The sequence below is a fragment of the Perognathus longimembris genome, chromosome 11 (assembly GCF_023159225.1).
Source record: "Perognathus longimembris pacificus isolate PPM17 chromosome 11, ASM2315922v1, whole genome shotgun sequence".
Classification (NCBI taxonomy): Eukaryota; Metazoa; Chordata; class Mammalia; order Rodentia; family Heteromyidae; genus Perognathus; species Perognathus longimembris.
This window is the reverse complement of record NC_063171.1, coordinates 6,635,165-6,706,041: the sequence shown is the minus strand read 5'-3', so window position 1 is coordinate 6,706,041 and position 70,877 is coordinate 6,635,165. Positions and strand designations below refer to the sequence as shown.

Sequence of the window (70,877 nt, the reverse complement as noted above, 5' to 3'; positions counted from 1 at the left end):
GGAGTTACACTGAGTTCAGGGATTAAAGACTTGAGATTCTCTGAGTCCAGGGCTTGAGCCACCCACACGATTAAAAGCTGGGCTGCGGGCTGGGAATATGGCCTAGTGGCAAGAGTGCTCTCGGTTCGATTCCCCAGCACCACATATATGGAAAACGACCAGAAGGGGCGCTGTGGCTCAGGTGGCAGAGTGCTAGCCTTGAGCAAGAAGAAGCCAGGGATGGTGCTCAGGCCCTGAGTCCAAGGCCCAGGACTGGCCAAAAAAAAAAAAGCTGGGCTGCAGTCTAATCAAGGACTGACTTATCTCTGATCCACCCTTACTCCCAGGGTTCATCCTGTCTTGTTTTCAGCTAAAAGCAGGTGTGGTTGACCATGGTCCACACCCTTGATGAGTCCTGGCCTCCTATTTTATTTCCTTAACCCCAAAAAGATGCCAAAGATGACAGTCCCTTTCCTGAAAGAACAGAATCCGCCTTGAATGCTTGGATTCCCTTGTTCCCCTAGGTCTCATTCTGGTGAGCTGTCACCACATTTTAAGTATTTCCTGCAACTACAGAGATGGATTTTACATTTTCTCAGGAAGTTTTATTTGTCTTCATTGGAAAGATTGGTCCTCATTACATTGTTCACTATTATTGGAAAATTATCCATATTTTAATCTAAGGTTTTAAAGTGTTCCCTTGATCATTTAAGTTTATTTTTATATAAAGTTTAAGAAGGGTTCATATTTTTCTTTTTCCTCATTCAGTTCACCTGTTTCCAAGAACTATCCATTGAATAGTCTCCTTTCCCCCATTGACCTCCCATGGCACTTCAGTTATTAACTTCCCATCTTATAAAGACTTAGCTCTAGGCTTTATTACAGTAATAGAATGACTGTGTATGCCCTCCCTAATTCATAGGTTAAAATCTTAATCCCAGTATAATAGTAGTGGGAAGTGAGCCCTTTAGGAGGTGATTGGGTCATAAAGGTGGAGCCTCTTGAAAGGGAGGGGAGCCCTTATAAAAAAGGGCCCAAAATGATGCTCTTGTCCTCTTTCCACTATGCAGTGACACAGCCAACAGACAACAAATAGTGTGCAACCCAGGAGTGAGCCCTCTCGGGACCTGACCATGCTGGCTCTCTGAACTCAAGCTTCAGACATGTGAGAACTAATTGTTTATGATGTGAGAAATTTAATATCTATGGTACTTTGTTATAGCAGACTTGAACTAGTAGGACAGTTTTATTACCTGTCAATTTTTGACCCAGTCTATGCACCCTGATATTTTGATTACTGTATTAAATTTTCGGTAATAAATAAAATAAATTTACTGTAATAAAATTTCGTAACTTGGGAAACATTACTTTTGTAAAAATTTAGAGTGCACCTAAAAACTATATTGAAGTTTTGATTGGAATTGAACTGATCAGAAACGAATGTATTTGTGACATCAAGCTTTTATATCTACGAACCTTGAGAATCTCTCCATTCAACTGACTTTAACATCTCCCAATGAAGTTTTACAAGTTTCTCCTCCTTTATTTCATATTCCTATGAAATCCTCTAACTTGATGATAAAAGGATTAGTTGCCCCTGTCAAAACTTGCAAGAGGGGCTGGGATTATGGCCTAGAGGCAAGAGTGCTTGCCTCATATACATGAAGCCTTGGGTTTGATTCCCCAGCACCACATATATAGAAAACGGCCAGAAGTGGCACTGTGCTCAAGTGGCAGAGTGCTAGCCTTGAGCAAAAAGAAGCCAGGGACAGTGCTCAGGCCCTGAGTCCAAGGCCCAGGACTGGCAAAAAGAAAAAAAAAAAAAAAAAACCTTGCAATTTCCTGGTTCTCTACCTCTTGAGCCACCAATCCACTTTTGGCTTTGAGGGGGGGGGGGGCTGTTAATTGGAGATAAGAGTCTCATAGACTTTCCTGCCCAGCTGGCTTGAAACTGTGGTACTCAAATCTCAGCCTCTTGAGTAGCTTGGATTGCGGCGTGCGCCACTTACACCTGGCTACAAAACGTTTTTTGATAGCTTAGTGGCACCTGCATAGATGGTGATGCTTTATCAAATTGAATCCGCCGTGGGAAACGCGGATACCAGAGTTGGCAACCGCTTTCTCAAACAGATCAGTGGGTCTAGATCTGACCGTGGGATAGAATGCCAACCTGCCTCTGTGTGCCGGGTTGGGGTGGAGCCAGTCGCCCTTGCCTGCTGGGGCTGTGCCACCGCCGAGGCCTGGTCACTCAGGTAGGCTGGGTTCCCGCGCGACTCGGCCGGCGCACTTGGGAGCGTTGCGCAGTGACTTATTAGAGGCGCCATCCCGGACTCGGGGCTCGGACGCTGTCACGTGCTCATCTTACGCATCCTCGCCTGCTGGGGGACGCTGTCTCGCACGTAGGTCGGGCACCCTCAGCAGCTGGGGCGTGCGCAGGCTTCATGGCCACCCCTGCCTCTGGCAAGGCCGCATCTCCATCTTCAGCCCTGGCTGCTCTGCTGCTCCTGCTCTTTCTAGATACTTCTAGCCGGGCCGTGGCCAAGGTTCCTGGACACCTCAAGCGCCAAGAGTATTCCTTGAGCAGAGACGTGGGTAGGCCCCAGCCCAGGGTGTGGGCAGTGGTCCCTTCTCCCTGGGAGGGGCTAGCGCCCTGGAGACTCTGGGTCCCTCTCCTCCCATCCTGTCCCCTGTTGCTCTTCTCTCCTGGTCTATGAAGGGCTGGGCCTAGATAAGACTTTGCACTGCTACTCCGTGCTCGGTCCCTCCCCTTCAGCTTGTGGCCAGTTGGGTGTGCAGGGCAAGATCTTGGGCGGAGCGCCTGCCTCCAAGAAGTGGCCATGGCAGGTCAGCGTGCATTATGCCGGCTTACACGTCTGTGGCGGCTCCATCCTCAATGAGTACTGGGTGCTGTCAGCTGCGCACTGTTTTGAGAGGTGAGAGGTCTGTGGTGGGGGACAAGAGAGGCAAGGAGGAATGAGAGGTCCTCACAGCCTGTACATAGTGGCTTGTACTGCTGTGTCCTCTGTAGTAATCCTGTTCCTAGCACCCAGCCCCATCCATTGCAGCTTGTCTGTGTACTTCCTTGTCTGCCTACTTCAGGCTGGCACTTAGAGAATACCACAGCTTCATTCACCTGGCATAGGGGTGCATAGCCCAGTATCCACATTCAGGGTCTGTTACCATAAGCATGACCTTGTCTACAAAAGAGGCTTTATCCTCACCTGAGAGACTGATCTCCACTAAGGCCTGAGGCTCCATCCACCTTGGCTGACCCTCCAACAGCATGGTCTCATGCTAGAGCTGCCTTCCACCTACACAAGCCCCTTTACTCCATCGGGTGAGTCTTGGTCATCTGCCCCAAGTAGGAGGTGCAGCTAGGCCTTATACATGGACATCTGGCTCTACAGGTAGGGGCCAGAGGCTCCTGATGATTCCTGGAGTCTCTGTGGGCTCATGCTAGGACCTCTTTGAGAACAGTTCAGTCATAAAACCAGACAGGTCCCCAATGAACTGCAGGTAGGGACTGGACTTTTCAATCCTGATCCCTACCCCTCTTCAGACTTGTCTGTAGGCACAGGGTGAAAGTGGATGCAGGGAGCGGGCTTTTGTTCTGACCAACAGGGACAAGAACATTCAAAGTTTTGACATGTACGTGGGCATGATCAACCTCAAGGTGGCCGACAAGTATACACTATGGTATGAGGTGAACCAGGTGATCTTGCACCCCACCTATGCAAAGTACCACCCTGTTGGAAGCGATGTGGCACTGGTGCAGTTGAAGAGCCCCATTGTGTTTTCTGACTCGGTGCTCCCCATCTGCCTGGCACCTGCCAACGTGAACCTTACCAGTGTTTCCTGCTGGGCCACTGGATGGGGAATGGTATCATCACAAGGTAAGAATAAAAAACAGATCTCAGAAAAGTAGAATAGAATGGTGCTCATTAGAGTCTGAGGAGTAGGTAGGAGAATAATCTAAGCAGAAAGATGCAAACTGTAAGCAAAGATGCAAGTTGTAAAGAACCCACTGGAAATACTAGAAATAAAAACCTACTATAAGAGACAAAAAAAATGCTTTTGTGGGTTAGAAAACTGAGCACAGCTGAAAAGAATCTGAACTTGAAGATTGGTCAATAGAAATTATCCATAGTGTAATAGAGAAAATAAATGTGTGAGTGGGTAAGAACTTCCCAGAGAAGTGTGTAGGTGGGGCTTCCCCATGGGAAGCTCCAACATAGTGTTTTGGCTGTGGGAAGGGCTCCTGCTGGGTGGGTGGGGGCTTGTTGTGTTTGGGTGGAGCTTTTCCTATGAGCGGGCAGGCTTTCTCTTGTGTTGGCCAAGAGCTCAAATATATCTCTACTTCCTGGCCTCAAGAATTAGGACCTTACCTGCTGCCCTCAGAAAGAATTCTTCATCTGACCACCTCATTCCTCTCCTGACAGGCCATACTTTAGATGAGCTGCAGGAGATCCAGTTGCCTCTGATCTCCCAGGCCCTGTGCCAGCTGCTCTATGGAACATCTTACATCATGCCAGACATGATCTGTGCTGGGGACATCATTAGAGCGAGGACTGTGTGTGAGGTATATCCCTACTGTATCAGCTGGAGGCAGGGCTAAGCAAGGGATCCCAGACCCTGGCGATATGCAGATTAACAGTGAATGATCACAACATACCTGTAGTGATTCTTGGCTCTGCAGCTTTGGGTCCTGCTGCAGCTGAAGGCAGGGACTGGGGGAGAGGGAGAGCTGTGGGTAGCCATCTCGGTTTTATAAGGAGATAAACTGACTCCCAGATTACAGATCATTCTCTTCCTTTGCAGGGTGATTCTGGAGGCCCTCTGGTATGTGAATTCAACCGTATCTGGTTTCAGATTGGAATTGTGAGCTGGGGCCGTGGCTGTGCCCTACCCATGTTCCCCGGAGTATATGCTCGGGTCTCCTATTTCTCAGATTGGATACGTCATAACATAGAAATCACACCCATTCCAAGTCAGCCAGTCCCTGATCTCTGTCCATCTCTGGGGGTTACCTTTAGTGTCTTTGTGAGCATGCTGATTGCATGGCTGTCAGTGTTGTGAGGGCAGAGAACCTCATCCCAAGCTTCCTTGTGGCTTCTTTGTGCCCTGTTTCTGTCAAGGGAATGGCCATCCTACAAGGTCCATATACATCCTGCCAACCTCTCTAGAGCCAAGAGAGACCCCGACATTAGGTTGGTGAGGATGTGAGCAAAAGAAGAAATGAGAGGAGAGGAGGGGAGGGGCAGGAACTGCCTTGGAAAGCAGAAGGGATCCAGAGGGAGAGACATATGTTTGGACTGAATACATTTAAAATTTTATAAGGTTATTAAATATTTATGAAGCAAGCATATCACAGTTCCTAACTAGTCTTTGTACCCCAGAGTCATTACAGGTTCCTTCCCTCATGCAAAGGTGAGTGCTCACAGACAGAAGGAGGATCATATGTCCACCAAAAAGCAGGGGCCTACAGACCAAATTGAGCCTTCCCAGAAACTAAAAATTATGGGCTGTGAATGTGTCTTAGTGGTGGAGTGCTTGCCTAGCATCCATGAATCCCTGGGTTCAATTCCTCAGTACCACATAAACAGAAAAGCCAGAAGTGGTGCTGTGGCTCAAGTGGCAGAGTGCTAGCCTTGAGCAAAAGAAGCCAGGGACAGTGCTCAGGCCCAGTGTCCAAGCCCCAGGACTGGCCAAAAAAAAAATATTTTTTTTGGCCAGTCCTGGGGTTTGAACTCAAGGCATGGGCACTGTCCCTGAGCTTCTTTTGCTCAAGGCTAGCACTCTGCCACTTGAGCCACCGCGCCACTCCTGGCCATTTTCTGTATATGTGGTGCTGGAGAATCGAACCCAGGGCCTCATGTATATGAGGCAGGCACTCTTGCCCCTAGGCCAAATCCCCAGCCCCAAAAAAATTTTTTAAAGAAACTGACAATTGCACATTACCTGTGGGTATCTGTGGATGAGCCCAAGTAAGGCAAGAGGAAAGGGCATCCATCACTTAAATATTTAGCCTAGCATTATAACAGTTTCAAAGATACTTGAACAGCCAGTTTGAAAAGACAAAGCATACTGGTACTGGTAGCTCACATCTGTAATCCTCACTATACAGAAGTCTTAGTTTAGGTCAAACTACAAGCAAACAGGGAAGCCCAGGAAGAAACAAATATGAAGGCCAGTGAGGTAGAGGTAGAGAACGAATCCATCAGATAGAAAAAATATGCCATATAGGCCAGGCACCAATAACTCACGCCTATAATCCTAGCTACTCAGGAGGCTGAGATCTGATGATCAGAGTTCAAAGCTAGCCTGCACAGGAAAGTCTGTGAGACTGTTATCTCCAATTAACCAGAGAAAAGCCAGACATGGAGCTGTGGCTCAAGTGGTAGAGCACTGGCCTTGAGCAGAAAACATTTGGGACAGAGCCTAGGCCCTGTGTTCAAGCTCCAAGACTAGTACAAAAAGAAAGAAAAATGTTCCATATAGATCCTGCAATCATAGCATGCCACAAAGACTGCATAATTCATAATTGAATCAATAATATATAAGGCCCACATCAGAATCAGCCACAGTACTTGTGGAAAATTATTGTATGAAGTCATTTATATCCTTGAAAGTTCCCAAGTTTCAAAAGTTTACTACAGCATGGCCAAATTGAGTTGATCCTGGAAATCATACATTATTGAGCAAATAGATTTTAGCCATTTAAGAATGGTTGAAGCCAGGTGCCAGTGGCTCATACCTATAATCCTAGCTACTCAGGAGGCTGAGATCTAAGGATCTCGGTTCAAAGCCAGCCAGGGAAGAAAAGTCTGTGAGACTCTTATCTCCGATTAACTACCAGAAAACCAGAAGTGGCTCTGTGGTAGAGTGCTAGCCTTGAACTGAAGAGCTCAGGGATAGCACTCAGGCCCAGAATTCAAGCACCATGACCAAACAAACAAACAAAAAGAATGGCTGAGCAATAGAATTCTTTCAGTACTTCAAAAACTTTAACAAATTGCACAGAACATCCACAAGACATTTGCTACCTACCATGTGGCCACAATCCTGAGTGGAGGAGAGGGCAGAGGATGACTAGGTTGTGCTGTCCTTGGTCTCATATTCTGGTATAAAATTACAATGAAGTTCTACTTTGTCATCTTAGGGTTGTGTTTGCATCATTATAGCTTGAAAAATATTTAACACATGGAGCATTTTTATTTTTTCATTGGCCTATTTTCATCCATATTGAGAATTCTAAAAACTTTGTGAGTCTTCATATGGGAATCTGTCTTCCTAAATGACATCTAAGGCCATTGTGGGTAGGCCAGCACCTCAGGATCCCTGTGCAGTGCCACAGGGAGGAAGAGTTAAAGGTAATGCAAGCCATGGCTTAGTTTTCATGGTCAAAATAAAAGTTGTCTGCCACCAGGAACATGGCTGATAATGCATCTTGTGCAGTGGTAAGCACCCCACCTGTCTGTCCCTGTTTAGATGCCATTATGCAAACTAGAACCTCCCTCAATCCTTGCATGGACCCAGCAGGAAACTCTTCAAGAGCTGCAAAGGCCTTAGAAGCTGTAAGTAAGCATTCTTTGGAATTCCTTGACAGCATCTTTGTGTTGTCTTGACTAAGTCATTGATTCCTGAAACCACTTACTTGCACCCAACTGCCTGGAATAGTAAGTGTTCTGGAGACAAAGCTCCCCCCACCACATACATAGGTCAATAAGTCTGTGATCTCATGCAGGACAATGGAGTGGCCATTTAACATGCATTCGGTAGGACTATATTTTCAGGGATCCTTTAAATGCCTCTTATTTGTTGTTTTAAAGATTTAATGTTATGGGGCTGGGAATATGGCCTAGTGGTAAAGTGCTCACCTTGTATACATGAAGCCCTGGGTTCGATTCCTCAGCACCACATATATAGAAAAAGCCAGAAGTGGCGCTGTGGCTCAAGTGGTAGAGTGCTAGCCTTGAGCAAAAAGAAACCAGGAACAGTGCTCAAGCCCTGAGTCTAAGGCCCAGGACTGGAAAAAACAAAACAAAACAAAACAAAACAAAAATACACACGGTTTAATGTTATTTAAAATTTATTTATTCATTTATTTGTTTATTGTGCTGGTACTGGGGCCTGAACTCAGGACCTCATGTTCTTGCCTGGCTTTTTCATCCAAAGCTGGCACTCTTACCACTGAGCCGCACCTCCACTGCTGGTTTTCCACTGGTTAATTGAAGATAATAGCCTTACACTTTTCTGCCTGGACTGGCTTTGAACTGTGATCTTCAGATCTTAGTCTCCTGGGCAACTAGGATTACAGACATAAACCAGCAGTGTATGACCCTTATTTTTAATTTTTAATGAACAAAAAACTTTACAGACATACACAGGTATACCTCGTGTAATGTTTCAAGCAGGTTGAGCATTTATCTCGTCCCTGTCATCACTGTGGGCACCCACACCTCTCCCTCATCCTTCTTCAGCTTGTTGTGTTTGTGTACGAAGACTTCAGGATACTCGAAGACTGCTATTCATGCATTTGTGGCTTTCTCATTTTACAGCTCCCAAATCATGACTTTCCTCCAGACACCAAAGAAGCTGCTTAATGGTGGCTTGACTTCTCCTGCCACTAGGGGGCATTCCTCTGGCATTCAGGAAACTGGTTTCCCTAGAGACCCCAGTGCATTTGCGTGAGCTTCTCTATGGATTCCTATGCAGTCCAGAGAAAGGCTACTTGGAACAGGGACCTGCCTATGTGAGGCACAGTTGTGATGCCTAACATGGGGAGCTAAGGCTTGTGGTGGCAAAGACAAGTTAAGAGGAAGGAGTTGTCCTCTTGGCATAGTGGGCAGCATGTTAATCTTACCATCTGAGACTAAGGATTCTCTAGCATTTCATTTGCTTTGAGCCCTACAGAGTCCCCACTTGTAGAAGCTTCCAGCAAAAAGAGATATCAGAAGATCTGGCCCATAGTGGTCCCTCAGGTCCTCTGCTTTGCTGCCCAGGCTGGGACTGCTGTATGCTGCCTGCAGAGGGACCTGAGCCTGTCCTTTGGAGCCTATGTCTGCTCCTGAGCTAGTGGTCAGAGGTGTTGCATCCCACACCGGGCTAGTCAGCACTTATTTGGCCTCTAGTCAGCTTCCATTGGACATATGTGTTCAGGATATTGGGTAGATTGTAATGCCTGATAAGGGTTCAGAAGCCATGAGGAAGCATCTCTTCCCAACATACAGCAGACACCTCTATTTCCAGGGAACCCTGTAAGAACTGAATCTGAAGTTGACTACATTACCTACCCCGGAGGAGGGTGTGCTCTTCTGAGTCTCCAGCAGGCAGGCATTCATGCTGGTGTCCCTTACTGTACAGAAACAATGGATTCTGTATTTCTTCCCAAGAAAGGCCTCTGGCCTCCACTTCCTAAGTGCTAGAATTACAAGTGTATGCTACCATCCAGCAACATGTGTGTGTGTGTGTATGTATATTCATGCAATATACATATATAGAAATACACATACATTTACATACAGATGCCAATATACTGGCTATATATATATATATATATACTCCCAGCACAACTTCCTCTCCAGGATTCAACTCAAGTCTACCTGAGTTCCCAGCACCAACTCTCCAGTACCTGTCCTCTACCCTCCTCTATTCTCCCCTCCTTCCTCCATCCATCTGGCATCCCAGGGCCCACCTTCCCAAGGTTCTCCCTCCTTGCTCACATTATATTTTATTTTAGGTGGACACATCACAAGTGTACATATTTGTGGGGTAGCTGTGACATTTCAATCCATGTATGAATGCATAATGTGCAGGTCAAGGTAATTGGCATATTGATCACTTAAAACATTGTTTATCATTTCTTTGTATTGGGACACTCAACATTCTCTTTTACATCTGAACATTTTGAAATGTTCAGCTTAACTGTTGTCGACGACATTTGTCTTACAGAATATTAGAAGTTATTCTAATGTCTAGATGCGCCCATGTCCCCATGAATCTTCCACTTTCCACCCGTCTACACATTCTTCCCAGGCTTTGGCAACCATTATTCTACTCTCTACTTCTGTGAGACCAGCTCTTAACTCCCACATATGAGATTATGCAGTGTGTGTCTTTCTGTACCTGGCTTATTTCACCAGTCATTATGCCCTCCAATCCCATCCATGTTGCTGCAGGTGACAGGATTTCATCCTTTTGTAATTGAATGGGATTTTGTAATATGTATGTACCATGTCTTCATCCATACATCCATCAGAGGATACCTGCGCTGTTCCCATTTCTCAGCTATTATGAGGATCACACAGTAGATCTATTTCCAGTTTTTTGAGAAACATCCTTCCATATTGTTCTCCACAATAGTTATACTAATTTAGCTATTAGCTAAAACAAGAATATGTAACACCTGGTAATCATACCTCTGCTGTTTGATCAGACTACTAAAGATTCAGGTGCATATTTTATACTATTTCATGAATTTTTGAAAATATTTTTATGTCACACCTTAGGACAACTTTGGCAAACTAAGACTAAATAGAAAAAAATAAATGCTCAAAATAAACATTATATAGAGATTCTAATTGAAATCAGACAACATAATAAGGTATTTAGTGTATCCCAGAAGCTAGAGAATCTTCAAAGATTAAGGGAGAACAACTCTGAACCCCCTTATTTCTTAATCATTAATTAGTAATAAATGAGAAAGGAGCCAAAATAGAAAGCCAGCAATTAAGTAGATGAAGGTAAAAAATGATACATAATCTTTTTAAGATAGAAAAATGGAAGAAGTACTTTCTTACCCATAATTATTTTATTTATTTTATTTTTGACAGTACTGAGATTTTAACTCAGGGCCTCACACTTGCTATGCAGGTACTCTACAACTTGAGCTACTACACCAAACCTATTTCATGTTGGTTATTTCGAAGATAGGTCTTGTTTCATGCTTGAGCTGGCCTGCACCATGATTATCCTACATGTCCTTCATGGCAATACTTAATTACAAGTGTGTACTATTGCATTCAGCCACTGAACCTCCCTGTGGCTAGGACCACAGGTGCATCACTGCATATCTGGTTGAGATGGAGTCTCATGACCTTTTTGCCTAGGCTGATCTCAAATCAAGATCCTCCACATCTCTGCCTCTAGGATTATACTGTACCTATCTCTGTACCTAGGATTATACTGCACCCAGCTGATCAATAATTATCTTAAATGTACATTGATTAAATTCTGAAATTAAAAGTCAGATACTGGCAGAAAGAAAATATTATCCAAGCAAACAAGCAAACAAAAATCAACCATTAATCTACATGTAATGTGGAAGAGATTTATTTTAGATCCAAAGACATAAATAAAATGAAAAAATTATGCAAATTATGTTGATATGCCTATATATCGATGTGTCTATACCAACAAATTATATTCTAAATATATATATTATGGGGCTGGGAATGTGGCCTAGTGGTAGAGTGCTTGCCTCATATACATGAAGCCATGGGTTTGATTCCTCAGCACCACATTTATGGAAAAAGCCAGAAGTGGTTCTGTGGTGTGGTAGAGTGCTAGCCTTGAGCAAAAAGAAGCCAGCGACAGTGCTCAGGCCCTGAGTCCAAGCCCCAGAACTGGCAAAAAAAAATGAAATAAAATTATATATATGTATATATATACATATATACACACACACATATATATTACAAGAAACAAAAGACATTATATATTGAAAGGCTCTCTAATAAAAAGATAGAGCAATTACAAACATAAATGTACTTTAAAAGAAACCTAGAATATATTAAGCAAAAAATCACAAAATTGAGTTCTTTAAGAATGAAGTTGCCACTAGTACAACTTTAATAACAGATTAAAAAAACCCAGACATCACACGAAAACTGTGATCAAAATACAAAAATTAACCACTGTATTCCCTAGCAAATAATGGGCCAGAAATGTGGCCCTGGATTCTGAGCACTTGCAGTTGCCCTGCTACAGCATTTATCTCGAGTTTCTCACTTTCTTTTTAAGTTATTTGTGTTGAACCCATTAATGCATACAAATGCAACTGACTTTCATGTGTGGATTTTGTACCTTGTAACTTTTTTTTCTTTTGCAGCACCAGAGATTGAACTCAGGGCCTTGTGCCTGCAAGGTAAGCATTTTACCCACTCAAGCCATGCCCCCTTGGCCTTTTGCTTTTTGGGTTTTTTTGCATAGGGTTATCTGCCTAGACTGGCCTTGGACTGTCATCTTCCTACTTCTGCCTTCCAAATAGCTAGGATTACAGACATGTACTACCATGCCTGTAACTTTTTGAAGTTGCTCAAGAGGTGTGTGTGTCTGTGTGTGTGTGTGTGTGTGTGTGTGTGTGTATCTTTAGAAATGTTTACAATATAAAACCATGTGTGAAAAACAAACCATGTGTCTGAGACAGAGCTACTTCTTTCTCTTCAATTGGGCTGCCATTCCTTTTTGCCTAATTGTTATTTCCAGTATAATACCGGATGGCTGTGGGGAAAAGCATTCTTTTCTTCTTGCTCTCAGGAAGACAGTTATCTTTCTTCCCCTAGGGCATGTGGATAGTTGTGAATTTTTTTTTTTTTTTTTTTTTTTTTGCCAGTCCTGGGGCTTGGACTCAGGGCCTAAGCACTGTCCCTGGCTTCTTTTTGCTCAAGGCTAGCACTCTGCCACTTGAGCCACAGTGCCACTTCTGGCCATTTTCTGTATATGTGGTGCTGGGGAATTGAACCTAGGGTGTCATGTGTACAAGGCAATCACTCTTGTCATTAGGCCATATCCCCAGCCCCAAATAGTTGTGAATTTTTAAAGAGATTCCCTTTGTTGTGTTACATGTATTTCTCTCTATTCCTAGATGATCAAGTGTTTTCATTGGAAAAGAATTATGGTTCTTGTAAATATGCATTTTGGTTCTTGTCATATCACTTGAGATGTTGATGTTTTTCCTCACCTTTAATTATTTAATGTATCACTATTAATGTGATACATCACAGTGATTGATTTTTGTGTTTTGAACCATCCTTGCTTGGATATCTGAAATAAATTCCACTTGGTCATGGTATATACAACACTATTAATATTCTGTTAGATTCATTTTACTAGTATTTTACTGGTGTTTCACACATATAAATTCATAGGAGATACTCATTTACAGATATTCATTTACAGAGGGTATTTATTTATTTACACACACACTATATATATATGCATGGGCAGGAAGGCAAACACAAAATTCACCCTTTCACTCAGATGGACAAGAGTATGCCTGTGTCCTTTCTTGAACAATGAGGTGGCCCAGTGAATTAGTGGAGAGGGCTGTGTCTGGGGCTATGTCTACAGGATTTCTTTTAGGATCATATAGATATCTGCAGGTACCAGTATCTAATGTCCCAGCTGTTATCTGAGTACCCAGGCTCAGATAACAAGTCTAAGCCTGGCTAAGGCATAAACTGCTAAAGATTCTGTCATGACTCTACCCAGTACTGTATACTGTTGGTGCTTAGTGAGCTCTAGGGTTGAAAGGTGGTCTCTTGTCACCTTTGGTGGGGGGCCTAGAACAAAGTATTGCTATAGGCAAAAGAATAGAGAAGAATTCTCCTTATTATCCATTGTGGCTTTGACATCCCTTCTAACTGGTCCAGCCCACAAGAAAAGCGTCCCTTGCCAGGCAGAGTCAGTTCCTAGCCCATAGTAGAGAGGTCTCACTGGTCAGTTAGCTCTCAAGAGCCCTGGTGGGAAGGGGTGAACTAAACTAGGGTGACAGCCAAGGAGCTGGAAACCAGAAAGGAAGGAATCTAGAATCCCTGGGAGAGGTGAAGAGCTCAAGAAGAGCTCTTTTCCCCTGGATCCAAATAGTCTAGTCCTGATCCTATTTCTTTGGCAAGACAGATCTCTTGCTAATTTCTTTGGCCAGAATGGAATGAAGCCCAAGTGTAGCAAGAGCTACCTCAGCTTCCCACCTTCACTCACTGGTCTAGATCTCAGTGTTGGGCACCCTCTGGAACCTTCTCAAGGACACTCGGCTTCAGGGGCTCAGGCTAGGACAAACCAGCACCTTATCCATGAGACATCAGGCCAGTATCTCGACTCCCAGCTCCATTCGGTAGCTTAATGGCAAAAAACAGAGCTGCCTGGTTAAAATCGATGCTTTAATACTGTAACCAGGGCCTGATCCAAGAGCGACCACATAGTTTTCCTTCCCATAGTCATTCATGTCCAAAGTAATGGATCCTTAAGAGGCCAGGGTGGCCACACCACAGCCAAAAGACAAGAGGCATGGCCACCCTCCTACACAAGAAGAGGCAGAGGACACAGGGAGGAGCAGGTCACTCGTGAACATACGCTGACCCCCTGTGGTAGCCAGTCTAGGCAGTCACTGACAAGGTCACATGGGGCCCAGGAGCTATGGGGTAGGAAGGTAAGAGTTACCACCATCCATTTGTGTTTGGGGGGGGGGACTTGAACTCAGACTTGGAAGTAGTGTCCCTGAGGTGTTCTCTCTCTCTGTCTCTCCCTCTCTTTCTCTCTCATACTCGCTCTCGACCTACTCTCTATCCCTTGAGCCACAGCTCTATGTCCAGCTTTTTGGTAGAATTTCTTGCCCAGGCTGGCTTCAGATCTCAGCTTCCTGAGTAGCTAAATTTACAGGCATGAGCCACCAGAATCCAGTGCACACCCATCCATTTTCACAGGAGGGACATCAGGAAGCCCAAACACTGCAATAGATCATGATGCTCCATGGTACTGAGACTCTCACCCTGTCCCTGATGCAGATGTGAGGGTATCAGGGGCCTAAGGAAGCGCTCTTGTGACAGGAAAAGGAGGTCAGGCAGCATTGAGGTATCCTACAAACAGAAGTCTCAAGCAAAGGCTTCAGTCCAGGACTCCCATCCACAAACAAGCTCAGTCACTGTCTGATAGTTTCTGAGACCCTCCCCCCACCCCCAGGACTCTGGCCTCCCCTTCTGCCTTTCACAGGGCTCCAGTTTCCCTGGGACTCCTTCTACCTCAGGCCTTTCCTCCTTAGCTCTCTTCCCCGACCAAGACTTCCACTTTTTAGATTGTCCCTCCCCAAGTCTTTTATCGCAGTTATAACCTCCCCAAGCCTTTCCCCTTCCCAGTCATCTCCCCTCACCCCAGCCTCTCCCTCTTCAGATCTCCCCTCCCCAGGCCTCTGCACTCAGGCCTTTACCCCCCAGTGCTGAGCCTACCTCTCCTCCCTGACTGTGGAGCTAGCCAAGCTTCTCAGCTTCTAAGTGGGGCTCTTGGTCCTTTATGAGTCTCCCACCCCATAAAAGAGATCACCATTGAGTTGTCCAGAGCCTCTGGAAGCAGCTGGCCCAGCAAAGCTATGCAGGCCCTGCCGGGGAAGGGGGTGGAAGAGGGCTGCCTGAGATGGTGGAAATTATTTTGGTCACTCGAGGGCAGCAGCAGCCCTGGACTCTGAGGAACGTGCTTGGCTCTGTGGCTTGTCCCGGCTGGCCTCAGAGCCTCGAGTTTTCTTCGGCTGGAGTCAGGTGGGGAGGCAGGAGACTAGGCAGCTGGACAGGTCCCAAAGGGGACCAGGTCTCTCCCAGGACATCCAGAGGGACTGGGAAGGAGTTGGTTTACAACAAATACCTCCTGATTAATAAAAAGTTTGATGGAAATTTCATATGTTGACTGGGGTCCTAAACATTTTCCAAGAACATCTGGCAGAGGCCCGAACTGCCTGTTTATGTTCACAATGAGAACATTTTTTCCAACGAGGTCCACAGCGATTGTCTCCTTCAGAAGCAAATGTGAGGGGCAGACACAATTGGGGTGGGGACTCTGGGTTGCTGCCCACCCACTTGGGCCCACCCCCTCAGTCGGTAGTGATGAAATCCTTCCCCAGAAGGTATGGCAAGTCAGAAGCCTAAACCTCATCATAGCAGGTGGGGTGGGGAGAGAGGAGCCTCCCTTGCAAGAGTCCCAGTTCCCTATATTCACTGAGGGGCTCCCTAGATTCTGTTAGACCCATAAATGCACAGCCTTAGAGGGGCTTCATGGAGGGGAGGGAGGCAGCCAAAGTCCCAGATCTTGTCCCCATGGGGGACATGGCTGTTGAGGGGTTCTGGTAGGGGAAGAATGAACCATGGTGCCAAACCCAGAAAAGACAGAGCGGTGCACAGCCAAGGTCTGTCCTGGGTGGGGGATGGGGTGGGGAGCGGTGATGGGTTGGAAGGATGTGTGTACAGCCAGAGGATGGTCATTTTCTGGGTCAGCACCACAGTTAACACCAGGGATGTTGGGTAGAGGTTGTAGCAAATTAAACCCCACCCAGAACCACAATAAGGGACAGGCTTTTCGTGGCCCCTCAAACCACTCATGACCTCAGGTCCTAAGTCCTAGGGTACCCAGTAGGCAGTGATAGTGTAAAAAACCTCGAGCTGGGACCCATCTGGCTCCAGTTCCACCCCTAGGCTGCTGCTGCCATGGGGGTCTGGGTTTGGAGGTGGCAGTGACGCTGTAGCCATGCCAGCTGGGGCTCAGCCTGCCCTGCGGCCGCTGCACCAGTCCACCGTGTGTGGTCCTTGTGGGAGACTCTCAGATATTTTTCTTTCTTTTTCCTTCTTCCTTTTTAATAAAATGTGTCAGAGTGAAAGGCAGACACCACCTCCATCCTGTGTCCTCAAAAAATGTGTGCACTAACGCATGTATACATATGTATATGTACACACATATAAACATGTGTGCAAGTGCGTGTGCATGTGCGTGTGTGTGTGTTGCAGGCAGTGGCAGGGAGGATCTGCCTTCATCGCTCATCCCCTGTCCTGAGCAAGGTGGAGAGGAGAGCTCAGGCTGACAGCTCTCTTCCAAGTGGGACCTTGGATACTCAGGTGGCGCTTCAGGTTCAGGGCCCCTGACCCAGCTGCCTGGGCTTCTGCCTCTGTCACCTGTGCCTGGGAATGTGCAGGCACAGAGGGGGCACCTGAACCCAGAAATGCTCAAAGATGAATTCTGTCTCCACACCTCCATACTGTAGCACTGTAGAAGAAGGCCTTGTCAGCAGGAGTCCCAGGATTGGGGAGCAAACACTCAGGATATTTGCTCTGTACTACAGATTATGTGCTCCAGATTGTTTTCTAGTTTTCTCTCTGAGCTCATCTCTGCTGGCCACCTCACATGTAGACAACCTCTGAAAATTCTTTGTGAGCAGCCCTTTCCTAGCCCTTCCCAGAAGAGCCCAGGAGACCTGTCTCACACATACCCCAAGTCCAGGTGGCAGCTGGACTACACATATGCCTTCACCGCCATCTCAGGCTTCAGATATAACCCACAGCCCAGAGACCCTGAGGAGGGGGGTTTTCAGAGGGAGAGTCTAAGGCTTGCTGTCTCTCCCACCATGGCCAGGAGCAGCCTGCATTATCATGTGTCCTCTTTGCAGCTTGCTGTTAACTCCTTTAAGGCCTTTATGCCAGTGCCACTGTGGTCCTCATCTCACTTGTACATAGATAGTGCTGCCAAGTAGCCTGGTGTGGCACTTACCTGTGAAGCCAGCACCCAAGAGCCTGAGAAGACAGCACTGCCCCTGAGCAGAGAAGCACACATCCATGCAAAAGCCCCATGGCCTGAGATCCCTATTGCCTCCACTGCTCCACTTCCACCTCACCTGCAGGCCCTTCTGAGACAGCCCTGACATGGTTGTTGAACTCTGGGGAGGCAGAGCCACTGCCCCTCAGCCTGTCTGTGACCCAGCCCATCCAACAGCAGAGACTGCCTCTGCACAGATGGGAAAACTGAGGCCTGGAGAGCCCTAAGCCTCAGGGGTGGACTGAAAGTGCTCCTGGAGCTTTGGAATGGTGCCATCCATCTGACCATCCTGAGAGGAAGACCGAGCTGCTCAGGAGGGCCATAGTCCAGGGCCAGGAGGGGCAGGAGAGGAAAAGTCCTGGCCCACTGAGTATACTGCAAAGCAAGTAGGGCCCCAGAGTTCACAGTGTGCCTGATGCACACCCCCCCCCCACAAGCACAATTGTATGTAAATGCACGTACACACAAACTTACTCATGCACATACTTGCACACTCATATTTGAGCATACAAACCTACTTATACACACATGAGCATACACATGCCCATACACAAACACATATATGTACAAACAAATACTCCTATTCTTACACAAATGAACAAGTACATCTGGACACATACACCTGCTTATGCACATACATTAGTGTATGCATGCCCACACATGCACACACAAACATATCTGCACTCACAAGGCTGCTTATGCACACACACACACAAGCACATAGTGCATACACAAGCCCACTTATGTACATATGCACATACACAGGCACACATCTCTACACAGGAATCTAGTCATGCACACACATGTATACCCCTGCTCACACAAGGCATATGTGAGTACATTCAGGCAGACATACCTACAGGAACTCGTGGCTTCTAAGTCCAAAGTGAGCTTTGCCTAGCATTTCTGGCCTGAGCCTTCCCAGGCCTCACTCCCTTTCCCCAGCTCCCAGGGAAGCTTTGTGGGAGGCATGGGCAGCTGGACCCCAGACTGGCCTGAAGCTTAGCCTCAGGAGAGCGGCCACTGGAGCCTGTGCACACATGTGAGAGGCTTGGTGACCCCCTGCGTGGCTCACGGGTGGACCCCATGCTTGATTTATGACGGGGCTTCCCTACATGTGTCAAAGACACCGTGTTAAGCACCGGCATAAAAATAATATATAGGTTACCGCAACGTTTTTATGACCTTCCCCCAGCCCTGCCCTGGAATGCCGAATCCAGCAGGTGAAATAACACGTTTCAGCAGTTGCCTTCGCAGACGAAAGCAGGCAGGGAGCCCAGCAGCCGGGAAGGTTTCATCTGGGCTGGAGCCCTTGTGGGAGCTGAATGGATTGGATGCTGGAGCACTTGGGGTCAGGTGGGGAAGCAGAGTGCCCATAGCTTGGGGTGATCACAAAGGGGGTTCTTTGACAAGGTTGCCCGATGGGGACTCTGTGCATCCCTTTTACCTACAGTACAACAAAAACCCCGGATTGGCTAACGTGAGATGGTGCTCTGGGGGTTCAGAATCTGAGCCTTTCCACAATCCTGTTACAGGGGAACACAGGCTCTAAATTAGCAGCAGTGGGGAGAACAGGAGGAGGGTGGGCCTAGAGAAGCTTCAGATGTTCCCCTTGTAAATGATGATTGTGGGGATGCATCGTCCAGTATTTGCTGTGTGACAAACAACCCCCTCATGCCCAGCTCCTCCAGTAGTGGTATCTTTTCTTTTCTTTTGTTGCCAGTCCTGGGGCTTGAACTCAGGGCCTGAGCACTGTCCCTGGCTTCTTTTCTTGCTCAAGACTAGCACTCTACCACTTGAGCCACAGCGCCACTTCCAGCTTTTTCTGTATATGTGGTGCTGAGGAATCAAACCCAGGGATTCATGTATATGAGGCGAGCACTTTATCACTAGGCCATATTCCCAGCCCCTGGTAGTGGTATCTTCAGGTTGGAAAAATATTAGGATTTCTCCTTTTCACAATTGGAGAAACAGGCTGAGGAAGATAGATGAAGTCTTCTGAGAGATGGAGACTCCTGGTGGGCAGGTGTCTTGTGGACCCCTATGTCTCAATAAGAAGCCCCAGCCTGAGGGGTTCTGGAAGATGGGTGGGCTTTATCAGGTAGCATCTGAGGACCCCACCTAGAGCTGTGTGGACAAAATCCAAGGTCTGCTGCAGCTGGGGACTTCATGTGCAGGTACAGGAAGAGGTAGCTGCAGTCTCTACCACTCCAACTTAGTGGGACTTGGGGGCTCCCAGCCATCCATGGGCCATATGCTACCCTGGAATTCCCTTCCCAGCAAGCTTGTTATGGGAGTACAGCCAGATGGATTACTGGTTAACAGCTTATGTCAGAGCTGTACCCTGAGTCCTTCCACAGGCCCCTCTGTTCTTGCTGGGCCCCTCCATAAGGGCCTCACTTTGAGTTTATCCACCCCACGAAAGGGAGTATAAAGCTGGACATATAGTCAGGCTTGTCCCCACAAGAGTGGGTGGTCACTTTGTGCTCCATGCTGAGGGCCTCAGTGGGAGCAGCTTGGCTGGTCCAGTCATGGAGAAGAGTAGGAAGGTGCCCTTGGGCTGTGAGCAGAAAGGAGTGTGGAGTCACCCCAGAATGACAAGGTAGGTACATATGGAAGGGACAGGCAGGAGGCCAAAATGGGTCCCTCTCCTGGCTGGCCCCATAGCTTCTACAGGTGAAGCCACTGCCCTGGCAGGATCTCAGACAGCCCTCATAAGGACACCTAGCTATTTCAAGGTCCACGCTTTTGTACTCCACCTGGCAAATGCTGTATATACATGGTTGGTTTATCCTTTCTCTTATTCTGTCTCTCTGTCATTCTGTGTCTGTGGTTCTCCTATCTCTCTGTGTTTGTGGCTCTCTATCTCCCTCTGTATCTCTGTCTCTCTTCATGTCTCTCTGTCCACCAGCAATGGGACTCCATAGCAAAAAAAAAAAAAAAAAAAAAAAAATCAGTCTCAGGAACTCCTGGTCCCAGGACTAGATGCATAGATATATGGCCAGCCCAGCAGGTTCTCCTGGTACAAGTGGGTTCCCAGCTGGCTTCCTCAAGCATTGCTATCTATGAACTACTTTCCATGGAGACCTCTGAGGGCAGGCATAAGCTGGGGGTCCTGTAGCCACCAAGAAGTTTCAAAGGCCTTGGGCAGCAATCAGCTATGGGAGGTGCTGAGACTCCTGTCCTGCCATGATCTAGTCTGGAGGCTCTGACTTGAAAGGAGAGCAAGAAAAGTGCAGCCATTCAGATCTCACCCAGATCTCACCCGCCTGGGCCCAGCAAGGAGATTGGGAAGGAATTCTAAGAATTTGTGGGAGGGAGACTGAAGGTGGGGCATGGGGGGGGGTGGTGAGGAGCATTTGCTGCCTGGAGGGGTCCAAGTGCTTGATTTCTCTATTTTTCAGCTTGCTGAAGTCTACAAAAGAATCATTACACTTAGGATCAGCAAAACCTTGCTTCTAATCTGTAATGGTGAGTGGCTCGTGAGACTACATCCTACAGCCCCTCCTGAAGCCTCCTCAGCTCAGCCTCACACTGTATCCATGCCTTCTGTTCATCATATCCTGGGCCCACACTCAGGGAAGCACCCTCAAACAGTCCACAGAGAAATAGGAGGAGGCATTTCAAAAAAGACTGAGGCTCAAACATCAGGACTGATCACATGGTCCTCAGGACCCAGGGAGGCTCAGGAGATGACTGAGGATACATCTTTGGGACCAGGGAGGGCAGTGGTGATTTGGGCTAGGGCTAGGTAAGACCTGAGGCACCAAATGGAACAACTTTCAGGGAGCTTGCTGGATAACACGCTGTAGCTGCATCTGGGGCCTAGGAAGGAACGAGGTGGGAGGCAGGCTCAGCTACAATGACTGAAGTGGCAGCATTTGGCAGCCCTCACAGGTCATCCAGGATGTCTGGCCCAAGACTTGTTCTTAAACCAGCCTTCTGAGGGCCCAGGAGCAAGAGGGTGGGGCTCAGGAAGGCAGAACAGGGATGGCCTCGAGGTGAAGTATCCTTGAGGGTTGCACTCCACTTGGTAATGCATTCATCTTCTCTGAAGAGCCCCAGCTCAGCTTTAAGCTGGATTTGACATCGCAGGATAGAGGAGCCATATCTGATGTGAGGGCTTCCCTGGGAAGACAAAGAAAGCTGCACCTAGAGGTATCTCTTACTGCGCTCCCACAAACTTTAGATGCAGCCCTGCTAGGTCCTGAACCAAAATGCTAGAACAGCTTGCACCCTACCACTCCACAGATCCTTGTGGGGAGCTTAGGGTTAAGGTAAAGCCTGCCTTCATGAACCAACACTATCCACACTAGAGCATGTAATCCTTAGCTACACAGGAGAAGTTTCTAGAACAAGCAAGGTGCTGGACCTGTGCAGTCAGAGAGAGAACCTAGAAAAGACAAGCCAAGTTTCCTTGGAGTCAGTGCAAAAAAGTGAGGGACCAGGGGCTGGAAATGTGGCTTAGTGGTAGAGTGCTTGTCTAGCATGAATGAAGCCTTGGGTTCAATTCCTCAGTACCACATACACAGAAAAAGCCATAAGTGGTACTACGACTCAAGTGGTAGAGTGCTATGCTAGCCTTGAGCAAAAAAGCTCAAGGCCAGAGGGCCTCCCTAAGGCCTCCCCTCCCCTCTCTCACAGCCATAAACCCAACCAGATCTCCAATTTGCCTGCCTTGCCTCTCTTCATGGCTCTCTTGTGCAGCCCACCTCCACTGACCTTCACTTCAAGGCAATGAAGGGTCCCCAAAGAAGCAACATTGAAGGGTTGGCAGGATGCAGGAAGTTCCCAAATGTTTTCCCCTCCTGTTAAAGTACAGAAGTTCGGGGGGGGGGGGCTTTTCTGTCCCTATTACCCCTCCCCACCCTGTTCTCAACACCCAGAGCTCCACATGGAAACAGGACAAAGCTGGAGGAACAGGAGAAGGGATGGCCTTATCTTCCACAGTGTCTGACTTTCTTCTCCAAAATCTTCAAAAACTAAACATGCACCATGGAGATGTGGCCTAGGGAATTTCTCAGACTGTATCAGACTTTTCCATAGGAAAGGGGGAATAAGAAGCAGGAGGCAGCAGGCTGGAAGGCAGAAGATCCTGAGAGCAGACAGGGGTGGTTGCACAAACACAACACAGGTAATTGTCTCACACTAAAATGCATGTTGCCTACAGGTCTGTCTCCATCCATAATGGACTCACACCTTATGCTTCAGCACGGGATACAAAGTGATCACAATACGACATGTCCACACAAGCCCTCATTGCCACTTGTGGCAGTTACAGACATGTGCCTAGACTGCCCACACTTATATACTCCCATTACTGGCAGAAGTCTGAAGCTGTGTGCACACTGTGCTCCCTCTGGCTGCCTGCTTTTACCTGTAGGCCTAGAAGGATATGAAGTCTTTCCCCCTCATGTCCCTAGGGGAGACATCACAGGTCCTGCTAAGGGAAGCATAGCTGTGGGGCCCTGAACTTGAGCCATCTACAAGGCCTTGCCTACCAAAGTCTTCATTAACAGGTGGGTTCTGCCTCCCCTGGTATATAGGGGGGCTGAGCTCCCTACAAGGCTGGTTGGTGTGCAGTACCCTGGTTGCCACTGGAGGAAACTAAGGGAAGTGGCTCAGGGCTAGGCTTAGGGCCTTCATGTACTAGTCAGACTTTACCTCATGATCAGCTCCTCATGGTCCAAAGCTGGCCGATAGATTGCATATCTGTATCCTACTCCAAAATCAGAGAACAAGAACAGAGGCCAAAACAGGCCATCTGGCCTTCCTTCTCTTGCCATGTTTCCACGCAAGGTGAAAGTTCTGCCAACATCTCCATGCTCACAAGGACTCCACCATGGATCTAGATGGACTTCTTTCTGTCTCTCTAATTCTCTGCTTCTATTTCCTGCCCCACCCCCTGCCCCCTGTCCCCACCTCCTCCATAGACCTCTCCACAGATACCTATCTCCAGATGTTCTCCTCTGCTCTGTGTGAAGGTGGTTTGGTGTAGAGGCCATTCTGTTGTTGCAAAGCTGCTTTTATCCAGGGCCAGGAATGTGATCTGGGCAGCAGGAAGATAGTAGCAAGGCCATCTGCTCTGCCCAGAGCACTCACTGCAAGGGAGAGTGAGTTCAGGTACCCTGGATGGGAAATTGCCCCCTTGAGAGCCCAGAAGTACAGAGCAACAAACATGAGAACCAGCCTACGAGGTGTATACCATACCTCTACTCCTGAAGATCATGGCAGGCCTAGCCAGCAAGAGGCAGTGTCACCCTAAGCCAGAGGGCCAGGTTGCAGTGTAAGAAAATCAGGCAAAACTTAGTGATCCCTCCACAGGGCCCTGCTGCTCTGAGGTGTCCTCACAAGTCTTCTCATTACCCCATCCCTATATGGTGTCCTTATTTATTAAGGTGACCCTGCACAGGTCTAGAAATCTGGCTATGACAGCTTGGAAGGCCCTGAGTTTCACTGAGCCCTCCCTGTCTCGCTCTCCTTCCTTGTCTCCAGAAGTGATAATCCAGAAGCCAGGTCAGCTACAGAGCTCCCACTGGTCCTGGCTTAGTTATGGAGCTCTCTCTCCCTGCATGCCTCTTCTTCCACACGGCTGTCCACTGGACTACATTTGGATCCCACAGGATCACGGCTGGCCTGCCCAGGGCAGCGGGGCCCTATTTTCTGCAGGATCTAGAGTGGGAGGTCAGAATCCAGGCCAGAGTCCCAGCCCTCCTGGCAGAGACTCACCCAGCTATCCTGCCTACTTCCCCTGCATCCCTGGCCACCTTCCCTTGCCAAGCCCCCACTCATTGAGGGCCTGGTGCTGCCCCAGGCCCGCCCAGCCCTCCTGGCCAGCTCCGTGGACCCCATGCCAGAGAAGCATGATTTCATCTTGCTAGAATCCAGCAGCTCACCATATTTACATAAATATTCTCCCCGCCCCTGCTCCTGGAACTGTAGAATGGTGTGAGGCCTGTGAGGCCACTGGGCCTCTCTCTGCTGGCTCCAAGCTCCCCCCCACCCCCACCACACACACATCTTGGCAGCTGGCCCTGACCACTGTCTCTCCTCAGCCACAAAAGGGCAAATGAGAGGCTTCTCCTCCATCCAGATCCCAGCTGGAGGCACCCCAGGAGCTTCTCTGTCAGTCTGCTCTGACCCCTAAAGGCCTTCTCTCTCCACAAGCACCCTCCCTGAGGGCACACTGCAGAGAATTAAAATGTTTTCTTCCCCTCAGTCCTCACAGGAGATCCCACAAGGCTGCTGGGAGGAGAGATGCTACAGTCTTGGGACTTGACAGGCACATGAGAAGGCCAAGAGGTCCAGGCAGGGACTCCAGGACCTTGGTGGGCTGGGAGCCTAAGGATAGTCCTGTTGTAACCATAGCAAAGGAAGCATGAAGGGGCTTTCTGTCTCTGTCCCTCAATTTTCTCTGTCTCTGTCTCTGTCTCTCTCTGTCTCTCTCTCTCTCTCTCTCTCAGATTTTTCTGTCTCTGTTCTGTCTTTCGCATAGTCTCTGTCTCCTTATCTCTCTCAATCTCTATCTCAATGTGTCTTTCTCTCTGTCTTTCTGTATGCCCTTCTGTCTTTCTCACCTTTGTCTCTAGGTCACCATGCTGAGCTGAGAGGTTCTGAAGCGGGCTAGGCAAAGGAAAATGAGGTCTGGTAAGTGTACATCAAATACAGGAGATATTCATTCATCTATGTCTCTTAAGATTAAGGGAACAAAGTCATTTTAGGGGAAATGAAGCAGGATAGACAAAAGGAAAATTAGGTCTGGTAAGCTTACAGTAAATACAGGAGATATTCATTCATCTGCTTCCTTTAAGATTAAGGTAACAAAGTCATTTGGGGGAAAGTGAGACAGGATAAATTGAGGAAAATCAGGCCTGGTGAAGGCAACTCAGAAATACTGTATTTAGAAGCAGAAGTGTCATCCTCGCTTCAAGGAGAGACAACAGCATGCATTCCTTCCAGAGGGATGCATTTCTCACCCAAAGAATTAATGTATGCCTCCCTGAGAAAAATGCTCCCCCTAAATTTAAGCAACCTCTTACCTAAAATGTAGACAACAGGACCTTACCTCAAGGCTAAGGATCTGTTTTATGGCAGGATGCATTTTCACTTGGAAGAAATGCCCCAAACATCCAGAAACTCAGAAAGTAACACCAGAAGTGATTAGAGCAAAGCTGAAACACCTACTTTGCATAACTTTGAAGCCAGTCCCCCTGCCTTTACTATATAAGTACCTCTAACAGCCAAGGAGCTCTGTGTCTATCGCAAGAGCACCCCTACTCTGTTAGAGTGTGTCCCTGACCTTCTGTTCGTCTATTTGTCTGCTTGTTTGCTTGCCTGCTTTCTTACTTACTCAATAAAGCTCTGCCAAATTTTCTTACCATCGTGATTTGTCCAGAAATTCTTATTCTGCAGTTGAAGTCAAGGACCCCAAGTGAAGAGTCCCTACTTTTAGAGTGAGACTTCAGTAACCCTCATCTGCCTCGGTGACAGTTCCAGTGGGCTGGAACTTGTCTGGCAAGGCCATAGGAGGGAGGCTGGCTAGGTTGGGTCAGGAAGAGACCAAAAAAAGCTGTGTATGTGGCTCGGGAATAGAGCACTTGCTTAGCATGCACAAGGCCCTAGATTCTGCTTCAGCATGGTGAAACAAAGCAAGACAAAACAAAATGAGGTGTATTTTTAAGGGTAAGAACAGTGGCATATACCTATGATCCTAGCACCAAGGAGGCTGAGGCAGGAGTTCAAGGCCAACTTTGGCTACCCAGTGAGATCCTGTCTCAAAAATGGAAAAGAAAAAAACAAAGAACAAGAAGAAATAAAAAGAGAAAGGAAGGGGCTGGGGATATAGCCTAGTGGCAAGAGTGCCTGCCTCGGATACACGAGGCCCTAGGTTCGATTCCCCAGCACCACATATACAGAAAACGGCCAGAAGCAGCGCTGTGGCTCAAGTGGCAGAGTGCTAGCCTTGAGCGGGAAGAAGCCAGGGACAGTGCTCAGGCCCTGAGTCCAAGGCCCAGGACTGGCCAAAAAAAAAAAAAAAAAGAGAGAAAGGAAGAGGAAAAAGGAAAGGTGGCCAGAAGCCTCACGAGTCTTAAACTGGACCCCTGTGCAAAAAGCCCATAGTGCAGAGATGAGCAAGAGTTTTCATGCTGGCTCTGCCCTGAGACCTCCGCTTTTTTCTGCCCATATATCAAGGTCCATTCTTAAGAAGGACCCTCCTTCATGTCTTAGCTAGGGGTCTGGAGACAGATGCTGCCAGGTAGCCCCTACCCATGCAATTTGAGAGAAGCCCCAGCCCCCAGTCCAGGAGCCCAAGGCAGGTGAAGCACAGGTAGTATGGGGTGGGGGGAGGGGCAGAGTCCTGAAAAGAAGCCAATTATGCAGGCATTTGTGAGTCATCCTTTGAGAGCAGGTTTCAGACAATCTGGACCCAGATGAGGGCAAGAAGGCCCCTGTCCGGTGCCCCAAACATCTGGCTAGCATAAAGGGTATGACGGCCAGAGGGGCCCAAAAAAAGGTACAAGTTGAGGTAGGGACTCCATTATCTACCCCCACAACCTTGAAAGACCACAGGCTAGAGACCCAGACCTCATCCCCAGAAACACACATAGTCTTGCCAGATACCCTAAACATGCTGATCCCAAAGCCTAGAGATCTGGCTTCTCTTTTCTTTCTTTTACAGGCATTGAGACCCTTGCCTACCCTTCTAGGATCTGTTTCCTTGGCCTGTCCCTCAGGCCTGTCCTTTCTATTTGGAGGTGTCCAGGTTGCAGTCAGAGCCAAGTTTATGTTCCACTTCATGCAATTCCTCGAGGAGCTCAACAAGGAATTCAGACACCTCTGAGGTTGGGGGACAGCGGCAGGGCTGGTTCCAGTGGCCAGCATTAGCTGGGGTCCATTATGAATATAGGGATCACCAGGTTACCCAGTCAATAAGTCATTCACAGGAATAGCAAGGAGGCAGAGAGGAGACAGCAGAACAGTCAGAAAGACATGAAGAAGGATGGATAGGGTTAGCCAAAGGCCCAGCTGGGGAACAACAAAGGACAACCAAATCTCTGTGACCCTGAGTTGGAGTTGGTGCTCTGCCAGTGTTACTGAAACTTGTATTTACACAGAAGCTTGAGTCCCGTGGCATGCAGATGGAAGAGCAGCACTCCCAGGCCCTCTTGCTTTGGACAGAACATTCTCTAAGCCCAAAGGTGCTGCTCGTGGTGGCCCTGTCCAGCTGCTCATGATGTGACTACCCTTCTCTTGGGCATGGAGAGAAAGCCCAGAATGAATCATTTACAGGGTCATAGCAGCAGGCCAGGGCTGGTGAAGGAAAGTCCTTCCCAGTCCCCATACAATCCAGCTCCAGAAAAGGAGCCTGCCAAAGGTCAGTCACTGCCACCTATGAGGGCTGCCAGACCAGCCTAGGCATTCCTGAGGTACCCAGAAGGACTTCCTGGACTCTTGGGCCACACCTCTACCAGCCCTCTACCTAGCTATCTCTGGGATATAGGGGGCCCAGCCTCTTCCATGCCCCGTGACTGCTCCTCTCATCCCCACTGTCTCCTCAGGGCCTCTGGACTCTATCCTGACCACTGGTCCCTCCTGGGGGGCTCAGCCACATCATGTCAGACTTGTGACTCCAAAAGAAGCACTCACAACTTTCCTACAGACAGCTTTCCCTTCCTACTCTGGGAAGGGCTTGCTCAGCTTACCACCCCCCTCCCCGCCCCCCGGCATAGTAGGGCTAGGATCCACCTATCTTCTTTTCAACGTCGGAGCATGCAGTGAGTACCACTGCATGCTATGAGTGAAAGCAACTGGGCTGCCAAGTCAGGGAGTCTCGCCTCACCATTTCCCAGCACAACCAGTCATGTGTCACATACTTGGCAAAAACCAGTCCCAGGCAGTGGCTGGGGAGCTATAGGGCTGATCAGGCCAGTGGAGAGGCCTGGGAAGCTCCCCCACTTCATGGACCACATGGCCCTGGTGCCCCATAACAAAACCTTTACAACCCCCTTTACTGTCCTCAGTTTCACGCATTCATCCTCCATATGTAAGCCCTGCTGAGCTATTTGGCATGGAAAACATCCCCAGGGCATCATAAATGTCACCACAGTGGACACTATCAATGACAGTTACCAACATCCAGAGCTGGCCACCTTTCCCTGGGCCCTTGTATCAAGATCCAGGCAAGGGTGGGGAGAGTTCATCACTACCTTCTACTTGCTGTGTGACCTTCACAATCCTCTAACTCTGTCTAGGGATTGGGATGCCTGGTGGAGCTCGTTCCCCTCTGTTGAGAGTCCCCTTACCTTTGGTGGGGTGTCAGTTCCCACAGGCAGCCCCAGGCCCATAGTGGAGTCACGTTCCTTGGATTTTTGGATTGATAGACTCAAATGCCCAAAAGAACCTGGGCTTCACAGGTTCTAGCCCCTGCCTTGGACCAAGGTCCTTCCTCATAATAGAGCAAGAGTGATCCTCCCACTCTCTACCAAGTGGCTCTTCATGGTACAGCAGAGCGGTGGCAGAGCTGACAGGAGGGGAGGAGAGGGTACTGTTACTTTTGCATAGCTGTGACCAAATACCAAGTCACTGCTATGCAAAGGTAACAAATGCAAAAGTAACAACAGAAGGGTGGAAGGACTGATTCTGGCTTATGGTTCAGAGGGCTCAGTTCATAGTCCCTTGCCTCGTGTACTTGGCCAGAGCATAATGACAGCAGGAACAGATGACAGAGTTGCTCCTTTGGCTCAGTGCAGAGGCTCAGGAAAACCTGAGTGGTAGGAAAGGACCAGGGACCAGATAACCCCTTCAAACACAGCCCTCCTCCCCCAGTGGCTCATTTCTTCTACTTTGTCCCTGCTTCGTGAAGTTTCCAGAAATCTCCCAAAACATTTCCACCAGCTGAGGACCAAGAGTTCAACACAGCGACTTCTGCCTTAATTCTAGTTATTCAGGAGGCTGAGATCCAAGGATCAGGGTTTGAAGCCAGCCCCAGAAGGAAAGTCCTTGAGACTGGAAGTGGAGATGTGGCTCCAGTGGTAGAGTGTTGGGCTCTGGCTATACCTTTAAGGGGCAGTCCCGAGAGGCCTGCCTCTTCTCCCAGCCCTAGCCACTCCTACCTTCCCCCCCCCCCATCTCAAATGTCCCAAACTGGAAAGGCAGCCCAAACCAGCCCCCACTCCCCTCTGGCTCGGAGCACATGGATATCATAATGGCGCCCCAGCACAAGGGGGCGGTTCTGTGTGCTGTGATCTTCACCTCTGGGGGAAGCTCCCTGACATCACTGTGATGGACAGCTCAGATTAGCCTGTCGCTAATCTGAGCTAGCTACTCCAGGTCCCTCCCCTTCCTGACGCATTACTGTTATATAAACCCCTCCCCTGAGTAAAACGGAAGTTCCAGAAGCTTACCCCTAGACAGCCCAGTGTCCTGCCTCCTTATTCTTAGCGAGTGAGGGGCGGGGGGGGGGGGGGGGGGGCCTCTGGCGGCCACACACGCCAAGGCTTGCACGTAGCCCTCACTCCAGCTTTGCCATCTGCAGGACAGGAGGCTTATGCTCGAGGGTGAAAGGGGACTACACCGAAGGTAACAAGGCCCCACAGTAGAGCATTAGCCTTGAGCAAAAAAGCTCAAGGACCCAAGGTACCAATTCACAAAGAGACCAAAAAAAGGTCAGCCTTGGGAGAAAGGCACCAAAAAGTAAAACACAAACACTAATTGATATGTACATAAATTAATATCCAGGCTTTAAAGAACTCCAAAGATAAGGAAGCAAAAGGCTTCTTCATAATCAGTCTTAGAGAATTTAAAAGACCCTATACCTTTTACCTCTCAAGGTGTACACATGTGCACATCTGAAAGAAGCTGGGAGGAGGACACAGAATGAATGGAAGATGGGGGAAATACAGTAAAAGATGGGGGAAATACAGTAGAAAGGGCCTAATAGCTGCAATGGACACTGATGAGAACAAACTAAGCAACTCAAGGGCAGCAGGAAGGGGGGAAAATTAGAGAAAAAGAAGGAATAGATTACACTAAGCAAAAGAAAAGAAATGTATATGTATATATCACCCAATCTGGAAAGAATTGTTTTACGGTTACTAATCATAGAGGTCATAAGCATTGTAAACTAGATTGACAATGTACATCAAGGGGAAGATTATTTTTTTTGGAAAAAAATGAAAAAAGCAAGGGAGTGGGTTGAGGGGTTGGGGAGAGGGAAGGCAGGAAAAAATGAAGAAGGGGGCAACAAGCATGACAAGAAATGTATACGTATGCTCTACCTTAAGTATGTAACTGTAACCCCTCTGTACATCATCTTGACAATAAGAAAAGGGAGGGGAAAAAAGCTCAAGGACAGTGCTCTGGCCCTGAATTCAAACCCCCAAGACCAGGAAACAGAGAGAGAGAGAGAGAGAGAGAGAGAGAGAGGAGCCTGCAGGACATTTAATATTATAACTCTATCTACCAGAGAGGTTTCCTGCCCTGTGTTAGGTACTGGGGACATGGATTCCCACAGCCGAGGATCCTGCTGGAGGCATTTGTCTCAGCAACACCCTCAGCCTTGTGGCCTCTCACAGGCCCAGCTCCTTCATGGGAGCTAACACCCTAGGTCTGGTCTCCGCTCTGCCTTTCTCTCTGCAAGCAGCTGTTGGCATGTGCCCAGCTTCCCTGGACCATGTGGGCCTCCCTGCCTGGTACCACAGCAGCCCCTCAGTCCAGCCAGGTGAGAGGAGCTCTTGCCGAAGCCCCTCATGGGAAATGAAGACACCAACAAGGACCTGCAGGTGTCATTCAGAATGTCCCTGGGTTCATGCCTCAGGCCTGTCAGTGCAGTATAACAGAGATACCATACCATACTGACTACCCTGGGATCCTGGTCACTTTACATAGTGTATAATATGGGGCTGGTAATGACTAGCTGTGCCTATGAAGTGGATGTATTGATCACAGCCCCTGTGCCCCCTCCACTCAGTTCTTAACTTGGGGTACAAGAGATGCCTGTAGGGGGTGGAGTCATTCCAGAGAAGGACTCTGCCAGTGGCAGAAGAGGGATTTCCTCAGCTTGCCTGTGTTGCTCCTCCTTCATGCCCAGCCAGCAGCTCCCCAGATACATCATGCCATGATATAGATTCTCCATATCCATACGCATGATACCTCTCTCTCTCTCTCTCTCTCTCTCTCTCTCTCTCTCTCTCTCTCTCTCTCTCTGCCACCAGCCCTTCCATGCCCACCGTGACAATTCCTTCAGGAGGCTCTAGGAGTTCCTGAACTCCTGTACCTCCATGATCCTGTCAAAGCTTACCTCAGCTCTATGTGTCTACACAGCTGGGCAAAACCTGACACTGTCAGCAGACCCAGGACTCACCATGACAGATCCTTGCTGCCAGGCAGCACCCTCCCCATTCTCTACACTCCAGTGATGTTCTTCCAACACTTGATACCTCTCTCTCTCTCTCTCCCTCTCTCTCTCTCTTTCTCTCCATTGCCCCTACACTAGGAATTCTATCTTTTACCCAAGATGGATGCCCTTTCTCTTGCACCTTCACTGGCTCCCTCTTGATTTCCTGCTCATTAAACTATAATTTGGTATGGACACACTTTTTCCTCTTTGTTCCTTCCTAGGTGAGTTTGCACAAACGGTAGTATTGTTTTATGTTCTGCCATGGTTTGGGTATAGTTTGCCCCCAACATTTATATATTGGTAGCTCTGGAGAAAGACCCTGGAGGGAAGTAGTTGGAGACAGTTATACACAAGTGGGTTTGGCCCCTCCCTCTCCCTGGCTCCATGTCTCACTGCATAGCCTTGTCCTCTTATGAGTTCCCATTGTGATAATACTGGGCCCTTATCAGAGTTGAGCCAATACTGGCACCTAGCCCTGAGCCTCTAGAAGTGTGAGCTACATAACCCTCTTTCCTTTATAAAGTGTCTAGCCTCAAGTATATGCTGTAGTATCCAAGCATTACCGGCGTGGTGGCACACACTTTCAGTGCTGGTAGGTAGGACAGCAGAGGGAGCAGAATTGTGAGCTCAAGGACAGACTGGGCTATATACTGAGGCCTGTAGAAAGGAAGGAAAGGAAGGAGGGACGGAGGGAGGGAGGGAGAGGGGAGGGGATAGCCCCAGTGGAGTCACATCTCCTTGTCACATTTTGGAAGGACGCTGGTGTCCAACAAAACCAGAACTGGATGACAGAGCAGTAAAATCAAATATTATTCAGGGTGATTATGTCTGGGAGAAGACAGGCTTTGAGTAAGCGGGTGCTTTACTCCTTTACACAGCCTGAGCATGGGAATCCATAGCCAAGGGGCAGAGTGAGGTCAGTGGCCAGACAGTAACCAAGAAAAGACAGCAGGGGCAAGAGGGACTCTGGCTAAATTCCCATAACATAATTTCTGCTGAAGGCAGGCCAGCTGACCAAATATCACCCAGCAGTGGAGATGAGGCGCCCTGTTACATATGAAGGTGATTAGACAATGAAGATGGGGTTGACTTAGCAGAATTCTCCTAAAGCTGGAAAACACAGACACACAGGAAGGCTCATAAATTAGGTCTGGTTAAAAAGAGTTCAAAGGAGCCTAGGTAGAATTTGTGACCAGCCATGGGGAAGTTTACGCCTGAACCAGTGTGTGCTGCAGCCCTGGGACATGGGGCCGCTGTCCCTAGCTGCTGCCTGTACTAAGGCCTACATGGTTCCAGGTGAAAACCTGGGACAAGTCTGTGGCCCTCTACGTGCTCTTCTCTGTTCCTGTGACCTTGAGCCTGTCCCAGTGTGGTCAGAACAGCAGCTTACACCTGCTGGTACACCCTGTCCCTCAGTGCAGCTCACACTGCATGGGCTGGCACCTGCACATTCTGAACAGCTTTGCTGTGGGCTCAGGACAGACATATCTCCTTGAGCAGTGACTTTGGCTCCTTTGTAGTCAATCCCTGAGCCCCTCTTGTGTTCATAGCATGTTGGGGCTAGAGCCAAGGTCAGTGGATTTTGTTTCTGATGACAGGGTACATGTGTGAACAGTGGTGCTCACTAACATCTTTTCCTCCATGAAATATTCTTTCAGTTGAGCACTGACATCCTTCACTTCAGCATGTGCAGTAGCTGGCATTTAGGAGGCACTGAATTCTTGGTTGGTTGGATGGATGACTCTTTAAAGACCTCTGGACCCAGTCCTTTGTTCACTCCCTGCCCTCTCCCCAGCCTCCTCCCCCAAGGCCCAGGCTTCAGCCTCACATATCCTGCCCTACCCCTCCTACCCCTCAATTCAGGCAGGGATCTCTGTGGCTAAGAACTAGCCACTGTCCTCAGAAGGCCATATCTTTCCTGTGTTTTACTTTCCTGAGCCCTCTGGTCAGGTTATATGAGTATGAAATTTAAAAAAAAAAAAAGGAAGAAGAAGAAAGGACTGAGTGCTTATGGCTTATTTCCATAATCTTAGCTACTCAGGAGGCTGAGACCTGGGGGGTGGCAGTTTGAAGCCAGCTTGGACATTAAATTCGGCAAGACTTCATCTCCAATTACCCAGCAAAATGCTGTTCTGGAGGCATGGTTCAAAGGGTAGTGTACCAACTGAGACAGCAAGCCAAAGACCCTAAGTTCAAGCTCAGGTACTACACACACGTGCGCGCGCGCACACACACACACACACACACACAAAAAAAAAGGAAAGAAGGAACCAGAATTGATCTGTGTAACTGAGTTTTAAAAATAAAGACAATTAAACATGTACATGAGAGTAAACCATAACCCTGCATTCTTTGCCCCAGAATTGCACCATGTTAATCAAAAGGACATTTAAATCCAGATGTGTCTCCCAGGTGTTCTGCAGGACCTGGGAATCAACATACAGGTGGAAACATTATAGGGAATTTCTTTTGCTTTTTGGTACCAGGGATGGAATCCAGGACCTTGGTCAGGCTAGAGCCATTGTCTCCCACTCAGTCACACCCTCTCCCCATATTTGTGCTTAAATTACAGTGCTATCTTACAGTAAGAAGGCTAACAGAGGATTAGCCAAATTAAGGAGAAAATAGGGATGCAAGCACTCAGCAAGAATGACAATGGTGATTATCCCTATTCCCAAGGTATAAACCTCAAAATTCCCCACATACCAAAACTTTTAAAAAGCCTACACAACATTCAGAAACTCCGATATTGAAGCATCTCAGGGTTCAGGATTTTGGATTTTCAGATTAGAAGTGTTAAGCAGTCTATGCAAATATCTAGAAACTCCCAACAGGCTAACATATGAATCAAACAATCCTAGTCACAAGCATTTCAGATGAGGAGTAATCTGTAGAAAACATTGAAGTTAGGGGAAAAAAATGTTCTTAGCAATAGTAAAAAATAGAAGTCAGGTGCTGGTAGCTCACACGTGTAATCCTAACTACTCAGGAGGTTGAGATCTGAAGATCATGGCTCAAAGCCAGCCCTGGCAGGAAAGTCCATGAGATTTGTATCTCCCATTAGCCACCAGAAAACTGGAAGTGGCACTGTGGCTCAAAGTGGTAGAGTGCTAGCATTGAGTAAAAAGAGCTCAGGGACAGTGCCCAGGCCTTGAGTTCGAGCTCCAGGACTGACCAAAAAGAAAAAAAAAAAAGTAAAAATCAAATTATTGGAGTTCTCTGAACAGAACACTGGCACCTTGTAAGGGCAGACCATGACAGAATTAGAAAGTCTCCTCTTCACAAGTGTAATTGCCACCCTTAAAGGCACAGTGGAAGGGGGACATCTTTAAAAGGGTCTTGAAAGGGGTTGGGGGACATAGAAATTCAGCGGAAGCAAACAGCAGCAGGAGGGAGTGGGGATGGATGTGTATGTGATGGATATGTAGGTGTGTGTGAACTGTCTTGTTACCAAAGGAAGAGCATCATTTGGAGAACCATTGTTCAGTGTCACCAACTTCTCTCCAACCAACTAAACAATGAGCAGAAAACATTCATGTATTTGGAGAAAAAGCCTGCAGTCTTGAATCCTCATCCCCAAGCCAGTTGGAGCTCAGGGTTCACTGGAGGGTAGTAATTCTTTTTCTGGAGGTGCAGCACTGTTTTAGAAATTGCAAGTCTTAGCAGATTACTCTAGGCTGAAAATTCATCCTGAGGCTCTGTTCCCCTGGCTCCCTATCCCAGCCTGTCCAGCCTGCCCCTACCCCAGGGATTGGCAGGGCTGGCCACCTCCTCCTGGCACCTCTCCTAGGGGCTGCCCCGGCCAGGCACTGCCACATACAGAGTGTTCCTCCTCCCTTCTGTCCTCCCCCACCCTCCCCTTTCCCGCTCTCCCAATTGGTCCTCTCCTCTTCCTCTTCCTCCTGTCCCCTTCTCTTCCTCTCCTCTCCCCTTTGTGGCTTTCTCCTCCTTCTCCTCTCTTCCTTTTCTTCTCCTTCCCCCTTAGTCTCCCCCACTTCTTCCCCATGCCCCATTCGTCCCTGTTCCAGGAGGGAGGTCCCAACTCTACTGCCTGCCCCTCTCACAACCAGACAAGAGCTGGTATGGCACCCCCCCCCCAGCCCCCAGTCGTTTCCATGGACACAGGCCCAACACAAACAGCCCTGGGCCCCCCACCTTCAGCCTGGCCTTGGGAGCTGGGTTGGGTGGGTAGATGAGGTCATTGCCACAGGCCCCCCACCAAGCCTGCATGAGGACAGTGTGTTTGTTTGGTCTTGTTTCCCTGGAAACCTGCTAGACCCCTTCTCCGCTCCTGTCCACCGACATTCCAGCAAAACTGCCTGCCAGGACCACTTCCTCTCTCCAACCCCACACCTGGTCACACCAGAGATCACCCCAGCCCAGAATCCATCCTAGGCTACCAGGAAGAGGCTGTGACTGTTAACCCCACTTCCAGAGGTGTGGTTTGGAAAAGAGGCGAGACCCGTCCCAGCCCAGAACTCATCTCCAGCCCAAAGATCCACCTGCTCCTTCCAGCATGCCCCCTATAGTAGTCGTGGCTAGGGCAGCTGCTCCTCAGCTCCCCTCTGCACCCAGTACCTTGTCCAGAGGGCAGGGAGAAGCGCTGGCAAGAGCTTAGAGTCCTGGAGCCCCATTGGAGGGGATGAGGTACTCAGCCCAGTGGCCAGGTGTGAAGAAGGCCGGAGAGGAGCTCGGGGCTCACTAGGGCGGGCAGTGAAGTAGAAGAAAGAATGGGATCTGTAAGACAGGAAAATGCATGGCAGTACCCTCAGGGGGGCGCTGGGTTCTGGGGCACAAGCACCCGGAGCACAGGCCACCCCTCCTCCAGCCCTTGAAGCGAGGTGTGCAGTTTCTGGCCATGGAAAGCTGGAATGGCAAGGGCCCTAAGGTGGGGTCGATCAGCTGAGTCCACAGGGCAAGGAGGGAAGCCACGAGGAGCAAGGAAAAGTGTGTGCAGACAGGCAAGACTTCCAGGGTGGGACTGGCCCATGGGGGCTGTGGGCTTGCAATTGCTGGCCAGATAGAAATGGCCCTGACCTGCCCTTTCCACAACCGCCTGTCTTCAGCACTCCTGCTGGAAGTACCTGCCTGGTGCAGGCTGGACCAGACCCTTGAGGACAGTGAGGGCATCTCCTAGAGTCCCACAACACAATTAAAGCAACCAAGGGCCTGCTGTGACCTGTGCTGGGGAGGGGGAAGGAAAGTGGCCTAGCTGTCCACTTCTTCCTCTCCCCCCTCCCATCCCCCCTCTCCTCCCATTCCTCTGGCCCTCCTCCTTTCTCTTTCTTTACCTGTCCCTTTCCCTCTCTCCTTCCTTCCCCTGTCCCTACATCCTCTATCACCCTTCCCCCTCCCTCTTCCTCTTTCCTACCTTCACCTCCCCCTCTCCTCCTTTCCCTGTATCTACTTATCTCCCTTCTCCCCTTGTTGTTCTTCCTTTTCCTCTTCTTTCTTCCTAATCTCCCTTCTCTTCTTTTCTCTCCTACCCTCCTCCCTCCTCCTCTTCCCTCTGTCACCTCCCCCCCCCCCCCCGCCCTTTCTCTCTACCCTCATCCTAGTCTCTGAAGCCAGCCTTGAAGGCCAGGCGGGATCCGACCCAATACTTTGCTGCTACTCTGCACATTCAGGCCTTTCTGAGACATTACCTAACTACACTTTCTTACCTAATCCCCCAGCCATCTTCTGTGCCTACCCCATGGGAGGGAAGCCAGATGCCTGGCCTGCCCCAGCTCCATGGAGCAGCCTGGGCTGGCCTCTGGCCACCTGCGTATCCTGGGCTTGAGTCCCCACCTGTGACGGCCCCTGAAGCTGCTCAGTCAAAGCCATATTGAGCCTGGTGAGCCCTACTCCTCATCTGTGCCTGCTCCCACTGGCCCTGCCAGGAAGCCAGGATGGACACCTCGTCCTCTGGAACTGCCTAGAAGTCTCTTCTTTACCCGAGGAGGTGGAGAAGCACCTCACAGCTGACAAGTCACCTCTACATACCAGGGGTCAGGTGTGCCAGGGGTCAGCTGGGACAAGTCTTTCTTTCCTGTGGGAGGAGGTGGGGGAGAGTAGAGGGAACTGGTCAGCTGAGGAGCCCTGATAGAGGCAGGAACTGACCTCCGTCACTGGATCACAGATCATTGTGTAAACAAAGGGGCAGGCAGAAAGGAGTTGGGCTCCAGCCAGTAGCCTGCCCCCCACTGCCCCACACATGCACAAAGACGAACACATGTGGTGTACATATACACACATTTACAGTCAAGTGTGTCACACACCCATGCACACAGGTATGACACAAACTTGAAACATAGGTGCACATATATGCACAAATACAGATATGCAGACACACCTCTCTGAACATACACACCCACACCTGTGGATATATTCCAACCACACATACACACAGACATTCATACATGCGCACATTTATGGGTCATGTACACAGATCCCCCCAAAACCACCTGGATGATCAAGGCACACACCAAATGAAGGGGACCAAGCCTACATAGCTGTGTCATCAAGTGCCCGGGCAGAGTAGGCAGGGCTGTGCACCATGGCTGGTCCTGCTGTTCCAACTGGCTCAGGCACCTACATTAGATTCAGCTAACTTTGGCTGCCCTCAGCTGGGAAGAATGGCTCCATTCATGCCTCCTCCTATCCCGCTAGCAAGTGGGACTAGCCAAGCCCACTGATGGCAGAGCCTTGGGTAGCTGAAGGAGTAAGTATCCAGATGATGCAGCAGTGGTCAGAGGCAGCAGAAGGAGCCCAATTAGGAAAAAAAAAAAAACCCACATTCTTCAGTGGGCAGCCCTCTTGGCTCTTATGAGGGGGCTAGACTCTGGGGTGCTAGACTCTGGGGTGGGGCACAGAACACACAGATCAGGAGAAGGAAGAGAAGAGACATTAAGGGCATGGTAGGAGACAGCAGGACAGGTCACAGTGGTAGGGGAACCACAGGGTGGGGCTCTGTATGGAGGGGAGGGATGAGGGCCTGAGGGCTAGAGACCACCTTGAGAGAGATATGAATAGGCATGGTGTGGAAAGGCCCAGGCACAGGGAATGAATTACCTTGGACTACAGGGTAAACCCAGAAAAGGCTGCAAGAACAGAGCCATCTAGAAGGAAGAGGTGGAATTGGGGGATGGGGTTCTAAAAAACAGAGGACAGATAGGAAATCTTCAAGGCACCTTAATTCCCACCTAGCCTGGACAGAATGTGTAGAGAGACCAGGGACCTGGGGAAACCAGAGTCCGAGAACACCAGCCTCTCAAGAATTAGCAATTAATCCTCTACCTAGAGCCCTTTTTCCTTCATCTGAGGTCCTCCTGTATCTTCTCTTCTTCCCCATTGTTCCTCCTCCTCCATCTAGTACCTTCCTTCCTCCTCTGCTGCTACTTTACCTCTTCTTCCTCCCTCTCCTCCTTTGATCCTCTCCATCCCTCTTCCTTTTCTCTATCCCTCCTTCTTCCTGGTCCCTACCTCCAACCTTTCCCTACCTCCATAGGTCCTCCTATTCTCTACCCAGAACCCTCCCCTCCTCCTCCCTAGTTCTGTCTCTTTTCCACCAGGACACTTCCCTCCTCTTCCTCCTTTTCAGGTCCTCCTGTTTCTGGAATCCCTCTCCATCTTGCCTCCTCCTCCTCTTTCTCTTCCCCTGGCCCTCCTCCCCACATCCTCCTCTTCCCTCATCTCTTCCCAGGCCCCCCAGAACCCTAAAGAAGGCAGCAGACTGAGGCTGACTATAATTTAAAATACATTTATTTAGTGTTTCCATTTGTTTTGGGTTCTGTAATACAAAGCTGTTAAATAAATACATTCTCCGCAGTCACTCAGGTACACACCTACTTGCTACACAGATGAGGTAGAGAAATCAATAGGTTCACACAAGACTCCACACAAAGACGGCAACCCTCCTGTGTCTCACCCACCCCTGCCCAGACAGAATCAGGCCTCAGAGTCCAGATTCACCAGGGAAGCTGGGGGTGGGGTGGGGGGGAGGAGGCCAGGCTGCCTGGCCCACAGCATAGACACTGAGGAGAGGGAGAGACCTGCTCATTCCACGGGCTGTGCAGTGCACTTTCCTTCCACTCTGCCCCACAGAAGAGAAGCATGTTAAATAGAGGCTCCAGCACGTGAGAGTTGCTTCTTCATTGAGCAAGACATTCTAATATATATTTATATAGGAACAAACCAGCCAGCAGATATTTTCAGTCTGCCTTGTTTAAAAAAATACTTTTCTGAATATTCAGGACATAAAGCTAAGTGTTACTATTTGATTTTTTAAAAAAATCCTTCCTTTGACCCAACATCATTCCCCAAATCCAACAGTGACTGAGCTCATCTTTTGAGGAGCAGGGGGCCAGGTTTGCCATGTGGCACCCTAGTGGGTGCAGGTGTCTGTGGAGAATGAATGGGCTGCATCTCCTCACCCATCAGCCCACCCCAAAACCTTCCAGCCCAGACTGGCTCTTGCTATCACATACTGCCACCCACACTAGCTTCTGGGGATGGGGCACTAATTGGGTTGTCATCTGAACCACAGGAGAATAAACTTTGCTATTTACATTATCCAAGAGGGACCAGGGATCCACATCCACATAAATATGTTTTCTTTTAAAACAGTCCCCCTTCAGCTTCCTGAACCCCTGGAGCTCTGGGGGACCTGCTCCTTGCTCAGTAGTTCCTGCATCCATACCTGCCTGCTACCTACCCAGACCCCAGCCCACACCTACCAGGGCACCCATCTGAATGATCCCAGATCTAGAGTCTCAGGGAGCCAAAGAGCCATTGTATGGTGCTCTGTAAAGAGGGCAAGCCCAAATGGATGCTGACCATGCCAGCACAGCATGCACATCGTGCACACACTCACACTGGCACTCACACGCACACACGTGCACACACTCAAACCAAACCAGGTCAGTGTAGGCCACCCTTCCCCTGGAAAGACAGTTGCACAGCTAGAAAGATAGCACGTGTCTGTCTGGTCCTCGTGTGGCTCCCTCAGGAGAAGGATCTTCAAGGGGCTCACCCAGCCTGTTACCATGCCCCCTCCTAGCCCCGGAATATGCACCCAATGGCCCAGGTGTTGGGTCATCTTTCCACGTAGTGTAGAACAGGTTTGGTAGAGAAAAGAGCTTCCAGACATTTCAGGGCTGTGGCTAGACTTGCTTGCTTCATTTCTTTCCCAATGTCACCTTGATCTAGTGGTTTCAAAGAGCAAGCAGGGAAGCAGGGTGTGTGGTGGGGTAAGAAGGAGGAGCCTCCCTGGTCAGCTCTGCTCAGAGTGGGGCAAGTAAGAGGGAATTGTTGCAGCAGGGGCAGAGGATATAATAATTACTATATTAAATAATAATAATTTAAAAGTCACTGTTACTCACTCCAAAGAGAAGTGCTCATGTGAGAGAGGCATGCCTCCAAGCCTTGGAACTAGATGGCTGGGCCCCAGAGACAGAGCGGTTTGCACTCTCCTAGTGGTTTGGCTCTCTGAAGACAGTGCTGGTGCTGGGGTGCTGGGCCGGCCCATTCCCCATGGGCAGCCATGCAGTTCTGAAGGTGCACTTTCCCTCCAAGCCTCAGAAGGAGCCTGAGGCAGGGAGAGGCAATCAACAGACTGAGGCCCTCAAGGGCCTCACTCCAGGGACTGGGTTTCAGGGACAGAGACAACTTAGAAAGCATTACTGCAATACTCTCAGGTCAGAGAAGGAAGCTCAGGTCCAGGATATAAGCAGAGTGGTTAGGGAGGCCAGACAGGTGCCAGCCTATGCATGAGCTGGACACACTGTGGCACTTGCAGGTCATTTCTACCCACCACCAGGCCTTTGAGAGGGGGACACAGACAACTCAACCAACTAGCTGTTGCATGCCTAGGTCCCAGTGTGCTAGGGGAGGGCCTCAGCCTTTGGAGGTGTAGATCCCTTGTAATGTGTACAATACCTCCATCCCATAAAGCAGGGCTGGTTGGACCTCTGGGGCTCAGCCCTCATAGGTATAGACCCTTTGTATTGCGTGCAATGCCAATATCCCATTCAATGGGACTGGCCAGGCCCGGGGGGGGGGGGGTGGGCATCAGCCCTAGCAGGTGTAGACCCTTTGTGCTGTGTGCAATGCCTACACCTCATATGGAGGGACTTGTAGAGTCTGGGGGTTCAGGTCTTGCAGGTGTAGACCCTTTGCACTGTGTGTAATGCCTACACCTCCCACTGTAGAGATGGCAGGGTCTAGGGGCTTAGCCCTTACAGGTATAGAACCCCTCATGCTGTGTGCAATTCCTACACCCCATGTAGCAGAGCTGGCAGGTTCTGGAGGTTCAGCCCTTGCAGGTGTAGACCTCTTCTCGCTGTGTGCATTGCCTGCACTCCACGTAGCAGCACCAGCGTACCTGGCACTGGCAGGGTCTTGTCACTACTCGGCTCTGTGTGTTGTGGCCTCGGCCACAGCAAATACTCTCACAGTTCTTCTCGCGGTGGCACCTGCGGCCAGCAGTACCTGGGGAGAAGCGGCCAGCCAGACAGAAGCTGGGGGAGTCGTCCAGGTGCACAAGCTCTGGTGTGCGGGGCAATGGATCACCGCTACCTGTCCCTGAGGCTCGACCCCGGGGTGGAGAGATGGCACTGGCCTCCCCAGTGGCTTCGTTGGTGGTGCTGCCCACCTTTAGTGCAGTCTCGTACTTATGTTTCAAATGCTTCCCCACTTCATGGAAGGGTGCTAGCTGCCGCCAGCAGGTCCGCACTGTGCATGAGCCAGACACACCATGACACTTGCAGGTGGTCTCCACCCCAGCCTTGATCACCTGTAGGAGGAAATAGAGGGCATGAGGAACACACCAGGCAGGCTTGAAGACCAGTTCTGCAGATGACCCCATAAAGGCTAGAACTACCACCCATCCAGTACCAGACCCCACTGTACCCCACCCAGACTCAGACCCAGGCCAAGTCACCAATGTCTAACCCACAGGAGGCCCCAGATCCCTGGCTCCCTCCCTAAGGCCAGGCGTCTATTCAGATCCCCCACACCTCTGCAACAAAGGCTAGCCCCAGGGCTTTGAGATAATCCCTTTGATGTCCTCACCAACAGCCTCAGTCCCACCAGGGTCTCCCATGCCTGGGCTCAACACACTGCTCACTAGACAGGCAAAGACAAACATGTCCTCAAGCACTGGTTGGTTTCTTGACTGACCGCCTCCCTACCTAAGTATTAAGAACAGTGTAGGCACAGCCCAAGCTAGAGTGGACCAGGATCCTAGTGAGGTGCATAGAGACATGCAGAAGGGCAGAGACTTGCACCTCCCAGAGATAGTAACTTCTAGGGAGAAACATTAAAAAGTACTATTCCTGAAAGAACTCCCAGGGCCTATTCCATGAGAGTGCCATGTACTCCTTGCCCCCCCCCCCCCGCCCCCGCCCCATGCCTGAGCACCAAAAATTCCAGGTGTGGCAAATTGTCAGGGAATCTAAATCCTTCCCTTCCGGAGACTTGAGCCCCACCTGCTAACACAGGTCAGCTTTCTTGAGGGATCTCCTGTCTGACCTCCCACTCCTGGGAGCCATGCAGGCGTTGCCCCAAATCCATGGAGGGATATGGGGCTGAAGCATGTCAGGAGGCCCCTCTACAGGTGGGTGGGGAGCCAGGCTGCTAAGCTCCCTAGCTAGCTCCCAGGAGGGCCCAGCTGGAGTGGGATTAAGAAATGTAGCCACCCTCCCCACCTTCCTGCCTGCAGCTGAAGAGTCCCACTTATTAAAGATGTTTTGCTGAGAAACCTCGGACAAATTTAATTAAAATGCGGCTGCCGCAGGCCAGCAGACATTGGAGCACTCTTGCACATTCTGGCTTTTCATTAATACTTCACAAAAGGGCAAGGGAGGGAAGGAGGAGTCAAGTTGGAAAGAAAAGAACAGCCTGGCCTTAGGGATTTAATCTGCCCTTTGCTGGCTGGCTCACTCTGCCTGCCAGCCTTTGCCTAGAAGGCAGAGGGAGATAGCAAGAGGACTAGTCAGAAAGGGGGAAATCCAATCTTTAATAAGAGGGGGATTCACAACTCTGACTTCTCAATAAAGAGGAGCTCAGGGCAGGACTGGCTCTAATTATGTCCCTATCCTTCCCAGACGGGATCCATACCTCAGGCAAGGATAGGGGAGGAAATGCCTCCTGCTCTGGATAGAGGCACTGATCCGCCCTTCTATAGCCCTTTCTGAGTCTTGGACCAGTGTTTAGTGGTTTGTGTTTTTCAGGAATGGGGTAGGAGATGCTGGGGGCCAGGGTTAAGAACACTAAGGTTCCTTCCCAGCCCCATGGATCTGTGAACTCCGTGGCTGAAAATGGCGCAGACAGCTAAAAAGCCAGGTCCATCCAGGGTTCAGAATTTCAAAAGGGCCTACTGGAGAGCTGAGGAAGTCCTTGAGCCTTAATTTCAGAATAGAGTCTTGACAACAGACAGAGCCACAGAGACAAGACTGGGCAGACCTGACTTAGGCAAATAGGTTCTGTACACACACACACACACACACACTCCCCTGGGATTTCCTTCCTGCCACACTAGTGGCCACCCTTGATGTAGGTCTTTGGTGACAAGAAGAAGAAGGCATGGTATCCTGGAGTACAGACCACCAACCTTCACATTAGACCATCCAACTGAGAAGACCCTCCTGGGCCTTGATAACCAGGAACAGAGAGGCATAGCAGCCCAGAGAGTCAGTTCCTCCTGGGCTCATTTCCAAGAGGGATGGCAGGGGACCCCTCCCTAAACTGCCAAGCCACCCCATCCATGACTAGTGATCTCATCTGGCTTGTAACAAATCTATTGGAAGCAGAACTCCCAGACCCTGGCTATCATTGTATGGTAGCCTGTCTCCTCCAAGAGCCCTTCCTTTGCATACTCTCCCATTATGCCCAGCTCCATCCCTGTACTTCCTGCCTCACTCAGTCCATGCCCAGCCCCACTATTCACTCTGCATCCCACCCACCCACTCAAGTCCTGCCACCAGGCCCAGCTTGCCTTCACACCCACGAGGTTGTTGTGAAAGTCCACCCGGGCTCGCAGATCCTTGCTTGACCGTCTGCCCAAGAACTCTTTGACAAACTTGCTGCTGTACTTGAGGTTGTCTCCGCAGCCACCCCACTGCCAGGCTTCCCTGTTTTCCAGGTCGGGGGCCTCGTCGCATGTGCAGCGTTCCATGCGTCCAGCACTACACGCTTTGGCTAGGGCGTGTGTCAGGCCAGCAGAGGAGATGGCGTAGAGAAAGGCAGTCTCCTTGAAGCCTGAGGTTGAGGGAGAGGGACAAGTCAGCAAGGCCAGGGGCCAGACAGGCATCACAACCCTGCAGCCCACTGGAGGCCATCTGCCCTCAATTCATATGCCTGCTGCAGCCAAAGCACAGCTGTGTATTAGAGATGACAGCTCTCCATATCATTCCTGGTCTGGGGGCAGGGTGTGGATGTCTGCATCTATGTGGGCCACCCAGCACCCAGAAGATAGGAGGTGTAGAGTGTGCCTGTAGTGTAGGACTGATTGGAGAGGGGCAGGGAGAATTCAGAACCCACTGTGGCTGCCAATTATGGCTTGGCGCTGAGAGATCCTTTCCGGATCTCCAACCTACTAGCCTACTGTTCTTCACCACTGGGCACTTGGAAAACTCTCCCTTTGACCTCAAGTCTACCAGCACCCACTCCCTCTACTCTTAGCTGGTAAGCACTCCACCACTGAACTATACCCTAACCACTCAAACCTCTACTTTGTGTTGGGGGGGGGGGGCGCAGTAGGCACCAGTGCTGGGGTTTGAACTCAGGGCTTGCACTCTTGCTTGGCTTTTGTGTATATTTGTGCATGCACTGGTCCTGGGGCTTGAACCCAGGACTTGAACACTGTTCATGAGCTTTAAGGCTATCAATCTACCACTTGAGCCACAACTCTACTTAAGCTTTTTTGTGGGACTTGACCTCAGGGCCTAGGGGCTGTCCCTGAGCTTTTTCCACTCAAGGCCGTCTCTCTACCACTTTGAGCCACAGTGCCATTTCCAGTTTTCTGGTGATTAATTGGAGATAAGAGTCTCATAGACTTTCCTGCCCAGGCTGGCTTTGAACCACAATCTTCAGATCTCAGCCTCCTGAGTAGCTAGGATTATAGATATGTGCTTGGCTTTTTAACTCAAGGCTTGAGCCACACCTCCATCTGAAGCTTCGTGCTAGTTAATTGGAAATAAGAGTCCTATGGAACTTTTCTGCCTAAAAAGCTTCAAACTAATGATCCTCACGAGTAGGTATGTTTATAGATGTGAGCCAAGGTCTCCAATTTTTAAAGCAGTCTGTGCAGAAGTTCCCATAAGACCTTGTACTTCCAAGTGGGCAGAGTCAAGAGAGGCCCATCTTGTGCCCTGTCCAAATCTGAGCAAATCTTGGGGCTGGGAATATGGCCTAGTGGCAAGAGTGCTTGCCTCAAATCTGAGCAAATCTGGTCACCAAGTCACCTCTGGAGTGGAGGGGTGGAGTCAGAAGGAGGGCGTGCCCAGGGTGGGAGGCAAGGAACCCCACCTACCCTCTCTGCCTTCCCTGGGATGGACATACATTAGGGATGTGCCCGAGGCCCGGTCCTGGCAGGGCCTGGTGGCACTCACCTCGCTTGAGCAGGCTAGCGCGGTAACGGCCTTCCAGGGTGCAGTTCCAACGCTCAAAGCGGAACTGGTACTGGCACTCAAGTGCACTCATGCTCACAGCCTCCACCAGTGTCTCGGCCACGCCCGGATCCCGGCGGCACATGCGACGCTGCTTTCGCTCCAGCTTCAGCCGGTCACAAGCCTTATAGTGTGCCTGGGCAGCTGTTTCTGGCTCCAAGGTCAGAGGGAGGATGGTCAGGGGCTCACTGCCTGTCAGTCTGGGGGGAGAAATGAGCGTGAGCCCTGGCCCCAGAAGATAGACCTTCCAGGGGACAGAAGAGCCAGCATACAGGGATGGGCCAGAGAGGGTAGTAGCTCAGGGAACTCAAGCAGGACACAAGGACCCTCACTGGCCCAACTACACACTGCCCTACTTGCTCCTGGATGCCTCCAGACCCCCATGCACTCCCTTGGCCCTCACATCACTGCCCTGAACATGGCCTCCACATGGCTATCTGCTTCCAATCTATCCCTGACCATTTCAGGGAACACGGCTGACACCAGTCTAGGTGAATAAAGACTCCATTCCAACACAGCTCCCGCAACCTAGGGTTCTCCAGCCTCTGCACTCACTACTATCACCAGCTGGTGCTGTGACCCTCAGAAGAGAGCCTGGCCCTCTGCCCTCTCTACCCTCCTGCAACCTGTGCAAGGGAGAAGGGTGCAGGGGACAAGGGGAAAGACAGTCTCCAGATAACCTCCTACAGGTTGGGCCAGTGGGCCCCAACTCTTTATATCAGGCCCAGAGAGCTCTAGCTACAATTCTAGAGGTCTCATCTGTACCTTCTAGCCATGCACCTTCCGCCAGTCTCAGGCATGCCTGACCCCCATCTCCCCAGCCTTTTAGTCTCCACAGCAGACTCCTGGACATCCCCATCAAGAATACCAGCCCCCATCTGAGGAACATTCTCATCCTAGACTGACCCTTCAGGGGCTCTTCTTACTTCCCCCCTCCCCATGACACAGCCACCAGCATCAATGCCTCAGCCTTGACCCCCTATGGGTGCAGTCATCTTGTCATTCCCCACATCCCTGCTCCATCCCACAACTGACCATCTGAGTTCTGCCAATTGTGCTTTCATCTACAGGCCATAGCAACCGCAGATACAGGGACTGAACATCCAGGCCCTAGGCATGTCCGCCTTGAGCCAAATATTCCTAGGCCTTGAGCCCTGGAGACAGAAAGGCACCAGCATGTGAGCAGGATTCAGAGACACTCCCCAAGATCATCACTGGAAATAACCTTTCTGGCTCTAATCTCCTCTGTGAACAAGATGGAATACAGCTTTAGCTGAGCTCCATGTAGGGGGGCTACAATGTCATCTGCTCTATGAGCATGGGGTCTGTGGAAGAATATGCAGAGGTGAGTAGACAGGGCCTTAAGGATGCAGAGGTGAGAGGGTAGGAACTTGGGGATGCAGAAAGGATGGGGCAGGACCTCAAAGGTGCAGGGAGAGTGGGGGGGGGGGTCAGAGCCATGGGAAGGAGGTATTTGTGAGATGGGAGCTCTCAAGATTAGAGAGGCCTCTTGGGTTAGGAGGATGGTTAGGCAAGGCCAGAAGGCTTGTACCCCACCAAGGGCAAGGCCTTCATCTCAAAAGCTCAGGGAGTCTCAGAAGGAGCTGAGCAAAGGTCCCCTCCAGGAGAGTCAAGAGCCACTTTGTGGACATCCAGGCCTTGTCCAGTGACCAAGCTCACCACACAAGTGTCCAAGCCTCAGCATTCCTCAGAGACTACAGATGAACTTCCCACCAAGAGAAGGGTGCAGAGGAAATCGGGAGAGGGGGGGCGGGGAGGGAAGAGACCTAAGGGCTGCTGAGCACAACAGAAACCAAGATAGGTACTGCTACTCCCCAAAATCAAAGGCAGTGTAGAGGGTGGAGACCTCAGAGAAAGGCCTCCACATGCCATGGCCCGCATTCTCCAGACACCCCTGTATCATGACTGCTCTGTATGGCCAAGGCCCTTGAGAGGAGACCAGGGACCATTTGCCAAGTGCAACTGAGGCTGTGGGCAGGAAGAAGGACATAGGAGATAGGCAGAGGAGGAAGAAAGAAGGAAGGGGGTGGGAAGGGGAATGAGGAAAGTGCTTGCCAAGAAATACTTGCCCTGATACCAGCCAGCCAGATGTCAGGATAGCATCCATCTATGTTCTGCCTATGAGGAGACTGAAAATAGAATCCCCCTGATTCCTTTGACAAGCATGTCTCATCCTAAAAATGACGGGGGGGGGGAGGGGTTAGGAAACCCCTAGGATGGCCTTTTCCTCCCTCTAGCTCCTGTCCTAGGACCTCTTAACACTTGAGGGTGAATTGAGGGTGCAGTGCTCTAGGAAGCTCTCATCCTAAAGCAGAGTAACAACACACAAATGTGCGGGAACAGAGCTGGGGCTGGGAGGTTTGTGGAGCTCCATGGAGGAGGTCAAAGGCCTGGAAAGGAGGTTCAGACCCTCCAGTCAGAGCCCGGGGCTCCCAGGCCATAAACCTCAAATGCAAATATGATCACAGAAGTGCTGGGGAATGAATGAGGCTCCTAAGATCATCTTAGAATGGAGATGACTGCTTTTTCTACATCCACAGTCAGAGATGAGAGGGAAAATAAAAGCATAGAGTTGCAAGTGTGAATGGGCAAATGGCATTATTGGGGAAATTGTTTACAAGTTAAATCCCAGAGCAAAAACCAACTTCATGCATGTAGGCAAACAAATAGCCATCGGAATCCGTTTTAAAAAGACAAGGTAGAGTATGATACTGTAACCTCTCTGTACATCAGTTTGATAATAAAAATTTGAGAAAAAAAAAAAAAAGACAAGGTAGAGGGCTGGGAATGTGGCTTAGTGGTAGAGTGCTTGCCTAGCATGCATGAAGCCCTGGGTTCAATTCCTCAGTACCATATAAACAGAAAAAGCTGGAAGTAGTTCTGTGGCTCAAGTGGTAGAGTGCTAGCCTTAAGCAAAAGAAGCTCAGGGACAGAGTCCAGGCCCTGAGTTCAAGCCCCAAAACTGGCAACAAAAGGACAAAGTAGATAGGAGTAAGAAGGAATAAAAAGTTCTAGTGGGTCATTTGACTCTAGGTAACAATAATGTATTGTATATCTCAAAAAGCTAGAAAGATTTTGAATGGTTTCACTATTAAGAACTGGTAAAATTTTGAGAAGACATGTATAAACATTACATAACACATATGTACATTAAAACATTGCATGGTTCCCCATTAATATGTACTATTTTCATGTTTTACATATCAGTTAAAAAATAAAATATAAAATAAAGGACATAAGCACACAATCAAAGGAAGAGGATACAATTAAGTCTTAGAACTTCTGAGAATATATTCAGTCTCACTGCAGGAAAACACCCCTGAAGCCCAGTCATGGCGGCACATGCCTTGTTGTTACAGCCTTTGGGGGAGGAGATTGTGAGGGTTGCAATTAGAAGCAAGCCAGGCCAAAAAGTTAGTGAGACTCCATCTCAACCCACAAGTTGGGCATGATGGTATATACCTGTTAAGTCAGCTACATGGTCCAAGACCAGCCCTGGAATAAATTTAATAAATAAATAAATAAAATTGAGACCCCCATCTGAAATATACAGAAAGCATAAAGGTCTGGGAGAGTGGTTAAAGTCTGTTTGGCAAGCATGAAACCCTGAGTGTAAGTGGTACTCTAGTACCATTTATCCACCAGGTAAATATAAATCAAAATGTTTGATGAGGGCTGGGAATACGGCCTAGTGGTAGAGTGCTTGCCTCACATATATGAAGCCCTGGGTTCGACTCCTCAATATCACATATGTAGAAAAAGTCAGAAGTGGTGCTGTGGCTCAAGTGGTAGAGTGCTAGCCTTGAGCAAAAAGAAGCCAGGGACAGTGCTCAGACCCTGAGTCCAAGCCCCAGGACTGGCCAAAAACAACAACACAAAACAAAAAAAACCCACACAAAAAAAGTTCAATGATATCATTGTTAAAGACAAGGAAAGATAGAACCAGCCATGGCTGTATTTCTAGATTGACAGAGGTATAACATTTGCAAATCAGCCCCTTAATTTGGTCTGAATGTTTGTGTCCTCCTCAAATTCCTATGTTGAAACTCAATCTTCCAAGGTGATACATTAGCAAGTGGCCCATCATGAGTGGGAACAAAGCCTTTGTAAGAGGAATATCAGCTCCCTCCACGTGAGGGCACAGGGCAAAGGGCAGCCTGAGCCAGAGTACAGTCATTACAAGTCTTAAAATCTGAAACATGTTGACATGGGGCTTCCAGCCTCGACATCTGTGAACAAACATTCTTGTGATTCATGACAGCACTCTGAGCAGACTAAGACATCTGCCACTTCTCTCTACAAATGCAGGCCATAGCCAGGTATGGTGGTTCACACCTGCAATCCCAGCATGTAGGAGGCAAGGCAGAACAATCACAAATTCATGGGAGATGTTTGCTTGGGCTATATAACAAGTTCAGGGCCAGCCTGGGCTACGAAGTGAGATCCTGCTCCAAGACAAACAAAAATACAGACGTAAAGATGGTTCTTGAATGCACTGATGTGAATGCAGCAGAAACTACTCTTCTGAGTTTTGTTTTTCACCTTTTCCTGGGCTGATGCAGTATGGTCTTCCCTCATGATACAGGGCATAGCACTGGGTTCCTCACCAGTCCTGAACCTGAGGATGCTGGCACTGCAGCATGCATGCTGCCAGTGTTTTCAGATCACCTCAGCTACTTCTCAATACTCTTTAAGACAGGCTGTAAGCTAATGTGAATGCTCAGAGCTTGGGTGAGGGCAGCTGGGCTGCGCTGTGTGGCTCAGCTACAGGAGAATGCCCAACGTACTCTAGCTTATTGATAGGACATCTGGATGTCCTATCTGGATGTCACTCATGCTAAGTCCAGGGACACCCAAGGCTTGCACCTCAGCACACAGGAGAAGTAAGGAGGAGGGGGCTTAGATTTGGGATCCAACCACTTCACAAAATGGGAGGCAGGCAGCAATCCTAAGTGACTGACGGCATGCCCACCCCATGGGCACTCCACAAACAAAACCAATGCCCTGGTCTGGTGGGTGGTTGCAGGCCCACGATAGGCACTCCTGGGGCAGGGGTTACCTAAAGTCAGCAAGTGGTACAGGCCTGTCACCCATTCTCTCACCTGCCTCAGCCTTGCACTGGCCTGGGGTGGTTGGTGTCTACCCACACAGCCTGTCACCCCAAACCTGTGGCCCATCAGCCTGGCACCACATGGCACAGTCCCCACCCACAGGACCAGCTGCCTGCTGCACACAGTGCACCTGCTGCCAGGCTCAATGCAGCTGCCACCCTGGCCTCTGGTGGGCGTCTGGCCTGAGACAGTACAGACCCAGCCAGTTCTGCAGTTCTGCATAGCCACCACACTGGGTGCCCACCTCCCAGGCAGGAGGGACTTCTCCCTGGGACAGAGATGTCTCATTCACTCCCTGCTACCTTTGATTAACCAAATCTTGTGACTTGATTACATGGTCAGGCTGCTCATCTTTATGCATTCCTATTTCTATTTCAGAAGCCCATTCAAGGGGCCCTTACCTCACAGCATAGATACAAATCAACTCAAAATGGACTGAAGACTTAACTGTAATTCCTGAAGCTGTGAAACTACTGAAAGCAAGCATGGGGGTGATGCTTCCTAACATCAATCTCAACAATGAGTTTTGTGGACATAATCTCAAACTCATAGGTAGTATAAGCAAAAACAGAAAATGGGATTGCATCAAAATAAAAAAGTTTTGACAAAGCAAAGGAAACAATCAACAAAGTGAAGAGACAGCCTACAGAATAGAAGAAAACCACTTCTGAAAGGGGGTTATTATTCAAAAACTACCTCACTACTGGGGGCATATCCAGAGGAATTCAATCAGTATGTTGAAGAGATAACCGTATTCCCATGTTCACTGTGGCACTAATCACAATATCTATGTAATGGAAGCAACCTAAGTATTCATCAACTGATAAACAGTATTACATAATCACTGTGGAATGGTATACAGCCTTCAAAAAGAGAACATCCTGTCATTTGTGAGAACATGGATGGAACTGGAAATCATTATGTTGCATTTAATACCATAAGCTATATGCAAAAAAAAAAAAAAGTACCACATGATCCTAGTCCTAGTTGGAAATCTGAAAAAGTTGAACTCAGAAGTAAAGATAAGATGGTGATTATGAGGCATTACAGAGATGCTGGTCAAAAGATACGAAAGTTCAGTTAAGTCAGGTACCAATGGCTCATGCTTATAATCCTAGCTACTCAAGAGGCTGAGATCTGAAGGATTGTAGACTCCCTTTGTTTTCATATTTCCCCTTTGCAAGCCTTAAAATATTTTTCTTGGCTCCCCAGGGCAACTAGAATCATTAGCAAAATGTCTCAGCACTGGCTGTGCTGGAAGCTCAGCCTCCCCACCCACCACTGCAGTCCTTAGCTGGCAAAGAGCTGTCATCCCCTGGTGCCCAAAGTCACCTTGCCGACAGCAACATCTAGTCAAGGTCACCTGTTCTTGCCCAGTTCCCTGCACAAGCGCCAAGAGTGTGTCAGCCAGACACAGTCTGCCAATGTGGACAACCTCAAAGGATGGTAGAGGGGAGAAGTGAGAGAGCTGGGGTGGGTACCCACTCCACGAGGGAGACAAGGGTTCACTGAAACAGCCAGTCACCCAGTGTTTAGGACCTAAGAGGAAAGCTCTAATATCCTATCATTAAGCAGGAGACCTGGACATGAGGATCAAGTTAGAGCAATTCTCTGTGGCTCTGTTTGCTAAGAATCGTTCACACTCATTGGTGGGTGTTGATGCTGTCAGTGATGACTCTGGCATTGAAGAATTCAGCTTGACCAGGACAGCTCTGTCCCTTCCTATTGCTGGCATTCTCAAAGAATATCTTGCCTGGAATTGCCCCCTGTGTGTCTTTAGCTTTCTTCTCTTGTGTTCTTTCTACTGGCCTCTGGTGCTCTGCTAGTGTTCTGTCTGAAGAGTTGGTATCAGATAAGAATCATGTCTTCTCCACTGTTTGGAAGAACCCAACAGAAACCATCTACAGCTGAGCTTTTCTGGGTGGAACAATTTCCATGCCAACCTAATTTTTCCCCTCTTCCTTCTCAATCATTTTATTGATATTCAAGTGATACACCATAAAGTTCGCCCATTCGAAGACTTTTTATATATTCACAGGTACATATATCTATCACTTTTTCACCTCTTCAAAAAGAAAACACAACCTTTTATGACAAAGCTCATGCCTCTGAGAGCTCCCAGTGACCAGCCATCTGTCTTCGGTCTTGATGAATTGGCCTATTCTGGGTACATTGTGAGTGGAGTTGCACAACAGTTGTCCTTCTGTGACTGGCTAATTTCCCTCAGCATGATGTCCTCCAGGTTCATCCACATGGTAATAAAAGACCAAGTTTCCTTCCTTTCTAAGCACACCTGGTGAGGTGGGCCACACTTTGCTCATTCATTCACTAGGAGACGCATACTAGGGTGGTTTTCACTCTGCAATTATACACTTGTGTGCACATTTTTATGAGGATCTCTTAATTCCTCTCAGGTACACCTGGGAGTAGAATTGAGGGGTCAAAGGGAACTATTATGTTTAAACCTTTGAGGAACCGCCAGCATTGTTTTCCAAAGTCGTGCACCACTTCCTTTAATCCTTAGGAGACAAATGCCACAAGTCCTCTCATCACTGAATTACTCAGACATTTTCTAGACCATCTTCAGGTAAGCTGCCACCTCCTCTGACAGTGGCTTCCAGGTCTGTGTTATTTTCACTATCTCTCGTCTTCCTTCATTTCCTTAGCATCTAGCTTGAAGTGCTTCCACTCCCTTGTCCTGGAGGATTTTTTTTTCTTTTTTGTGGTACTGGGGTTTGAACTCAGAGCTTTGAACTCACTAGGCTAGTGATCTACCACTTGATCCAAGCCTCGGGGTTCCAATTGCTTCTGATGGAAGTTTTCTCAATGCTTTCAGGCCTCATACCTCCTTAAGAAAATACATATTTTAGCCTGATTTCCAACCTCGGGTTGTCATACTGAGCCTTCTTCTCTTTCAATTCTCATTTTGCCTTGGCCCATGCATTGGTGTGTTCTCCCTATCCTTTCTACATCCACATCCTGACGCCCTAATGGGCATCCCACTGGGACCCCTTCTTACAGTATGGATCTAACCAACAACCCAGCCTCATCTATGAGGACTGTACCCTCCACAGCTAGGTCTTGGGTTTACTGTTCCATCTCATCTAGTCTGTTGAGCACACTGCTCCTGGGGGTTTTCGTTCTTTTTACCATTTTTAGGGGATTTAAAAAATTTTTCTCTCTGCTCATTTGCTCCCCTCCCCGCCCCCACACTTATTGTCTCGACTCCCCACATTGTTATGGTGGAAAGCTGTCATTTACCATGTCTGAAATCAGTCTGTGATTTTCTTATCTGTTCATCCTGTGAAGCCCTTTCTGAGTTATACGCTGTTATGTTTTGAGGTCCATCCCAGGGGCTTCTCCAGTCAGCGCTGTCTTACCTGCACCTTACAAGGCCTTTGTCCTGGCACTTTGGTCCCTCCTGCATCTGAAGCACTCAAGGAGCTTTTCCCTACCTCAGTGAGTGTTAACCCCTGGGCTCTGCCCTCTGGTTGCTCTCATGATGCTGGCTTCAGGGTTCTGTCCTTCTAATGTATTATATTCCTACATAGATTCATTTATACTCTCTGCCTGGGAAGACCCTAGAGAACAGTGAGTCCTGCCTCACTCTCTCCCCAGAGACTTCTAGGACCTTCCCTGGGCTGGCTGTTTCCATCTGTCCACCTCTCCACTGTACTCTGCATAATTTCTTCTGACCAGTCTTCCAGTTTGCTAATTCCTTTCAGCTGTTTCTAATCTGCTTTTCTATGAATGTCTATTATTGACATTCTCTCCCTAGTTCTGTTTGGTGTTTCCAAACTTGCTGGGTCAGTTTTTGTGGTTTCTCCTTTACAGATATTCCAAATGTATCTGCTTCTGTTGTCACTCTTTCCTCTTTAAATTCTTCTTTTTAAAATCAGGCTTCTTTCAAGCCTGTGAGTGTGGTACGTCTCTGTGGATCTCCAGCCACATTTCCACGCATGCCTAGTTATCCCTAACCATGTATTGGTTTCTGTATTTGAGAAACTGTTGACAGAAATAATTTAAAACAGAGGATAAAACACTTCAATGGGACAAAACATACATAGTGGAAAACAAAACATATGCCTGCCCAGAACCTCAGGAAGGACTCTTATTTGAATGAGGGTTTTTGCAAGTGTAATGAAGGTAAGAAACTTAAGGGAGAGTCATCCTGGATAGGGTAAAGCCAGCAAGGGTATCTCAGTAAAGAAAGGGAGAAAATGCAGTGGGACAGAACAGAAGCCCCAAAATGATGGGCTGTAGACACAGGCACAGCCTGGTAGCAAAGGCTTTCAGGGCTGGACAGAAGAGGGAAGGAGGCAGCTGTCACGTGGAGGCAGCAATCACATGTCTTTAAGGCAGCCCATTTGTGATGACATGTCACAGAAGACCCAGAATGCCAACACTCATTCCAGAAGGAATGTCTATGTGAGCCAGTGGGCTCCTGCAGACACACTAGCCCCTGACACAGAGACCCCAAGACCAAGGTGAATCAGGGCACTGGACCATACAAGTAACTCAGGCCATTAAACTGGACCAAGATTAATGCCTATGTGTGGCTAGAACCTTCTTCAAGGCCCTGCCTTCCCCTGGGGGGATCCTGAGACCATGGTCTTGGCATAGCTGGAGTAAGAAGGTCTCTGAATATTCCCGCCTACTGCAGGTTTTGGCCTCCACTGTATTCCCTCATGCATTGAGATTCCAAACCACACTCACAATTTCTCATTCAGCATCTATTCTTATTATTTCATCACAGCAGTTCTTCATCAGTTTCAAAGTTAAATATGTATGTCTATACTCACATGTGAACATGTAGATACACATTTGTCCGTCCATCCACATTGGTGTGTCCAGACACATATACACATATGAATGTATGCATACCTATGAACACATGTGCAAACAAACACACTGAGATTAAGGCACACACACGTAATCGTGCACACATGGCCAATAAAACTTGTAAGTGCATATACACATGCAAACATAGCCTAAGAACCCATCATAGAAACTCAGAGAGACACATAAACACATTCATGTATACAGATGTACAGATGGGTACACACATTCAAATATTAGCTTACATGTACACACATACATGTGCACATTCAAGTTCAGTTTTAGTTGTTGCAAGAGGATGCACTGAGTTGAGTAGAGGACCCAATTACTGTAAACAGGGTGCTTACACCTGAAATGTCCTCATACATCTTCATGTCATCTTGAACAACCTGGTAGGATGTTAGTGTCTACACACAGGAAGGATACTGAGGGCCAGAGGCTCACGTGATATGGCCAGGGCCTTGCAGCCCATGAGGGAAAGCCAGAACAGGACCAACTCCTCCAATCCAGCTACAGCCCCTACCCAGCCCGTGACCAGTGCTGACTCAAGGTTGTTTTCTTAAAGAGTCCAGTGTGGTCCAAAGGATTCCCATGCCCTTCAGTACCCCAGGCTTCCTCACACTGGCTCCCATACATTCAAGATGCAGCCATACCAGATGTGAGACTACCTGGAAGTTCTAGCCACATGTGGCCAGGACTACTATACAAGTGGCATGTAGAGCAGTTAGTTCCACTGTGCAAAGTCCCACTGATAGCTCTGGTCTCTATCTCTGGGAAGTAGCACAGGGAAGAGTTATAGAACCACTTCCCTGATCCCTGAAGGCTGGCCAGTGGAGTCAGCACTCGCCTCAATGAAGCCTGTGCTGACAGGTGACTAAAAGCCCCAGCCCTCGACTGACTTATAGAAAGAAACTGATTTACAGAATATCAAGCAGCTACATAATCAGGGCAAATCCCAGAGACCACTCCCGGTTCTTAGGGCCAGGCCTTAGGCGCCACTCTGTGGCTGCCTGGTGCCCAAGGAATTTCCCCTGAGTTCCAGCAAGGTGATTCTTTCCCTCAGGCAAGAGCTGGAGAGTCACACAAGGCCCCAACAGTCCAGGCTGGCTCACCCCAGGGCCACCCTACCCAAGCTGGCAGCATGCCCTGTCACCTGAGCCATGAGCTCCTTCTATTCACGGGGCAGGCGGGGACCAGCAACGCCAGTGGAGGAATGCCAGGCCCCCAGAACTGCCTCCCACAGCCCTTCCTCCCGCCAGTAGGTCTTGTCGCCCTCGGCCACCCTGCTCGGGAACTAGCTCTCTCTGGGCCAGGGTGGAGGGAGCCAAGGGTGCAGTTCCAGAAGCCGCAGTGCCCTGCAGAGGAAACCTCAGCCCCGCCAGACAGCGTTTAATTTCTGTGTGAAATAAAATCAAAACAAATTCCAGCACTGAGAGACCAGAGCTGAGATTAACCCTCTGTCCTCCCAATGGTCTGAAATTCTACCCTTCTCAAGTCCAGCTCTCATCCCGAGAGCATCCATATGTCCCTTAGGGCTGAAACACCATCCCAGTGCCCAGACATGCCCAGGATGAGGCTGAGGGCACACGTCACAGAGAGCACTGATCCCAGGGTTCAAGTGGACTGGGAGAGTACAGCTGAGCCTCCCTTTCTCACTCACTCACTGCTCACTCATTCACTGCCCTGGTAGGCAAATTCCTGGGGATCAGCTTGACAGAGGAAGACAAACCATCGGCAGCTACTACCCCAAGAACCAAGGCACTGCCCAATAGAAATGTCCCCATCTATCATGGATATGAGCTCATTTGTCCCCACAACAGCCTCTGAGCCCCAAGAGAGTGCACAGATGCTTGCTGGAAGAGCTGCCTCTCTGCCTAGCTACCTAGGCCCCCAGGGTTCAGAGGGCTACTGCAAACCCCAGACCAGGTAGGAGGGTCAGGCAGAGCTGTTGGACCCTTGGTAGCCACAAGCATTGTCCCATGCAGCAACCTGGAGCAGGATCCCCCTCTCCAGGTGCCACACCAAGGCTGTGACCAGGAGATTGTGACCATGGGAGCTTTAGCCCCCACATTCCCATCTACCAGAACAGAGCCAGTCCTACATCCTCAGGCTTCAAGAGCTTCTGGCAGCATCCTGCCCTGGGCTAGACCTCCAGCCCACTTCCCCTGGCCGCTCCGACCTCAGGTATCGCAAAGAAAAACAAACGCAGCTTGCGGCTTGCCTTTTCCATCGCCTCGTCCGGCTACTGAGCCCAAGGTGCTGAGCTGCCAGCTGGGAGGCTGGGTTTCCTCCTGTGTGTATGCCCAGACCAGCAAGTACCTCGCCAGGAGGGGCCAGGCTTGTGAGTCATGGAGCCGGGGTAACTTGGTGCCACCCAGATTGGCAGGTATGGCAAGGTGTCCCCAGACACCTGCCACTGGGCTGGCAGGGTATCCTGCACACAGGGCCATGCACGTACTTCACCTGCTCTCAGGCAGCCATCCATATATCCAGCCCCCTCCCTCAGTGGTTGTCAGTGTACTGTTCTGTTCAGTCCATGCATGGGAAGGCAGGCAGTCTAGCAGTGCAGGAGTAGGAGTAGGGGGTACGATAATAGCCACATACAGCAAGTATGGATACAGCCAGCTGAAGTCAGAGCCCTAGCCAGAGTGGTGGACCAGACTAGTTAGTGAGATGAATGAGCACCATGTACCCCTACAAATTGGCAGAGGACCCCCACAGGCTTTAAGCTAGTAGGAGCCTTCAGCAGGGAGTACATAGTACGGAACTCAGAGAGACCCAAGGGGAGACTCTCTTCTGCCCTAAAACTGTGCTACTAGGGACACATTGGCATGACTGGGCAATTGTCATGAGGCTTCCCAGAAGCAGCAGCCACCCAGGTGGAACCTGGAGGTAAGGCCTGCACAGGTAGCATGGTCCACTTTACCTTAACACCATATTTTGGCTCCTAACCAGAAAGACACCTCCATGTAGCCCACCTTGTGTGCTTTGAAGGGCCTGGCTTCATCCCATCACCAGAGAGCTCATGCCAGAAGCCACCCCATTACCCCAGACAACCATGCCTCCCCCTAACCCTGCAGCAGCCTGCTGGGCACCACAGGGCACCCTCACACACACACCAGCACAATACACAAAGGCAGCCGGGTGCCTGGCAGGCTGAGATTAAGAAAGCGAGTGTCGGAGGGCTGTCAACAGGTGTCATTTTTCCTCAGCCAGCAAGGAGGGGCCTTGCTGCATCCCTCCACCCACCCCTTATCAACTCATCACTCTCCCTGGGGTTCAGGGCCTCCTCAGAAAGAATCTGTACTTGTGCATTCTTTCCTAGGGTAAAAAGTGACCCACATGCCTCACTCATGGTGACCAAACCCTAAGAAATGGCAATTCGGACAGACACAGGCAGGAGTCCCCCTGGCCCCGGGCCTTGAGCCACACAAATGCTGCACGGCATCCACTGGGTTCTGCCCAGTGTGGGCACCCAAGCCTCGGCAGCAAGAGGCAGAGTGTGTGACGAGGACAGAAGTGAGATTAGGCCAGCTGTCTCCCTGTCCAGACAGCCGCCGGCTGTGGACAGGACATCTGCTCACACAGCTGAGGGGGGCCAGGTGGTGGCTGCTTCCACCTCACCTCAAATCCCACCATATAGCTGCTGGACACTACTCCCCATCCCCTCAAGAGAGCTCAAGAAAGCCTGTGGACCCCATCCCAGGAGTCTGGTCCTGTGGTCTGTGTTGGGAGCTAGGACACAGTCGAAGGACTGCCATGTCACGAGCCTATGGACAGAGAGAGGGCGTGCTTAGGCTGTGATGAAGATGCTTCCAGCATAGAGCGGAGAGGGAAGACTAGTTCTTCCCACCTGCCTCTCACATCTATACACATGGCCCCATGCAATGAGAAGCCAGGCCCCACACAATGAGAGGCCAGGTACCACACTCACTCTGCTGATCATCAGTGTTCCTGGGAGTCACAGAGGCATGTTGGCCCACCTGCATCCCTCCAAAGCCAGCAAGCCCTCCTCCTCTGGCCCATCCCTAGTCTTTCCATACCTACTTCCTGGGTCTCATCTGCAAGGCCAATTGCAGGATGCCTCCCCAGTCAGCCTGGCTGCTGCCTCTTCTGCCTTAGATGAGCCCCACATTGGCCCTGCTCTCTATCCCCTAAGTACCACCACCCATAGGCTTCCTGGGGTATCTGGAGCTGGATGTTTCCATGGAGAGCAGCTGCTCACAACTATACCAGCCACTATTAACTCAGATCTAAACTTCCAGTCTGTGACTTCCTCATCTCCTGCCCACTCAACTCAGGAAGGATCCTGACCTCCAGCTAAACCCTTCTCCAGCCTGTACTGTCCCCAGAAGATGTTCTCTGTCAAGCTACCATTCAGCCTTCAGCCTAGTAGTCTGTACCTTCAAACCTCCTGTCCTGCAACTCTTTCCAGCCTTCTCTGATCCCACTGAGGACAAGCTGAGTGTTCTTGACAGACATGGGCACATGGCCAATCAACCACTAGGCCCTGGGATCACACACAAGGTCAAGGGGCAGACTAGTCCCCTGCCCTGTTTACCTAAGCAGTCTTCCTCAGGAAGTTCCCTGAGCACCTACAAAGGCTCTCATAGACAGGAACACACACACACACACACACGTTAGACAGGCACAAGACAGCCACCTGAGGATGTTACTTATGTGTGCAGAAATGAGAGTATATCTGCATACCGAATAAAAGATAAAAGGTCTCTATCCAGGGACAAATCCAGATCATTTAAGGTGATCTTGCAATTCAATAACAAAAGACAATCTGACTAAAAATACAAAGAAACTGAATATATGCTTCTCTAAAGATACACAAATGGCAAAAAAAAAAAAGAGCCCACTCAATGATGCTCAACATCATCAATCATCAGGTAAGTGCAAATCAAAGCCACAATGAGATACCACTTCATACCGACTAGGATGAGTAGAATTAAAACCGGAAAGTGCTAGTGATAATATGGAGAAACGATACTCCTGAACATTTCTGGTGGAAATGTAAAATGGTATGGTACTTAGGAAAAGAGTATGTGAGTACCTCAAAAGGTTAAACATGGAATTACCATAGGACTTAGCAATTCCATTTCTAGGTATGTACAACCAATGAATTGGAAGTATACAGTCACACAAGTGGAAAAAAACTTATTCACCAAATGTTCACAGCAACATTTGAAAAAAAATCAAACAGTAGAAACAGCCTTATGAACTGATGAACGATTTTTTAAGCCTATAGTACAATCATCCAATCGAATGTATTCCAGTCATACGTGAAACACTGCTTCACAGTATAGCATGGATAAAGCTGAAAAAAATGACTCCAAGTGAAGGAAGCCAGACACAAAAGACCACATAGTGTATGATTCAATTTATATGAAATGTCCAGAGGAGGAAAGTCCACGGAGACAGAAAGATTAGTGGTTGCCAGGGGCTGGAGGAAGGGGAATGGGGAATGACTGCTTAGTGGGTATGAGGTTTCTGGGCTGAGGAAAATATTCTGGAATTAGATAGTGGTGATGGCTGTACAGTCTGTGAATACACCAAAAACCACTGTGTTGAGAGAATTTCATGGGATGTAAGTTACATGCAGGAACAAAAAGAAGGCCTCTGACTTATCAAGTCCCAAACAACCCCCAGTGGTCCAAAGTGCCCAAAGTCTGCTATTCAGGGCTAGTTGAAGTAACCTGCAAGCATTTTCTGAAATGTGAATGCATGTGGCCAAAAAGAAAAGGCAAAGAAGGAAGGAAGGAAGGACTGAAAAGTTATAAGCCCCAGGTCTCCCAAGGAGCACTGCTAGGTCTAGTTCAATTCTGCCAAGGATTCCAGAGAAAGGGCTTCAAGGTGCGGAGGTCCCACCAACCTTCAACTCCTAGCCAGGTCTGAAGCCTCCCTTCTAAATGCCAAAATGACCGGCAACAAAACAACCCAGACACTTGTTCCAGACTTCTGCTGTTCCACCCTCTTCAGCTCCATCCTCTCACCTTCAGACTCCTAGGGAGGGGTAAGAGATGAAGAAGCCAGTCTGAAGCCCATTCTAGGGTACTCTGGGGGAGGGCCTGGGTCTGTATCCTCTGGCCTTCATATGACCTCCAGCTAGCCCCTCCAGGCTCCTATCAGGTCTGCTGGCCAGGCCCCAGGAACACAAGCAGCCCAGGGAGAACCAGATGGAAATGCCACCTGCTGATCAAGCCAGGATGCAGAGCTGGGCCAAGGGGAGAAGAGAGGAGCCCCTTCCCCATGGCTGGCAGCCAGCCTGGAGGGGTCCAGTGGCAGGGTGGCCAGAGGCCTCTAGAAGGGAAGGGCGGCCAAAACGGGCAGGGTTGGGTTGCAGCTCAGGGAGGGGGCAGGGAGGGCTTCTGCTGCCACGTGACCCTCCCCGGGGCCAGCCTCTCCTCTCTGGGTTCTTGGGCTGTAACTGGAGCCGCGTTCCTGCCTGGGAGCCTCCGTGCCAGGCAGAGCTTTGGAGAGGGGGAAGGGAGAGGAGAGCCCTAGATTCCAGCTCCTTCTCCCTGTTCCCTCTCCATTTGGGCTGGGGAGGGCTGTTCCAGCATACCCCATAGGCACAGCAGACTCCTTGTCCAGTCTCCACCTCTGGCCCTGACTGGCTTTTTTGGGTTTAGGGGCTCTTATGTCCTCTCTTGGCTAGGCCAAGAGCAGAACTTCTAGACAGAGAAAAGCCCAGGGGTATGCTTTCTCCCCTTCACCCCTGCCTTCCATCACGCCCAGGAATTCCAGGGGGACAAAATCACCTATTCTGCCCTCCAAGTTTCCTACCTCAGCTCCTGATTCAGAAAGTGCCCATTCTGAGTCCAGGAGACTTCGGTCCCCCTATGCTGTGCCCCCTGCAGAGGTGGTAGTTCATAGGGCAGCATGTCTCACAGGCAGCTATAAGGAGAGTTGCCCTCACAAAGAGCTGGTCCTTGCCTTCTCTGAGCTGCACTGGGAGCTAACAGGGGAACCACAGCAGCACTGAAACCCTGATTACTTGCAACAGAGCCAGAGGCCAGGGAACTGAAGTGTGTGTGTGTGTGCGCGCACACACACACACACACACACACACACACACACACACACACCCTAAAATAGCAAAGCACTGAGACAGCCCCTTATTTCCCCTAGAATCTGAGTTTGGGGACTCCCAGGTAGAGCAAAGTGGCCATCTAGACAAGCCCTGGGTGTGACAGAAGCCTGATGAGCAGAGCTTCTTGGTTGGGATGGAAGAGAGGAAGGCACAGCTGGCTGATGAGATGGCTGTGACTCACGATGGACCTGTAGCCAGAGGGCCATTCACTAGCCCTCCCTCCTGCCCATGGGTGAGGTTCAGGACTGCACAGATGGCATGCAGGGGTGTGCCAGGCCCAGGCCCAATATACAGTGAGAGCCAAGAGGGGGGCAAAGTGGGAGTCCCCCAGGAATGGAGACATGAAACTGACCTTGGAAGACAACCCAAAAGAATGAACAGAAAAAGAAAGGAGAAAGAAAAACACAAAGGGAAAGTTTCCCATGAAAATATTTTATTTTCTTTGAGAACAGGATACACCTGCAGGGCTCCTCGGTCCAGCCGGCCTCTCCCTGCCCTGACTGGTGCCAGATTCCTGGACCAACGGAGCCCTCTGCCGGCCAGGCCGCTGAGCGCTGGACGCCTGGGCCAGGGGCAAGGGAACAGGTGACAGGGAGCGGCCCAGGGCACCCGGGACTGGGGCTGGGATCCAAGGGGCCAGCCAGATCTCCCAGGGGCGGCTCTCGGGAGGGAAGGAAGGAAGGAAGGTGGAGAAAGCTGGGGCGCTACCTTTCTCGATGCCACCCTGGATCTCAGAGTGCTCAAAGCATGGTGAGGGTCCCTCTTAAAGGTCTCTTGGGTGTGGGCATCTGGGAGGAGGGGGAGGGAGCGGAAAAGGAGAGAAGGAAAGGAACGAGAGAGACGCCCTGACAACACCGAAAACTGCTAGTGCAAACGAGAAAGGGGCACAGGGAGCTACCCCGCGGGACCGCGGCTGGCGCTGCACGACTCGGGTCTCAGACGCGCTCCCAAGGGCCGGGGCCCCCGGAGCCCGACCTTGCGCCACAAGCAAAGCGCAAAACAAAAACAAACAAAAAGTGCTTTTCTCTAACTCGGAGCCGCCGCCCCCGCCCCTTCGGGGCTCAATGGAAGGAACATCTGGATTTTGTACTTATTTTTTTGTTGTTAAATTAACTTCTCCAAAGAGCCAAGGGGGTTGGGTGGGCAGGAGCCCGGGAAGCACCGGTCTTTTGGCAGACACACGACGGCCTACGGTGGGGGCGACGACAACGACTTCTCGGAGGTCACGAAGAACCCCAGACCCCCACGAGCCCGTCGGACACGCGGGTCCTCCAACCCTCCACGCGTAGCAGGGACTCTGACTCGCGGACCGAGGGCCGCGCGCGCCGCAAACAAACAGCTCCCGGCAACCCCGCGACCCCGCCGAGCGCCCACCGCGCGACCGGCGGGCGCTGCCCAGGGGACGCCCCCCGCCTGGGCCGGCCCCGTCGCCGGTGCCCGCCCGCCCAGGGCACCTACCCGAAGTAGGCAGACGAAGGGCGCAGCGCGGTGAGCAGCAGCGTTAACCCGAAGGCCACGGCCAGCCAGCGCGCCAGCAGGGACCCATCCAGCATCTTGCCGCCCCGCGGCGGCTGACCATCGCGCTCCCGGCTCCGCGCAGGGCGCGCCGCGGCCGCCGCCCTCTTATAGCGCCCGCAGCGGCGGCCGCGCGCCGACCAGCTGGGCCCGGCCCGCCCCGCGCCCGGGAGGAGGGGTCACGCCGGCGCCGGGGGCGGGCCGAAACCCGAGCCGTGCGCCCCGCCCGCCGCCGCGCGGGGCCGCCGCTCCGGGGCGGGTCTCGGGGTGCGCCCGCCGGTGTAGAGGGGGCGGGAAGGGGAGAATGGTGGGAATCCGGGAACCGGGCAGCGGAATGGGTGGTTGGGGGCCAGCCGTGAGGACCAATGAAAGTTGGGAGTCCATCCCCCCGATTGGGGGGGGGGGGGGAGGGACAGAAGCTGGCTCCGGGTATCTTCAGTCAGGACAAGACTGCCGGGGGCGGGGCAGGAGCCCCGGGGAGGATCTGGGGCGGTGTATTGGCAGCCCAAGTCTGGAGTGCTGGGGGTGGGGGGGCGGGGGGGGCGGGAAAGGCGGAGCCCAGCGCAGTAGCTGGGGGAACTTGGGCGGCTTTGCAGGCTGTGCTGGCTGGCGGGGTGTTGGCCAGGAGGCGGGCTGGGGAAGGGGAGGGAGGGCTGGCTTGCGGGGGGGGGGGGCGGGGGGAGAGGAGCTGGCGGGGGGGGGGGGCGGGGAGACTGGCTGCTGAGTGAGAGTGCGAGGGCGCGAGTCCAGGACGCGTGGGGGGGTGTCACCATAGGGACGTCTTCTGTTTGCTAGGAACTGGGGCGCTGCTGCCTGGGAAGCTGGATGAGAAGAGGAAACAGAAACCCCTCAAGAAAGGAGACTTACAGAGATGCTCTCCCATGGAGGACACTGGGGCACATTTTGGCCCGAGAATGGGTAAATCTGGTTCTTTGGGGACTTGTCTCCTTAAATTGAAGTAAGGAGACCTAGTGGGTGAAATCACGACCATCAAGCGACTCTTTCCAAAACCCAAGTTCTTGCCATTCAATGAGAATGAATGGGGATGAGAATGAAGGGGATTCCTTGAAATGAAGGGAGTTGGAAGCACAGAGCTGTCCGGTAATTTTCATCACTTCTGGAGATAGTATCAGAAAAGTCAAACCTGAATTAAAACAGTGGGACAAATTACCATATCAACCAGGGCATCTAGGCTGAAGAACTGGCATGGCACTTTAAGCATGAAAGTGTCCACAGGATGCAAACCTTCTGTGCTGGGGAGCCACTTCAGGCTTACTTCAGCAGCCAGGCTGCTAGAGCTCTGGGCCACAAGACAGCAAGTGGAATCCAAGACATGAGTCTCCAAGGCAAACTGGGCCCCGTGGAAGGCAGGTGGTCCTACCAGCCAGTGCCTGAACTTGGAAGGTCTGGTTCTGGTACAGAAACCTCTGAGTCTGAGGGCTTCAGTATATTGGGGAAAATTGAGTTGTGAAGCTGTGAAAATCAGTTGCTGATACCTGACTCAGGAAGGGTGCTCCCAGACAAGCAAAAAAGGAAATAGGTCAGCACTTGCATTAATTCTCACAACTGTCCCAGCCAAGCTGGTCACTCTTTCCATGGTATGTGGACCACCCTAGTGAATATACTTGGTCCTGCCAGAAGAGTTCACCCGTGGGTGTGTGGCTGGATGAGGGGTGAGGCAGGGAAGAGACTGGGCCTGGGAAAGTCACTTCTTTTTAGAGCCTTCCTTTCTCCATCTGAAATCCATCTAGCTCCAGTGATTGGTGACTACTTCTGAGTTATAACACCATATTCTAGGGCTGGGGATATGGCCTAGTGGCAAGAGTCCTCGCCTCCCATACAGGAGGTCCTAGGTTCAATTCCCCAGCACCACATATACAGAAAATGGCCAGAAGTGGCGCTGTGGCTCAAGTGGCAGAGTGCTAGCTTTGAGCAAAAAGAAGCCAGGGACAGTGCTCAGGCCCTGAGTCCAAAGCCCAGGATTGGCAAAAATAAAAAAAATAAAAATAACACCATATTCTAGCCCATGGTCTGCCTTCATAAGAAGGTGTGACCAGTCTTGTGTCATTCCCCATTTCTTAAATCCCCTCTGCTATCCCTTTCTTCTCACACCTTGTTCAGCCACTTCATAGAACTCTTGCAGCAAAAGGAACACTTCTGGAGCCTTGGCATGGCCCCAGAAACTTCCACCTGGAGGCTTGGCTCCAGCTCCAAGAAGAAAGGTAGTAAAGGGGCATCTGGAGGAGGCAGGGAATGGAAGACCCAGAGCAATTGACATGTTTAAAGATTCCTTCCAAGAAAAATGATGTGTGAGATTGTAAATGTGTGTCACAAGGTACTTCAGGCAAGGCAAAGCTCCCTTCCAGCGAAAGTGGAACTCTATCACATCAGCCACCCAGGCAGTCCTGAGAAAGGAGGAAGTCAGCTAGCTAGCTGAGGAACAGAGAGTTCTAACCTTAGTCCCCTTGGGCCACATTTGCTATGAGGGAGCAGTAGTTATGATGGCCTACAATCCACAGACTTGGGAAGGGTTTTTGTTTCTTTTGGTGGGAGTATATCATGTCCTAACAATGGGGGGAGGTACAGCCTAGCCCTAAGTGACCCCACCAAATCTCCACTTGAAGCCCTGCCCCAGTTCCACTCAGCAACCTATCAGGAATCCTGAGGAGTAAGAGTATATGAGTGTGCCAGGGCCCATGCCCAAGTAGGTATAGGCCCATACTCTATACCTGAGAAAATGGCAGCTGATAAAGGCGATGCAACCAGTTGTCCCTACTCTTAAGTGGATCTCAGGAGACAACAACCCCTCTGCTTCAAGTTTTCAACTCATGTCTGTCCTTGCCCTGCTGTGGCCTGAATTCTGCCTCCCGAAGGGAAGTGGGTGATCTTCCCTAAAAGCATGGAAAGGCCAGGTGTTGGTGGCTCATACCTATAATCCTAGCTACTCAGGAGTCTGAGATCTGAGGATTGTAGTTCAGAGCCAGCCTGGGAAAGAAGGGTCATGAGACTATTTTATATTCGTAGTAATAGTATTAGTATTTTGTCAGTCATGGGGTTTGAATTCAGAGCTGGGGTGCTGTCCCTGAGCTTTTTCACCCAAGGCTAGCATTCTACCACTTTGAGCCACAGCATCATTGCCAGTTTTCTGGCAGTTTTCTGGTTAATTAGAAATAACAGTCCCACAGACATTCCTGCCCTGGCTGGCTTTGAATCATGATTCTCAGCTCAGACTAAGGCATGAGCTACCTGCACCTAGCCATCTGTGAAACTCTTCAATAAACAATAACAAAGCCAGAAATGTAGCTGTGGCTCAAATAGAGCACTTGTGTACAAAAGCTCAGGGACAATGCCCAGGCAATGCCTCAAAACACACACACACACACACACACACACACACACACACACACACACACACACACACACCCCAAACAGCATGTAGAATACAAAGTGAGTCTCCTTTCTCTCCCATAGGCCAAATTACCTGTGAGCCTGAACTTCACATGGGATCAAGGATGCTGGGTACTCCCACTGAAACTCCCAAGTTCCACCCACCCTTTCCTGCTTGCACTCATCTGTAGGAGCACCTTTTAGCCCCTCTGCACCTTCCCAGACTGCCACCATCAGCCCATCACCAGGGTAAACAAATGGCACTTGCTCTGCAGAGGTATCCATTTCCTCTGCCTTGGATGAAATGAGATGCAAAAGAGACAGAAGCTGAAAAAAGGGGCTAGGATGGATGGAACAAGAGAGAGGCGAGGTAAGAAAACATTGAGTTTTTAATGCTGGACAATACAGTGCTCATGGGAGCCCCCAAGCAAATGGAAGGTGGATTATCTTAGAAGAGCTCTTGGTAAACATTTACTAGGCCATTTTCCTGGATGACAAACTGAATATAGAGGGTTTTGTAGCACTCAAGGGCAAACAGCAGGCCAGGGAGACAAACTTCCCTCCTTTTTCCTCTAGCTTTTCTCAGCTAAGCCCCAATGCAGATGATCTGACCTTGCGTGTAGCATAGGAAGGCTGACTTCCCAGACAGACCAACTACATTCTCATTTAGTGTGATCTGGCCAATGGCCAAGTTGTCACCTTGTTTCTTTGGGGCTTTCTTGGCTGGAAGGCTTGTCATTCCCTACTGCATCCACTCAGCCTGTATACAGAAGCCATCTGAATAAGGGGATGGGAAGGTAGGGGACAGGGCCTTATACCAGGGTAACCATTCATTGGGAAGAGGTAACAATCTGCTCCTTTGTGAACTACCAGCTCTGGCTTTGAACTGACATTAATTCTCAGAGATTTGACGTGTTACCGTGACCCCCCTGTGAGAGTGCAGGCCTCTTTGATGAGTCTTGAGTGCCCTCCCCCATCCATCTTATGGCCATTTTCCCATAATGTGAATAGACATACTTAATGGCAGACAGAAACCCCCTGGGAAGTAGAATCTGCCCTGCCCACCCAATGTCTGGAGACTGGGAATAAGCAGTGCTTCCTGAGGGGCAAGACAGGCACAGCCCAAAGAAGGCAACATCAGGTCAGGGGCAGGGGGTACATATACTGAATGAATCCCATTCCAGGAAAGGAAAACAAAAAGAACAGCCAGTATGAATGTCCCATATCTAAGTGTTTGAAAACATCCAATTCTGTGTGTTTCTTAAGTCTGTCCAAACAGCTCCAAGGGCTTGAGGGTGCTGATGTATAGGGGGATACAGAAAAGGCTGCGGGAGCCTTAGTAGATCAGCACAGTGGGGAACGGGGTGGTCCCTGGGACTCCAGGCCTGGCAGAGCCAACCTCTCTCCCAGCTCTGGTCCACTCCAATGTCTTGCCAGGCCATGTCTGAATTCTGAATGCCACAGGGGAAGGTGGGGAGCTCTGGGCTTCTACTACCTCAACTAGGACCCTTCTGTGTCATGGCTGTCTTCATCATACAGCGCTAATATGTTAGATTCACTCCACACATGACAAGCAAGGGCCCAGACCCTGAGTAAGCCTATTGCTTGCAGTGTTTCCTCTGGTTCCTCTTGCTGCACCCACCCCAGTGCCTGACAAAGATCTTGCCGTGCACAGTGACCAGGATCAGTGTTGGCTCCTATGCTTATTCTGTTCTGCCAGTCCAGTGATGTGATCATCTCAGGTTCCTGCCACCCATCCAGAGGCAAAAGTAGAGATAGAATCAGGGAATGAATGAGAAGGAAAAATGAGAGGGATGGAATGAGTGAGAGAAAAAAGAATGGGTAAGAATATAAAGGAAAGGGGTGACATTGTCCAAAAAGAAATGTACTTATTACCTCACTTATATAACTATAACCCATCTGTATATCACCTTTATAATGAAAAATTTTTAAAGAATCTGAAGGAGACAATGAGAAGAGGAAGGTAGAGAGAGACAGAAGCAGCATGAATTGGGCTAGAGACTCGAGTAGCAGTACACCAATGGAGCAAGCAAGCTGAGCCCAGCAAGCAGAAGACCCAGAATTCAAACCTAAGAATTGAGAGTAAGAGGGGGCAGGAGATAAAGAATGAATGAGGAGGAAGAGAATGCATGTGACAACAGGACTGTAAGAAAATGAGTGAAGGAGAATAAGAATATGAGAAAGGGGAAATGGCAGATGAATGAGAGTAAGCCAGAGGATGTAGGAATCCAAGAGAAAGCCCACAGAGCACATCTCCCTCCAGCTGATAACCACTCCTTGTTGGCATCATC

The 70,877-nt window shown here is 49.8% G+C and overlaps 2 protein-coding genes across 2 annotated transcripts; one reads left to right on the top strand and one right to left on the bottom strand.

Moving 5' to 3' along the window:
• Positions 1-2,420: 2,420 nt before the first annotated feature.
• Prss38 (serine protease 38) lies at positions 2,421-5,132 on the top strand. The gene is made up of 5 exons (XM_048357680.1): positions 2,421-2,567; positions 2,626-2,912; positions 3,601-3,872; positions 4,419-4,558; positions 4,798-5,132. Exons 1-5 carry the CDS (start codon positions 2,421-2,423, stop codon positions 5,053-5,055), a joined length of 1,104 nt encoding a protein of 367 aa, XP_048213637.1. The 3' UTR covers positions 5,056-5,132.
• A 34,535-nt stretch (positions 5,133-39,667) lies between these two features.
• Wnt9a (Wnt family member 9A) lies at positions 39,668-65,254 on the bottom strand. Its single transcript, XM_048357186.1, has 4 exons — positions 65,122-65,254; positions 46,534-46,790; positions 44,919-45,181; positions 39,668-42,716 (listed from the first exon to the last, which is right to left on the bottom strand). The coding sequence occupies exons 1-4, from the start codon at positions 65,214-65,216 to the stop codon at positions 42,234-42,236; spliced, it is 1,098 nt and encodes a 365-aa protein (XP_048213143.1). The 5' UTR covers positions 65,217-65,254; the 3' UTR covers positions 39,668-42,233.
• Positions 65,255-70,877: the final 5,623 nt, after the last annotated feature.

What these genes read in the sequence shown, in the direction of transcription:
- Wnt9a (XM_048357186.1), bottom strand. Translation starts at nt 65,216, where the DNA reads ATGCTGGATGGGTCCCTGCTGGCGCGCTGGCTGGCCGTGGCCTTCGGG. An exon ending in CGCTAGCCTGCTCAAGCGAG is followed by an intron (nt 45,182 to 46,533) that starts GTGAGTGCCACC and finishes CCTCAACCTCAG; the next exon opens with GCTTCAAGGAGACTGCCTTT. An exon ending in ACAACCTCGTGGGTGTGAAG is followed by an intron (nt 42,717 to 44,918) that starts GCAAGCTGGGCC and finishes TTCCTCCTACAG; the next exon opens with GTGATCAAGGCTGGGGTGGA.
- Prss38 (XM_048357680.1), top strand. Translation starts at nt 2,421, where the DNA reads ATGGCCACCCCTGCCTCTGGCAAGGCCGCATCTCCATCTTCAGCCCTG. An exon ending in GCTGCGCACTGTTTTGAGAG is followed by an intron (nt 2,913 to 3,600) that starts GTGAGAGGTCTG and finishes TCTGACCAACAG; the next exon opens with GGACAAGAACATTCAAAGTT. An exon ending in GGGAATGGTATCATCACAAG is followed by an intron (nt 3,873 to 4,418) that starts GTAAGAATAAAA and finishes CTCTCCTGACAG; the next exon opens with GCCATACTTTAGATGAGCTG.